We start from the raw sequence: 60,948 nt of genomic DNA, 5'->3' as shown, positions 1-60,948 counted from the left end.
TGTAACATAAATTTAAGTTTAGTTTGACATTATTTTTTGTTTTCATTTTTTTTTTTCAAAAAAATAAAGGCATTTCCACTTATATTTGTTAGTTTTTAAAACAATCATGATTTTAATAAGTTTGACTACGCCCTTAAAAAAAAAAAAAGTTTGACTACATTTAAATTCATTATATGACATACATCATATGATTTTCAAAAACAAAAAGCAAAAAACTATATTGATGCCAAACTTACCACAATAAGAAAGAACGTTATTATATCAAAAAAAAAAAAAAAGTAAATTATAATGTAAACATCATCGAAGGATTCTAAAATATTAACAATTATTCTCCCTAAAAGATAGTATCCAGAATCAACTTTGCAATTACAACTTCGGGGAAAAAAATCTTACAAAAAAGAAAGCATAAGAATTAAAACAAAATAGTATTGTAACTTGTAAGGTTCCTCTTGTCCTGGAACGAAACCTCCTGCAACTCGAATGATATCACTGTATTCTACTTCAGCTGTCGTGGTACTAATTCTACAACAGTTGACATACAACATTAGCACTATACGAATAATTTACATTCCTGACACTGATTTAGACTACAAATTGGGCGAATCTGCGTGCACACATGAGAAATTTCAGCATCACGTAGGATTCGAAAAATACAATATGATCATAGACAAAACTACACTGCCTTGCCAATCAATGGTAATAGCGATTGACAAAACAAAAGATTGGGTATTCTCTGAAAGGTTAGCTACAGGATCAGAAAGGTTATAATCTGTGCAATAAGAGCCTCAAAGAGAGAAGGTATGAGACCCAGGAGAAAGTTTTTGGATGAGCTGCTAACGCTTACTTGCCCAGCGTTAATGAATTCATCCCTGCCAAATGTAACGGAGACATTGACAGACAAGGAACCTGTGAAATGAGCACATCAGTCAGACATCTTTCAGAGCACTAGAAGAGCAGTGGGTAAATGAGATGCATCTGTACTTACAGTCGTAATTAGCCCATCCAACTCTCTGATGAAAAAGATCATAAACAACAATCTTATCCTTCAAAACAAGGTCTGCAGTAAATCAAAAGTCAAATTATATATGTGAAATGTTTGAAGCTTCAGACGGTACAAATTTAGACGTGTCACTAATAGTAGTAGAAGGGGGAAAAAAAAAAAAAAATCTGTCACAGAAAGACGAAATCAATTGCAATTTTGGCTACTAAAAGGTGCTGACACTATGCCTTTCAAAAACTTCCTCTTAGTTTCTTACGCAGTACCATACACCTTGATCTCTCTAGACTTGACTCATGGAGAAAACATCACACAATAACTTGACGTAGAGTTGAATGCACATGAAATTCTTGTTCATAGAATCATAGTCTAAAGACTCTAACCCATTGAACGACGACAGAACTCAATCTCCCCCCTCCCCCGTCAAGCTATGTAACAAGGCAGACCCTATGGACGTGACTACGTGAGGCAAGTTGAAATTCTATGATATCTTCCAAGCCTCTATAGTTATGACAGGAATGCATGGAAGTTTGTACTTAGTAGATTGATGATTATTAATGATTCAGTATTCAACTGCTACATTACCCCTTGTCTGTACTTCAGATGAAAACTGACAACCACTCACCCAACTTTAGCATAAAAGGAAATTGCAATATTTCTCTGCCAAGTGAAGTCAAGTACGATGCTTAATTAAGTAAAAGCAGCATAGAGCATACTAGTACTACAATTTCAAGTCTACATTCCGGTGGATCTGTATGAAAAATAGAAACATGATGTAACTAACCTCCTAATATCGAAATTCCTTGACCCTGCTGAACCTTCTGAAATCCTATACACCAAAGTGCAGCACCATCCTGTTTCGCCAAATGGCACAAATGTTTTTTAGTATCACAATAACAGAGGGTTCACATATAAAATAAATTCAAAATTTCACAGAGCGAAGGCTGAATGACTTACGACAAAGCCCATATGTACAAGGTAGTCTTCTGGTCTCAACACCATGGACGCACCACCCGCAAAGTTGAAGCTCATAGGTGGAAACAAACCACTTACACTAAGAACAGAATTAAATTTATCACCAGATGTTCAGGCCAATACCAGCAAATTTTACAAAGAATGAAACAACAAGAAGGGAACATGAATAAGACAGACCTTACTAAAACCTTGTAACATTGATCTCCTTTGAAAACAAGGGGTTTTGTAGATTGTGAAACTGCACTGGTTACCTGCACACAACAAGACAATGAGAAAGCCTGATACCAAGACAATGAGAGAGCACCAAAAAGGTGATAGTGATTTATTTCACTGTGATATGAATGATATCATTAACAGCTACATCACCAATCTGACAATCTGACAGAACTTTGGGTGGTCAGTTCACTAGTCTATTAGCATTGACATGTAAAAGGCAAAAATGAATATTCAACAGAATATTTTTCTTAGCCTTCTCAAGCTCCACATTGGAAATCGGCTTTGCTTACCTCAAGATAAGATTCAACTTCTTCCAACACTGCCCTCGAGGGGTGAGGCAATGTCCTGAGGCTATCTTTTAGTTAGAAAAGAGATGCCATAGTTTATCATCAACCTTATGAGACAATATATGAGCTAAAATAATAATCAACCACTAAAATAAGAAGACCTTTTCCCAACAAAAAGAAACTTAAAGAAAAAAAGATATTCCAGCCAACTTTTAAGTTCTACCAAAATTAAAAGCTTCAAAGGAAAGGAGACATATATACTACTAATTTTGTAACGAGCAGTAAGACTCACCGCTTCAACTAAAGGGTCATAAGCTTCTTCAATCAGATATGCCAAAGTAGTTCCAGAGTCGATAATTGTTCCTCGGTTGTTTGATGTTGCAAACACTGATTGATCAATTGGCAACAATCTCCCATTCACCGCAATGCTCTGCAGGTCCAAATTATAATGAGGCCTGAAAAGTTTTGTATTACAAGCTGTCAAACTGAGTAAGAAGCAAAGATTGAATTACAAGAAAGGTCAACATTATAATTTTCAGTGTTTAAGACTGAATAGTTAATAGTCATAAGCTTCTGAGTATCTTGCAAAGAAAATGGCAAGAGGAGCTGTCATAAGAAAACTACTGCCAAGGCAGAGAGTCAGAGACACTAACTTTAATAACTTCAACACTTTCACTAATGTTTCTCCTCTATTTCATTCTTCCTTCTCAATTTATTGTTGAGCTAACTTCCTTTTTAAACAGTCTTTAGGCCCTTAAGCGATTTGCAACAGAGTATTCATTAAAAATCTGTCATTATCTTGGAAGAACTAAGTTCATATGCAACCATGGCAGGATGTATCACCCCACCGAAGGAAAATAACACTGTTTTCCTATAGTATAATGCATAAGCAGAGAATAGACCAAACTACACCACTCTATGACTAAAACAGATGGTAAAAAAAATCTATGTAGATATCTTGAGATTATAAAAAAGAACTCTATAAATAATGACAAACCGTTTAACTTGAATACACACCAATATTAAGCCTTACATATTACAGTCAAAAGAAGTAAGAACAATGCAAGAAAGTGAGTAATACAGAAAATTCACAAGTTAGATGTTCTTAAAGGAGAATAGAAAAACATACTGTGATGGCACAAGCGGACTATACACAATATTTGGCTCCAAAATCTCACCAAGGACCAGAATACCACCACCACTTCCCCCTCCTTTCAAACAATGGGAAAATGAACGAGGTGTTATTCCTCTAGAAGATAATTGGGATACAACAGACAATCCCTGCTGACCAAAACCAAAGATCCCATCAATAGCACGCTCTGACTTGGTCAAGTCCCCAGATTGATAATTGCTGCATCTGCAGCCAGCAATAAAGCCAAAAGGAGTTATAATTGAAATTATTGTAAGAGTACGAAAAATCAAGGAGAGCAATCATGAACTGAACATGCTAAAGGGTTTTGCAATAAAGCAATTCTCTACACATACTTTATCCTTCATAAAGTGATAGCAGGATAGACCAACATCACAAACAAATTATAACAGGAAAATAGTGCTCACCCAAAAACGATAGAGGCAGATGAGTTAGCAACCAAAGAGTTCCCAAGAATCATATCAAAATACAGCATATCAGACACATAAAACCCTGATGTTCCACTTCCATCGCCATATTGGAACGAGTAACCACACTGTTTAGTTTCAGCTGAGCACTGAGACGATGCTGATGGAACCATAGTAGTACATATCGGGTCTGAACAAGAAACTGTGTTTGCAGTCGAGGAGCCAGTGATATCATAGAAATTGAGATCAATCTATAAGAAGCCAAAACAAAATCAAAACAGCTGTCAGGCATCAATTAAACAAGCAAACAAGCTCGACCACAGCACAACAATGAGCAGAAAACATTACCCCAAGGCCACTCGTCCTTGGACAATCGATACATGAATTGCAAGTTATCCACAATATGTCGCTTCCAGTGTCAATCTGCACATTGTATTCCCTTGGAGGAGTTCCTAATCTCACTCTAGTAAAATAGAGCCTACCTTAAACCAACACCATCACAAAATCAAAAACTCGAAAACCAGACTTTCATTAATACAATTACAAATGCTAAATGCAGCATCACACTATGCACTAATAAAAAAAACCCTCCAAACAAATAGAAAAAAAAAAAAAAAAAAAAAAACTTCTTTTTTCTGGGAAAATTCAACCCAAAAAAAGTAAAATTCACACTTACTAGAAAACATTCTTTTCTTGGAAAATTTAAGTATTTAACCCAAATATAGCAAAATACATATAGAGTGTAAATCAACCAAAGTTCAACAAACTAAAACTCAGAATTCTTCAACAACCCATCAAAAGAAACAATTAAAATTCAAGAACCAACAAAACCCCATAATTAAATCACCAAAAAAAACAGAATAAAAATCAAATTACAGCAAAATTAATCATTCATACCCAACAAGGTAAGGATCAGAGGTACCCTGAACAGAAAAATCAACAACCCCACCACCACCACCTCCTCCGCCGCCACCACCGCCGGCGCCGGCGCCGGCGCCTTGCAAGATTCGTTCATGGCGTGCAGCATCACGAGCACGAAGAACCTTAAACTCCACTTTCTCATTCACCGGGAAAATCCTCTCAAGTTGTAAAACAGTCGCCGGAAAACTACTGCAAACCACCGTCACCGGCAACACTACGGCGGCGATTATAAGCATAAACGCCGCCGTCGCCGGTGGAAGTTGAAGCATCCCAGAATTCCTCACTGTTTTTCTTGTCTCTTTTTGTTTGTTTCTCTCTCTTTTTACTCAACTGGGAAAAAACTGATTGTTTGAAGTTTGAAGAAGTGTGTTAATGGCGGAAATCAAGGCGGCTTTTTTTTTTTTCTTTTTTTTGGGTTCCAAATTTTTACTTTTGGTATTTTAATTTTGTGTAGAAGAAATGTTTTTCTTTTTCTTCGCAAAGTTGCTGATTGTGGGGGGTGCTGTGTTTGGTGACTATAATACTGTGTTATTGGTCTTCTTTTTATTTCAAAGGGGATTGTGTAACGTTGGAAAAACATTTTTTGGTAGGGTCAACTCTGGTCTACTATTATAAAGATAAATGAGGAAAAGACAGAAATACCCTTGATAAATTGTGCTTGTGAGTCCTACGAAGCATGTAAGTTTTTACTCTCGGGAGTATGGTGTTTGGTGTACAACAAAATCTCGAGTGTATGATTTTAAAGTGTATACAGTCACTGGCGGATCTTAGCGACCTTCTTTTGGGGGCCGAATTAAAGTTCAATTTCTAAGAAAACTTTTTTTGACTTTACACATGTATTATCTTGACACATTATTTTAATTTGCTTGGCCAACCTAATTCATGTATTGTTTTGACATATTATAATTGCGTAACTTATCAAATTAAAGTGAAATATATACAAAGTACTGCCTTTGTTTTTTACTGCAACAAAAGAATTACAATAAACAATAACGTTTGTAGATAAAATGCCATTAAATATTTAGAAATGTAAGTATTTTTATTTGCTTGTATGTTGTATGTATAGAATTTGATGTAATTGTCTAAGAGGTTACATTGAGGACACTAAGTAAATTAGTCTAAGTAGAAAATCTAATATATATATATATATATATATATATATATATATATATATATATATATATATATATATATATATATATATATATATATATATATATATATATATATATATATATATATTTAAAGGGGAGTTTTTTTCCGAGTTTTTAGAGAGCCACGTAGGATCTAATTTTCTCAGCGCGCCATGTAGGATTATAAATCTTAGTAGTAGCCAATTAAATAAGAGATTATTAATTTTTTTTTAGAATTAAATAATTCAAATGCCACATAAGCAAAATTGGCGAAAGAGATTTTTAAGTTTAAATAATTAAATATTAAATATTATCTTTTAATATTAGAAATTTTATCTAAATATATAACAAATTTTAGCTCATAAGTACAAAAAAAAATAAAAAAATAAAAAATAAAAATCAAACCAAAAAAAAAAAAATAAACAAACCGTGCATCGCACGGGCTTCATCTAGTAATTTTTAAATCAAAATCTAAGGGGGGCCAAGCCCAGCCTTGCCCCTTAGAAGATCCGCCAGTGTGTACAGTTCAACTTGTTAACTATATTTTCTTGGTTTTTTTACCCCATATTTTATGAATTTATAGTCAATTTTGAAAAGAATAATTCCACCTTTGTACAATTCAACTTGTTATTTTGTTAACTATATTTCAAATAAGATGAATTCAAGATATATAGAGCTTATTCAAGTTAAATTTACAACTAACAATAAGTTTAAAATTTTCAGAAATTAAAACACTTTCTCTCTCTAGGAATTAGAAATCCCTGTTCCTATCCATCACCGCTTCCACCGCCCCTCTCTTTCTTATCCCCTGCTCGCCGGCGACAGGCGCGGCTTGCCTAGCCGTCACCGGCAAGCCCAGCCTTTCAATTCGTTTCCTTTAATTTCCTGTTTTGGTTTCGTTTCTTAGCTTACTTTCTTTTCAATTTGCTCAATAAAGAAGACAAGAAGACCGAGTTCCCGTCAACTTCATCGATTCTTTGCGGTCGTCAATTGTTTTAGGTTTCAATTAACCAACGAAACAAGAAGCCAAGGCTATCCTTATCGCCCCCGTCGAAAGGAATTTTGTAAGTTGTACTCCCGGCGGACAGGGTAAAGTTAAGGCTAGGGTTTCCCTCCCTTAATCCACGGTTCGATTTGGGTGAGGTGGTTCTTCTTGCGCTGGCCTCTGGCGGCTGTTCTCAGTGGTGGATTAGAGCTCAACGGTGCGGTAGTTTCTTGTTATCTTCTCTCTGTTTAGAGTAGCTTTGTGAGTTTTTATTCTGTTTTTTAGGTGTTCTCTATTTGCTTGGTTTGTTCTTGTTTTAACTTAGGTAGTTTGCTCTGGTTGTTTTAGCTTTCTGCCTTTGTTTCAAGAGTCTTTAGTTTTGATGTTTTGGCTTGTGCTGGGGCATCTTTTGGTAGTACTCTCTTATGGAGGATAAAGAAGTGGAATCTTTCGGGTCTTGTTGGGTAGTTTTGCTCTGATTGTTAGAAATTGCAAGGTCAAGTTCAACCTTGCTTGTGGTGTTGGTGGTCCTGTTGAGTGCCTTTTTGGGGTGTGACTATGGTTCTTTGGAAGTTATAGGTGAGTGGGTCACCGAGTGATTTAAAGAGGTTTTGTTTATTAGTAGTGTGGTCTTCCAGGGGGTTGTTTTAAAGAGGTTTCTGCATTTGGAGTTCGCCAGTGGTAGGTGTTTTTGAGTAGAGAGGTTTGTTGGCTCGTTCTGTTGTTTCGTGGTTTTGGGATGATAAGAGCATTCAGTCAGTAACTATCATCCCATTGTTAGTGTTTGTGGTGGCATCGTCAGCCATCGCTGTTAATCCAAATCTTGAAGGAGGCTCCTCATCTTTAAAGTTTGGGGTAAGCAAAGTCCTCCAATGTCCTACTCTCATTGTTGGTAGAGTTGCAGGCAGAGAACTTGCATTGTCGTGAAAGATTTCTCATGGTAGATTCATAAGAAAAAATGACTCTTTTGGTAGTTTTTCCAGACTCCTAGGAAGTAGTTACACTTTGTCATCCCTAGGAGTGGAATGGTGTCAATGTTCGGGTTTTCTACAACAGGGTGCAGTCTTTCGGTCGGTGTTGGTCTCAACAACTTTACTTGTGCTTTTGCTCTTAGGTTACTGCAAGCTTCAGATCTCTCTTGGTTCATCTCCAGTTTTTCGGTTCAATTGGCAATCTGGTCCACAATGAAGTTTTGGTGGGTTTCTTTTGGTTTTCCCGACTCCAAAGTCATTGGTGTTATGCAATTGGTGGTCTTTATCACGACTCCAGTTATTGGTCCTCAGCAAAGTTACGCAGGGTTGCTAGTGCTAGTTTGCTGGTAGTGTGTTTAGTTTCATGTGTTAGCTTGTTTTTTTAGTAATTTTTAGTACTTAGGTTGTAATTTGCCTTTTATTTATGAAGTTCTCACTGTAAAAAAAATAAAAAATAAAAAATAAAACAATAAGTTTAGTTAGATTTTTTTTTTATTATTTTTTTTTTTGAGGAAATAAGTTTAGTTAGATTAAAAAAATTCAAATAATTCTTCAAAAAAAAAAAATCAAATAGTTAATATGTGGAACTATATGCATAGAACGTTTCTTAATCAATCCAATTTTTTTTGGAAAAATTGTCAGGAACTACACGCTTAATAGGGGTATTTGGAAACAACTACCCACTAAAAAATATTGTCAAAAAAACTACCCCCTTAATTTAAAAAGTTAGAGTAGCACTACCCATTTGCATTTTCCGCGCGAGAATGTCCGGCGTGTGGGCCTACTTTTTCAAATTTTCTCTGAAAAGACACGATGCAATGATAAATTGGACCTTAATTCGTAACCCTAGGATAACCAATTTGAATTAAAAGCAACAAATTCAACTAATTTCAAATTATCCCCAATTTCTAAGAACCCTAATTTTTCTAATCGTGACACCCTAACATCAAAATTCATAATTAATAGATTAAAAGAGAAGAATTAACTATGAATTGCATACCCTACTTGTCTTCACTTCTTCAATTAGGGATTTTTAGAAAAAAAATTGAAAAAGTAGGCCCCACACACCGGACTTTCTCACCGGAAAATGCAAATGGGTAATGCTACTCTAAGTTTTTAAATTTAGGGGGTAGTTTTTTTGATAAATTTTTTTAGTGGGTAGTTGTTTCCAAATACCCCTATTAAGCATGTAGTTCCTGACAATTTTTTTTTTTTTTTTTTTTTTTTTGGACAAGGGTTAAAATCTAAAACTACAACACATTGTTTCAAAAAAAAAAAACTACAACACATTACTATTAAGGCAAATTAAATGCTGTAGGCACAAAAATTTTATATAAGTGCCACATTGGATATTATATGAGTCAAAGTCAAAGTATTGACTCATGTTTATTTGACTTTTAATTAATTAATTAATTTGGGTGAAATAACTTAAATTAGCCCATTTTAATTAGTGTTATATTATTGTCAAGCCCAACTCCAATGTATACATCAAACCCTAACCCTAAGAGTCACTCACTCTATAAATAGAGCACTCTACATCATTTGAAGGGAGAGGAAATAAAACAGAGAGAAAAACCTAGAGTAAACAAGGAGATCAAAATACAGAGAAAGCCTCTCAAATATTCAAAACCTTTTCAAAGAAACCTCTCAAACACTCTAAACCTCTCTCCAGAGAAAACATCTCATCAAATACTCTAAACCATTTTAGAGAAAACATCTCAAACCTAGAAGAACAACAAGCATTAGACATGCCGTTCTACTCTAGAAGATCAGCCGTGGAAGAGATCAAGCCTCGACGGCCCTCAACACGGAAGACAGAAGGAATTCAAATCATCAAGAACGTCTGTTCAACCTCTACCGCAAATATTCATTGATCAAGATCAAGCCTCGTCGGCCCTCAATCAAGAATTCAAGTCAAAGGTCTACGTCAACAGTACAACAAATTATAGGTGTACATCAACATAAGTCAAAGTTCTGCATCAAATCTTCGATCGAAATCAAGCCTCAACGACCCTCGTTCATGAATCAAGTCAAGTTGTGAATTACGTCAAAGTCAAAGTGGAGATCGAATCAGAGGAGCAAATTAGAGATTGTACCCAAAATTATCAAATTAATAAAATTAATTCTTTGTTGCATTTGTTTTGAATCTATATTTCGCAGATTCAAAATTTGTGTTTACAAATGCATTGCAGCTTTATTTCAAAAAAAAAAAAAATGCATTGCAGCCTCTCGTGCACACTTTTTGTATATTTGCCGTATAAAGATACATATATTAAGTTGCACAAAATAAAGTACTCCGTAAGTTATATTTTTTCCTAAAAAAAAAACAAGTTAGGGTCTGTTCACTTCAGCTTAAATTCAGTTTACTTCAGTACAGCTCCAATCAGTTCAGTTCAGCTCTTTGTTTCTTTTTCTCATTTAATATTCATTTCCGCTCTATTCAGTTCAGTTCAGCTCCAATCAGTTCAGTTCAGTTTAGCTCCAATCAATTCAGTTGAATAAATGTGAACATGCCCTTAATTTTTAATGGACATTTGGTGCTTTGGTTATATTTGGAATTTCACTATGTTGGAGAGTATTGAATTGAATATACACGTGAAATATAAAACTTAGTAGTAGGAGTATGAGTTTGAAAGATGACGATGTTGGTACCAAAAGAAATTATAAAAATGATGAAATGGAGAAAATATGGATGATGTTTGTGTGCGTAATTTATACGCCTTCATTTCTTGACTGAGTTGACAAAAGAAAATTCATATATGGTGATGATGAATGAGTGCAAGTCTTACTGTGTGAGTTGGATCCCAGGATCTTCATGTGTTTTAGTCATACTACCATTATTCAGTTTTGTGCTGTAATTTAAAAATACTACTTGTAAGAAGTAATAATATTAATCCTTCCGTTTTAAAATAATTAACACACTAGATCTTATATTTAAGAAATAGATTTTAAAACGAATTTGATGATGGATAATTGGATATATAATTGAGTTATAGGTTATTTATTGAAAGTTACTATTAATTTTGTATATATGAAATATTAGAATTTTATTGATAATTAAACACTATATAACAATTTTATCTTATAAAAATCTATTCAAAAATCGCTTAATTAGCATCATATATGTCACAATAATACATATTTGTCGCCTACGTGGCTGGACACTTGGCGAAAAACTGAAATGCCAAGTATCGATGTCTCGTGGTCTGGCTGCAAGACCGGTTTTATATATCAATCAATAACATATATAATACTAAAACAATCACCGAGAATGACACGTGTCACTTCCTGGTGCTGTTTTTTCTTTCCAAAACTCCCATCTTTCTTTTTAGCTAAAATCTTTTATTTTTGAAATATTTGTATAATAAAACTATATTAATATTATTCATAATCTTATATATTACTGTATATCTTTATGATGATTGTATTCCTTTTTATTTCATAATCTAATTACTTAGAATAATTACACAAGATTTCAAATCCTTTAATTAAGAGAGAATATGCTATAATTTAGAACTAGGTTAAGCACCGTGCAATAGATGCACGGTTGTTCAATGATTATTAAAAACATTACGTATAAAGTTATACACAAAAGGGATTGAAAGTTATATTGAACAATTTAATAAATAGCCCCATATAATTTTTTTTAAGAAAGCAGCAAATGTAATAAAATCCGATACTATCTTTTTTTAGAAGTTATAATTTTTAAAGCAAGGATTATTGTGGAAGATAAAATTTTATACCAAGTATTATTGGAGGGAAAATTTTTAATAGAATGTTGCCAAGTGTTCCTGTTAGTTTCGTCTTTAGTAATATGTAATAGATGCTGAAATATGGTGGAGAGTATAAAATAACAAAGCCACGAATACATCATTAACATCCAAGTTATCATTATATATATAGTTGTATAACAATGGGGTTCAAAGGGGAAAAAAAATTAATTAATATGGTGTTGATTTAAAATCTTATGAACCTTCTTCTTCTTCTTCTTCTTAAAAAAAAAAAAAAAATCTTATGAACCAATAATAATTTAATTAACTTTTACTAAAGTTTTCAGTTAAATATTTGTGTAATAAATTCCAACTTATAATTTTTTTATTTCTTCCAAAAATCTATAAAACAGGTCATGTTTGCATCAGTCATTTTCGACATATGTCAAGCTATTATTAAAAAATTCTTGCCAGTACAATACATGGTGTCAACTTTTAGTGTTTTATTTTTATTTTTTTTATTATTTTTATAATAATTATTCTACATAGCTTATTTTTTTAAAGTATATTGTATTTTTTTTAACTAAATTAATTAACTAATAAAAATCCATACAACATCTACATTGTATAATTTTATTGGAAATAACATGCATTATTAATTTAATATAATGTATACTTCATCTGTTTTTTTTATACTTGCAATACACCTTTTATCACGTTTATCGATAAGGTGATTAGACTAGGTAAATAATACATTCAACTATGAAATTTAAACCGTAGCAACTCATCCCTTTCTTCTTATGGGTGTTAAATTTTGTAAATTATTTTATCCGTTTACCTAGTCTAATATCTTTCTTAGCATGCGTGCCAAAGGGGTGTGTTGCAACTAAATAAAAACGGAGGAAGTACTTTTTTATTTAAAAAAATATTTTCAACACAACTAATTAACAATAATAGTTGTTGTTCAAAACCAATATATATATATATATATATATATATACCAATAAATATTTGGAAAAAAAAAAATATTACTACCGTGCAAATATAGCACGGGCACTAATCTAGTTAGTTACTAGTTTTGTGCCCGTGCGATGCCCGGGTTGTTTATCGAATTTTAAATTAAAACATTTTATCTAAAATATACTTCCTTTATTTTTTTTTAGTTGCAACACTTTTTTTTCACGCTTGTTGATGTATGTTTTCAATCGTTAATATCTTTAATTCCCGACATGCAAAAATTATAAACATTTGATATTATAATTGTATAAGTCGAGACAAATCTAACAATATCCCACATGACTATAAAGTCAAACTGTTGCAACTATTAAAAAACGGAGAAATATGTTATTTGAATTTTCTACTCATGGATTAATAATCACTTGACAATCATACTTGTTTGTTTATGGGTATTGATAATATATATAAAAAAAAAAAAACGACCGTCTAAAGATGTGATCTCTTTTCATTTTCTTTGACTATCTAGTGAAAGGTTGGTTTCATGTTAAAACTTAAGAGAACGGTTATATAAAATCATATGTCTCTTTGATATTTAATTTTTTTCTTTTGTACGTCTCTGGATCCGTCATTGTATAGAAATATTTTATTGAAAATAAAATTCTAAATCAAAAGTTGTATTGAAAACAAAACTCTAAAATAATTTTTTTATCCTACCAAATCCATCCAAATTTTATTGAAAATAAATCTCTAACATAACTTTAAATTTTTTATCCTACTACATCTATCCAACTATTTTTTATCATAATTCTACAAAAAAAAATATATATATATTCAAATAAATCTTACGTGTCACAATTATATTTAGTTGTCGCCTATGTGGCACGACACTTGGCTAAAAGTTGGAATGCTGATGGACGTTAGAATGGTCGCACATTCCACACTCAATCAAACACATTTATTAACAAACACCCTACAAACCAAGCATAATGATAAGTAAGAGTTCGGTCCACAAAGAATGGGATATGGTTGCTAAGGATCTTAACACTTAAGCTAATTCCAAGTCTATGGTGAATTGGGGTTCGTCAAGTAGACAAACAAACTATGATTCTAAATCGATGGATTAAAGACACTAGGGAATGGGATCCACTCAACTAAGACAATTAGGCAAACGGGGAGTAAAATAGACAAGGTATAGCAAGGACTATATGTAAAATCGACCTCATGCAATTAGAAAACAACTCACACTACTAAACTTAGATTCCTCATTAGTTTAGTAATTAGATGATACATAATCAGATTGCAATAAGTAATGACATACTCAATTTACATTTCCATGTCAAACTAGGCATATCATGCTATCAAGCTCCTTAGTCAAGGGTAGCTAATCCTATCATGAAGAACTAACAAGCAATCTTATATAATCAATTTAATTGCACATCAATGCTTCTCCCACATTTGCACAATTAACCCAAAAGGTTGAGCTTCACCCAACCCCTAGCAAGAAGACTACTCACAACTCATGTTTATCAACATGCAAACAAGTATTAGGGTTCTAACTTCTTCAATAATTGGGGAAAATTGATTAAAAATTGAAGTAACTATCATCCAATAACAAATTATCAAGAACTAAAGAGATTCAAGTAACATGCAAGAACAAATAAAATCAAAAACTGAATGGAGAAAAGTAGAAGGAAGTCACTAATTGAAGCTTGAAAATGTTAAATACAAAGTGCCAAATCTTGAGGATGAATCTTGAAACCAACTATTACAATGATTAATTTGATGAAAACTAAACTAAATTAGCTAAGATTAATGTTTCAAACTAAGAGGAGTTTCTAAAAACTAGGTGAAAACAACCTAAATGCTCATCAAATGGGTGCCATTTATGACACCCATCACTTAGTCTTTGCTGCCCTAATTTGTTAGCTTCAAATTTATTGTGTATGCTTTAAGAGTATTATTTAGTAAGTGGGTGAATACCTTGAGAGCTAACCAAGACCATATTTAATAAAGACCCTTGTTTTAATTCAGGCGAAGAAAGATGGCAGGGGGAAATGGTAACAACAATGATGGTAGAGAGTTGAGTGAAGTGATTAGACAATTGATAGTTGTTGCCCAAAAACTAGTAAAAAACTCAACCAACAAGAGGGAATTGTTCAAAAAGGTGGCACAAAGCAAACCACCAACCTATCAGGGAAAGCCTGACCCAACTATACTAGAAAACTGGTTAAGGGAGTTTGAGAAACTGTTTAGGACAGTTGGGTGCGTAAAGAATTCTAAGGTGGGTTGTGCTACCTACTACTTGAAGGGTGAAGCTGACCTTTGGTGGCAACAAAATGAATCTACCATTAGGGCATTACCTGGATTTAATTGGACTAAGTTCCAGGAGAAGGTGGGAGATAAGTTCTACCCTAGCTTCCTGCGGAAAAAAAAATCTAAGGAATTTTCCAATCTTAAAATGGAGAATATGTCAGTCACTGAGTATTACACTAACTTTGTGGAGCTGTCACATTTTGCTGAGGAGTCTGTTACTACAGAAAAAGCGAAGGCTAGGAAGTTTGAGAGTGGCTTGACTATTGATTTGCAGTTAAAGTTGTGTGGGTAAGTATTTGAAACCTTAGATGAAGTGTATGGGAGAGGCGCACACCTTTATGCACTAGAAGTAAAGAAAAAGAAAGAACTAGCTAAGTTGGAAGAGAAGGAGAAGAGAAAAGAGGTGGGAAAAAATTCTGGGAATCAACAGGGTAACCAGAAAAGTTTTAAGAAGTAGAACTACCACCAAAACAACAACTTCCACAACAACAATAATTCCCAAGGTAACAATCGTCAAGGAGGGCGAAATTTCAATAGGGGAGATGGAAACTCTTACCAAGGGAATAACAAGGATGGAAGACGTTATTTTTGTAGAAGGTGTAAGAATAACCACCCTGAGAAAGATTGTGATGGCAATCTGGTTCCTTGTCGTGCTTGCAATAAGCTGGGACATAGGGAATATGACTGTTTCTCTAAGGATCCTCATACAAATAAGCAGAATAATAATTCAGGGTCCCAAAGGAACTTTTGAGGGAATAATAACTATTCTGGGAATAAAGGAGGGCAGCAGAATGGAGCAAAGGGAAACAATAACAATGGAAATAACCAAGTGAAGGCAGGAGCTGCAGGGAAATTAAATGTAATGAGTAGGCATGAGGCTAATTCCACGCAGGATGTCATAACTGGTAACTTTTCTATTAACTCTATTCCTATTAAAGTTTTGTTTGATTATAGTGCAACTTTTTCTTTCATTTCTATGGCTATTGTTTCGGAACTATCCAACTATTTGAAAACAATAGATTTAGTAGACTTGCCTATAGTTATTCCTACGGATGGGGTAGTTGAAGGATTTATGTCTTCGTCAAGTGCAATTACTAGATATATATTGGATCAAATTATGGAGATAATTAAGTTCGTTCTTTTGGGTCGTCGTACTATCATAGCTAGAGGTACTTATGATCTTTGGACTAGTAAAATATCCTAAAGCCCAAATTGAATGGATCCGATAAAGTCACACAAAGGGTCTAGATTGAGCATTAGAGGAAGAGACCCATGATGGGCCTTCTCCCTCTAGGTGGCCGGCCATATGGAAGAGTTTAGCTGGATTGGGCTTGCTTCCTAGTCTAGTTATAATATGATTAGTAATAGATTAGGTGCCTAGGGTTGAACAAAACACTCTATGATCATAAGATCAAACCCTAATTAGCAAACACAAGCCAATCCCTCACAAACTCTCCCTCACTCTCGTCCGTCCTCCTTGGTGTGCGCCTGTGGTGTGTGCACGGTGGTGGTGGTTCGTGGTGGTGGCCGGTTGTCCGCAAAGGTGGTGATCGTGGTTTTCCTCCTTCACTCAACCAATCTAGTATTGGTGGACGACTCATTCGAATCCCGTGGACTAAATAGAGGAGCAATGCTTGGGACTCTATTATCTCCCTAATTGGTAGTCGATTGCAACGTGGAAATCACGCGTCAAAGGTATGTAGTATGTGATGCTTTATTTGTTATGCTTGTAGATCCTGTTTAGGTGCAAACAAATATGATTCGCGAAATTCCGCATTAAAGTACCTAAAACCCTAAAGTAGTGAGACGTACCAAAACCTATAAGGATGTACTTTTAAAGATCGAGGGGAAAGTATTTATGTCTAACCTCATCGAGTTTGGGTTGAGTGACTTTGATATTATTCTTAGAATGGATTGGTTAAGCAAGTTGAATGCAAAAATCAGTTGTCGGTCACAAAATGTAAAGAAAAGTACGAGTGAAAATGAGTTGGTTACTTATTGGATGCATGGTGAGACCAAGTGTCCAAGGTGTAGGAGTTTATAGGTACTAATTGCGGAAATAACATGAATCATATTCATACAGTACCTAATCCCAAGATCTAATGCATAACACATAAAGAACATATAATTGTACCTTTGAAGCGTGATTCCATGTAAGATCGAGCAAGAACAATGGGAGATAAAGAACCCCAAGCGTGATTCCACTACTTGGTCCACGGGCACAGATTAAGACCTCCACTAATGCTAGTTAGTTTCAATTGAACCCTTCAATTGACCTTCTACGGAGAAGAACGAGCAACGAACCAACCATGAACCACCACGAACCATCACACGCACCAACAAGGGTGGCCGGCCGTGATTCCAAAAGGGGAGAAGAGGGTCGTGAGTTAGAGAGAGAATTAGGGTTTTGGGATTGGTTGTCTTGATGTCAAAATCTACTGTAAGTTGATTATGACTACTTACATGCAACCCTAGGCATGGATCTTATTTATAGATCTCATCTCTAAATAAGAGCCCATGTCAAAAGCCCAAAACCTAATTCTAATCTAACTATGCTAGCCCAATCCATTTCATGATTAGTTTATTGCTCATGAGGCCCATTAATGGGCCTCTAACTTGCTTAACCCAATACCCTTGTGTGTGACCTCATAGGATCCATTCAAGCGGGCTTTGGACTATTTGACTAGTCCAAAGATCATCTCTCATAGTCTAGCAACATATGATGACGCCCCAAGAGAACGAACTTATTATCTCCATAATAGTGATCCTTGATATATCTAGTAATTGCACTTATCGAAGACACAATTCCTTCACAAGGATCATATCTATATTAAAGTTGGAAAAGTACATTAAGAAAGGGCATCCAGTGTATTTTTGCAATGTGAGAAACATGGATCATGAAGAGAAAACTAAACCAAAGGATATAGAGGTGGTGAATGAATTCCTGGATGTATTTCCAGAGGAGATCCCTGGAATGCCACCTAAGAGGGCAATTGATTTCACAATAGAATTAGTCCCAAGGACAACACCAATTTCCAAGGCACCATACCGAATGGCACCTGCATAAATGAATAAGTTGAAGTTAATAATAATAGGATTTATTGGAAAAATGATACATTAGACAAAGTGCATCGCCTTGGGGAGCGCCTATTTTGTTTGTTAAAAAGAAGGATGGAAGTACGAGGCTATGTATTGATTATAGGGAGTTGAATAAGGTAACCATAAAGAATAAGTATCCATTGCCAAGGATTGATGATCATTGAAAATTAAGACTAATTAAACAACTCCCATCATTCAAGAATCTATAATTTCGAGTATATATAGATTTAAAATAGGAAAAATAAATTAAGCATTGTAAAGATACCTATTTTTATCTTGCTTCTTCGTTAGTTGTTGTTGCTCGGGGTCAATTTCAGATTGATAATCCTTCTTCAAATCTTCAATTGAAAGTTCTTATTTCAAATTAAACCCAATTTCCAAATTCGTTGATTAATCACAAATAATTTTAAGAGTGCCATAATTCAGAAACCTTATATTCTTCTTTTGATTCTCTGAGTTTGCTTGTTATAGCATGCAAATGCTATATCTTTTATAAGATGAGTATAAAATTAAACCTGATGATTACCAAGTGTAATTGAAGGTGGCTTTACTCCCAAATTTAAATCCACGGACTATTGTAACTGTTCTAAGAAAATAACCAAGAGAAATGTTAAAAAAAAAAACCCTTTCAATCTATTCATTCTAATTATATAAAATCAAATAGACCATACTATAATCGCGGCTGTCTAACAAAAAACATATGCATCACGCCAATTAACACACCAAATTTTCACTTTCTTTACCTTGGGCTCAAATATATATCCTCTACTTGACTAACAGGAGCCACATCCTTGGTCCCCTTCATCCATAGTGGCTGAATATTTGATATTCAATCCTCAATGCACCAAAAGCACTCTACAATTTAAAAATAATAGCAATAATAAGGGCATTGAGTTGATATAGCCACCATATTTAAACAAATTGTTGAAAAATAATTTCTAAATATGCATGCTTGTGTACAATGGGGTTAATAGGTAGACCGTGTTTTTCTCAGACACAAGATGCCAGGATTGGATGTATTGATGAAACAAGAAGGGGGGGTCATGGAAGAACTCATATTAGTGTTCAACTATTCAAGCCAAATTCAATTAACAACCCTAATTCCACCAATTCTCGACCATTGTAGCCAACCCTCACCACCAAAAACTCCCACACACCACACCAAAGAGCAGAATCCCCCACCTAGGGATGGCAATTCAATCCGAGTTCAATTCGAATCCGATCCGAAGGAAAAAATCCGATCCGCATCCGTTTAATTTGAGTCCGAATCCGAATCCGAAAAAATAGGTCCGAATCCGAATAGGAGGTGGATCGGACTTGGACCCTGGGCAGAGTCCGACCGAGTCCGACCCGAGTCCGAGTCCGAACCCGAGTCCGACCCGAATCCGAGTCCGAATCCGAGTCCGATTCGAAAACATGCCAAATTCGGGAATCTACAGGATGTTTGCAACATATATTACATCAATTTATCAATTCAGTTAATCTAGCCCACTTTGACTACTTTATGGCCCAACTTCCTTAATTCAATTACTTAAAAAATAAAAAGAAAAAAAAAATAAAACTAGTAAAAACTAAAAGGACAGTGAACAAAAACCCTAACTCTTCAGTCTTCACCTTCATTCTATTGCACAGCCACCATATTCAAAGGAAAAACACCTTAATCACACAAACCAACGCCGCCCACCACTCCACCAGCGAGGCGACACTGTTGCCGGCGTTTCAGATCTCTGGTGTCCTGTTCGACCACCTCCCCGACGATTCGACGAAGGTATTATCTTTCACTAAGTGTCTGATTTTCGTGATTTTTGTTTTGTTTTTTAATTTTTGTTTGTTTTTTTTTTTTTTCAGTTAGCAATATGTCATTACACATTAGTATCCTAGATTCCTAGTTGCTACTTTAAACTATTAAACTATAAATCTATAATTAGTGTTCTACACTTCTAGCTTCTACAGACCTACGGTTTTAATTTTGTTTCAAATTTGTTTGATTTTTCTTGTTTTTTTTCTTTTTAGTTTGAGTTTCCCTGATTTGGTATGTTAGACTTGTTAGCTATATGATTTCTAGTCTGCTTCATTTTTTGTTTTGTTATGTTTATTATTATTATTCTGTTTTTAATTTCTGAGTTATTTTATTATACTCTGATTTTTATGTTTTCATTTGATAAATTCTGAATTTGCTTATTTTTGCATAAATTTGCTTATTTTGACTAAGATTAATTATTATTGATGTTTAGGCTTGAACCATATTGAATCTTCAACATAAATGGCTCCTCCTACAAAACAAACAAGAGGTAGTATCTATATACTTTTTCATATATTATATTTATGCATAAATTTTGGTTAGTGTCATTTTATAAAATCATGATTAATTTTTAATATTACAATTGTATAGATATGGAAACCGATGAGGCATCTTCTAGTCCGGATGATTGTGAAGAGGTTAATGGCCAACCAACTCATACTAAGACTACTAAGAAGCAAATCAATGATTCAAATACATCACATGTAAATGACAATGATGATGGAAATGAAATTGATGATGAAATTGAAGATGAGGGTGTGATAACGGGTAGTAGTGGAAGAAAGTTGACTTCGGCGGTGTGGAAATTTTATGATAAGAAATTGGTTAATGGAGTATGGAGAGCCTTTTGTAAAGGTTGTAAAGGAAATTTTGTGGGTAAGAGCTCAAGTGGCACTACACACTTGAGAGAACATACCAAAAAATGTATGAAAGTCAAGAAAACAATAGATGTGAGACAACAATTGTTGCTAGCTAGTGCAAGTAGGAGTGGAAGTCCTACTATGACAATTGGAAAATTCAAATTCAACCAACAAGTTTCAAGAAATGAGTTGGTGAACATGATTCTTATGCATGAGTATCCACTTTCCGTTGTTGAGCATGAGGGTTTTAGAAGATATACACATAGTTTGAACCCCGAATTTCATATCATTTCAAGGAATACCGTGAAATCCGACATTCTAAAGGATTACAAGGAAGAGAAGTCTCGATTGATGAAGTTGTTGGGAGCAAATGAAAGTAAAGTCGCCATCACTACGGATATGTGGACTTGTAACAATCAAAGAAAAGGCTATATGGCCGTGACGGCACATTTTATTGATGATGATTGGATCTTGCAAAATCGTCTCATAAGGTAATTATATTACTTTATCAAATAATTGATTATTATTATTATGAAATTTTATTTTATGATCTTTTTATTCATGTGAGAATGTATATACATAATAGTTTAGATTGCTAATTACATATAATTATTAATTATTGTTAGGTTCATGTATGTTCCATGCCCACACAACAAAGATACAATTAGTAAGGCATTAGTTGCATGTTTGAAGAGCTTTAATTTGGATGAAAAAGTTTCAACTATTACCGTTGATAATTGCACAACCAATGATGCGGTTATGGATGTGTTGCGTGAAAAACTTGCTCCTAGTAAGCTTATTTTGGGTAGTACCTATTTGCATATGAGATGTTGTGCACATATTTTAAATCTAGTTGTCAATGATGGATTGAGTATTATTGGTGATGCAATTGAGAGAGTTCGTGGTGTTGTTGCCTTTTGTACTTCTACACCAAAGAGATATGAAAAGTTTGAAGATGCTTGCAATTATGTGAAAATTCCTATAACTAAAAAATTGATTTTGGATTGTAAGACTAGGTGGAATTCATGTTTTGAAATGTTACAAGTTGCCCTCTTATATAAAGATGCTTTTGCTAGGTTGTTTTCAAAAGTTGGAAAAAGAGGAAAAGATAAGTTTATGTTGCCTAGTTTAGATGAGTGGAAAATGGCTAGTGAAATTCGTGAAAAATTGGCCTTATTTAGTAGGACAAGTGATGCTTTTTCGGGGAAAAACTATCCTACCGCAAACTTGTATTTTGAAAAAGTTTGTGAAATCAAACTTGCATTGAGATAATGGTTGTGTTGTGGGAATAAAGTAATAGAGATGATGGCTTCAAAAATGATCTCCAAGTTTGATAAGTATTGGGAGGTTATTAATATGATATTATCCGTGGCATCGGTTTTGGATCCAAGAAGGAAAATGGAATGTGTGTCTCTTTATTTTCATGCCCTTTATGGTGATAGTGGTGATGATGAATGTGAGAAGGTTAAACTATTCTTACTTGATTTAGCTCTTGATTATGAATATGATGTGTATTATAAAGAGTCGTCTTCGGTGGCACCTTCTTGCATTCCTAATGACAAGGGTAAGAGACCCATGACCGACTTGGATGATGTGGAGGGGTTATGGGAAAAACATGTATCAACACAACCAACAAAGAAACGTCGCAAGTGTGAGGTGGAGGCATACTTAGAGGAGGATAGGATAGTTGTTGATGATAACAAGTTTAATCTTCTAGCTTGGTGGAATGCCGAAACAAGTAAATATCCTACCCTCTCTAGAATTGCTAGGGATATTCTTGCGGTGCCCATTTCTACCGTTGCTTCGGAGAGTGCTTTTAGTGCCGGTGGTAGAGTAGTTAGTCCCCATCGTGGTAGAGTAGTTAGTCCCCATCGTAGTAGACTACACCAAGACACCGTGGAAGCTTTAATGTGCCTTCAAAGTTGGAGATATCCTCAATTTAAAGGTAACTAATGTAATATATTAAAACTATTTATTGTCTTATGCATTATTTTATTTATTTTAATGCATTTACACTCATTATTAGGTATTACAAGTGGTGGCAATTGTCAATTTGCATCGGTCTTTGAAGATGAAGATGTGGATGTTAGTGAAGTGCTCCCATAGTAAGTTTTTTTTATTATATTTATTTCACCACTAATTTTTATTTAGTTAAACACATGTTTATATTTTCTCTTAAAATTCATATTATTTTTGGATGGTGCACAAGCTTTTCACTTACTTTTAATTTTCCATGTCTAATTTATTTTTTGCTTTTTGTTTTTTTTTTTTTTTTGTGTAGGAAATCGTTAGACTTCATGTTGGGAAAGCTCTTCTTGTCAAGTTGTGTTTGTATTTTGAATACAAACATTGTTATTGTAATTTGATTCATTAAGGACTTAAGGTGGTATTGTTGAAAGACTAATTAGAAGTTACTTTATATTGTTGTATGATGATATTTTTATAATTTGGGACAATTATTTGCTTGTTTGTAGCAAACTTTTATCATGTAACTTAATTCTTATTTATGTTATGTTTATACTTTATGCATGTTTTTTTTTAAAGTTTTATGCACTAATAATCCAATATGATTTAGGAAATAAAGTTTATTAGGAATAATACAAAAATTTATAGGTATTTTTAACAATTAAAAAAAAAAGTATTCAGATCCAATCGGAGGTCCGAATATATGGATCGAATTCGGACCCGGAAAATTTGATTCGGATCGGATTCGGAGTCGGAGTTTCCGGATCCGGATTCGGATTCGGATCCAACTCCAAGGTCCGTTTAGTTCACGGATCGGATTCGGACTTAGGTGCATCCGACCCGAATCCGATCCGTTGCCATTCCTACCCCCACCTCACCCAACCACAACTCCCTTCTCCCTAACGAACAGCAGCCACCAGCAACCCTGGCGCCCTGCTGCTGCTCCATCTCCTTGCACCAAGAATAATAACCCAACATCACCAATTCCTCAATTACGCACCAAATCGCAGCCAACACCACCAATTACCACCAATCTGCCACCCCCAATCAGCAATTTGCCATCGGTTTCAACATTTTCTCCCTCCACAATTGATTTTGTTGAGTTTCGGGATTGATGATGATGGTGAGCATGATGCGTGAAACTAAAGAACAGAGCAAACACAACGAAGAACTACAGTATGTTCAACGAAAAACAACAATTCCACCCCACTTCATGCTTAGACTAACAACCAAATTAAGAACTAATTGAACAAGATGAAATGATAGCTTAATAAGCTCTAATCTACCTATTAAGACAATCAATCAAGGCTATCAAAATCAAAGCAAATCACAAAATTTTTACTTCAATTCCAAAATACCCAAGAATAAAAAATCACTTCAATAAACAAGCAAGATCAAAATTTTTTTACAAAACCCCAAATTTTAAAAATAGAAATCAACCAAAAAAAATTGTAAATTTAAGGGAAAAAACCTGATTGTTCAAAAGCATCAACATCAGGATCTTCATTTTCTTCAACAATTGAGGATCGGAGAAAATCACCACTGGTCCACCGCCTTTGAGTAAGTCAACGTAGAAGTTCTTTTATGGAGGATCGGAGAAAATCACCACCGCCCTTGGGTAAGTGAGAAAGCAAATGGCAGAATGAAAGGAAAAGGAGAAGTGGAGTGAGAAATATTGGTTCAAATGAGAGAGAAAGCAAATGGAAGAATGAATGGTGGAGCAGGAAAAGGGGAAAAAACAAGACCGAGGGTTGAATGAAGACTGAAGTCAATCAATAAAGGAAATAAGAAAAAGAAAAAAAAAAGAAGTAAGGGTATAACCGTCACTACACTATAGAATTAAAATAGTAACACCTGTTAGGGCTTTTGAAGGGTTGTAGAGATGAATTCCTTAATCCAAAAGTTAGCACTAAATACCCATGATTAGCCCATACAAACTAAAAAAAAAAAACCATACTTTTTTTTTCAAAAAAAAAAGCACCAAAATAAAAAATCAATTTTCTACTTGTTAAGTTTAATTAAACGAAAGGGCAATGGAAAGGCATTTAAAGCCTACATTCAGCATTTAAGAAGCATATAAATATCAGCCTCCACAATTCCAACAACATTCATTGTGTCACCATTAACTACAAACATCAAGTTTTCTCAAAATATGAATTCCTTAATTCAAAAGTTAGCACTAAATACCCATGATTAGCCCATACAAACCCAAAAAAAAAAAAAAAAAAAAAAAAAAAACACACCATACTTTAAAAAAAAATAAATCATACTTTCAACTTTTTAAGGCATTTAAAGCCTACATTCAGCATTTAAGATGTAAATAAATATCAGCCTCCACAATTCTAACAACATTCATTGTGTCATCATTAATTACAAACATCAAGTTTTCTCAAAAGATGAATTCCTTAATCCAAAAGTTAGCACTAAATACCCATGATTTGCCCATACAAGCCCAAAAAAAATCCCTAACCTTAAGTTAGTGCTGCACATCATCAATCTTCATAATCTGCAAATCCTAGCCTCCTTGATTAGTTGATTATCTACAAATCCACATAGGGCAGCTTTCATCTCCTCCAAAAAAAATCATCAGCCACCCCTATCATCAAGTTGAATCTAAAGAGAAACAAATCAGACACAACACATGGTAGAATTTGTTGATGCTTTGTTTTTCGATATTGATCAAATGCTAACAGAACAAGAACTGGCATAATTGTACTATGATCATGATGAAGAAATGCAAGATCTAGGATTGGGGGACTATGATTATGAAAATGAGAACATGAAAGGCATCCAAGAAGAAGAAGATGGGAAGCAAAACACAAAAGCTGAGGTTAATTCCCCATAAATGTAACAACCAGTTCAACATGGAAATCAAGTTCCACAAAGAAAGCAGCTCACCATGCAAAAGAAAAGAGAAATTGTGGATGCTATGTTGGTTAAAATGCATGATGGGAACTTACTAAGAGGTCACAAGAACATTTATCAGTTAAATTCAGTGTTCACAAATCCACTATCACAAGAATATTCACAGACATCAAAAAACAAATGGCATAAGGGAATTTGATTGATGTCAAGAGTAAGAAGTATGGTATAGCAGGTAGAAAGCCATTAGAATCTTCTGATGAATTCTTACAATCAGTCCCTTTGCATTTAAGGCAAACAAAAAGGAGTTATGCAGCAGAATCAAAGATCTCTCATGTAACTCTTCATAATTTGAAGAAAACGGGAAGGCTAAGAACACACGCAAGCAGCAACAAGCCAGCAGTGTCATCAGATCACAAGGTAGCCAGACTAAAATGGGTTCTGTCACATATTAACCCAAGTGTACGAAATGAGTGAAGGAATTCTGTCTTCGATAAGTGCAAATACTAGACATATCAAGGATCACTATTATGGAGATAATAAGTTCATTCTTTTGGGTCGTCATTGTTTGGTGCTAGATATTACAAAAGATCTTTAGGCTAGTTAAATAGTCCAAAGCCCAATAGAATGGATCCTATGAGGTCATACAATAAGGGTATTGGCTTAAACAAATAAGAGGCCCATTAATGGGCCTCATGAGATTATGACATACCATGTAGAGTGTTGGGCTGGAGTAGTTTGTTTAGGATAAAGTGTTTGGGCTTGACATGGACTCTTATTTAGAGATATGATCTATAAATAAGATCCATGCCTAGGGTTGAAAGGAACAATGAACATTCAGTGAATTGTGGAACAAGCAACCAAGTCCCAAAACCCTAAACACTCCCCTCAACTTTTGGCCCTCCCCTCTCCCCTCACGTCCGTACGTCTAGCGTCCCCTTGTGGTGGCTCGTGGTTAGTTCGTGTCTCTCTTCTCCATTGAAGGTTGATTAAAGCGTTCAATCATGACTAACTAACATTAGTGGAGGTTTAATCTGTGCCCATGAACCAAGTAGAGGAATCACGCTTGGGGTTCTTTATCTCCCATTGTTCTTGCTCGATCGCACATGGAATCACGATTTAAAGGTACAATTATATGTCCTTTATGTGTTATACATTAGATCTTGGGATTAGGCACTGTATGAATATGACTCATGTTTTTTCCGCAATTAGTACCTATAAACTCCTACAATGAGGACCCTGTATTTGCTGATATGGACCATATCATACACATAGATGAGAAATGGTTCGATCTGAATCCTGATAAAAGGAGGTTTTATCTCCTACCAAGTAAGGAAGATCCATACATGGCAATACAGTCAAGAAGATTCAAACTCAAGGCAATGTTTATGACAATGATTAGGAAGCCATTGTATGGCAGCAATGGGGAACTCCTCTATGATGGGAAGTATGGCATATTCCCATCCATTGTCAAGGAACAAGCAAAGAAATCCAGCAAAAACAAAGCAGCAGGAACTTGGGAAACAAAGGCACTCCAGAATGTAAACATAAAAGTGATTAGAGATATGTTGCTAACAAAGGTCATACCAGCAATTATGTCTAAGTGGCCTGAAAGTTTGGCAAAAAATGTTTTCATTCAATGGGACAATGCAAGGCCACACCAAGTTCCTAAGGATGAAGAGTTTATGGCAGCAACAAGCGTAAATGGGTTCAATATTCAATTTGTTTTTCAACCAGCACAATCACCTGATTTGAATGTGCTTGATTTAGGGTTCTTTAGGTCTATTCAATCTTTGCAATATCAGTCCTTTCCTAGCAACCTAGATGAGCTATTTGAAAAAGTGATAGAGTCTTATGACACATTCAATCCACAAGTCAACAAGTACATTTGGTTGACTTTGCAAAAATGCATGATAAAGATTCTGAAGACCGAAGGTGGCAACAAGTACAAAATACCACATATGAACAAAAAACTTGAAAATGTAGGAATTCTACCAGATCAAGTAGAAGTGCAGAAGGAAATAGTGATGTAGGTTGTTGGGTACTTGTAGACACCCAAATGTGTCTCCCCAAAACCAAACCCAGTGATGAATACCTTTTGCGTCGAATGATAATTGAGTGAAGTGAAACTGTGAAAAGTTTAGTGTTGCGGTTAGTTAAAATCCTTCTTTTTGTTTTCGAAAACCTACTCTATTTTATGAAAATAGCCAGTCCAGTTTATTTTGGTCCATGATAAGGGTCCAATAATAGTGTAGTTGGATAGGACTCAAAAAGAGCTTTCCAACGATATATTATAAGCCTAATTCCGATGAATAATGAGGAAGTTATGGCCAAAATACTAAACTGGGCCTAGATTGGTTCTTACATACGGTCCAATGATCTAGAGGAGGGCCTATTATTATTCCTAAAGCTAGTAGGATTGATTATAGTCTTCTAGAATCATCTAGAAGGTTCTTTTTTATCCTAGTAGGATTAGGATTGATAATTGTGTTTACGAGTTTCACTTGGAATAAAATAGGATTGATAATTGTGTTTTATATGAAAATACGATTTTAGCCTTCGTATGGATTTTACGACTCAATTTTATTGAGAAGTGGATTCCGCGTGAAGCAGCGCCTAACAACGGTTCTGTCGCCTGGCGCTGGCTTTATCGCCTGGCGACAAGCCTGTCGTTTAGTGACAGATCCTGTTTTACTCCGATTCAAACTCAAACTCTTTTCTATCAGTTTTCCGGACTATTTTCCTATAAATAGAGGTCATATCTCCCCTTTTTCAATCATCAACAAGCTTGATCACAATTATCTCTCTTCTCTCTAAGCTAAAGCTCATTCTTTCTATCTCTCTCTATTCTTTTTCTAAGCCTAGCCCTTTTAAAAATACACAATACCGCATAAATTAGTTCTAGACACACCTAGCCAAGTTCGAAGTTGCCTTCGCCCTAGACGTGAAAGGTTGATACTTTTCCGAGGGTTTGGACCACAAATCCAATTTCTAAACTCTTTTCAATTCTTTAATTTTATTTGTTGATTTAATATTTAATTGAAGTTTACTAACGCGTGTATTTTGTTGTTATTAGAAATAGGTATGAGACATGCATTAAAGTAAGTAATTCGATTACTTAATTATTCTTTTGATATAGGAATCATGTTTAGATTATTTTGTTAATTCCTAGTATCATGTTAGGATGTCTTTATGATTTATAGTATCATGTTTAGGGTATTAACTAATATTTCTAATATCATGTATGTTAGTATCATGTTTAGGATGCTTCTTATTCTTTTTAATATCATGCTAGTATCATGTTAGGGCTAAACCTTTGATCTTCATTATTTAGTGACATGCTAGGGTTTGTTTAGAGGTGATCATTTGCGGGCTTAGGCGGGTAGCGGGCTGGGCTTATGTTTATTTTTTTGTCCAACAGACTTTATGTAGCAAACCCGATCCTTTTTATACGGGCTTGATACTTTGTCTATGCCCGCTTACTAAATGGGCCGGGCTTGTTTGTGGGCTAACGTGCCTTAAATTTTTGTTTTATCTTTTATAATGCTCATTAATATTTTTATTATTTTCTAGTGCTAAAATTATTTGGTAGAGTTGTCTTTAAAAATTCTTGTTCACAAATAATAATAGAAATTAAAAAAAAAAAAAAAAGAAGTTGAAATTATGACATACTTCTTATGTATAAATATATGAAAGAAAAAACTTATTTGATACCGTGTTAATGATAAAATATAAAATTAAAATAAATATTTGTAACTAATAAAAGCTTATAGATCAATATAGTCTTTTTGTATTTATTATCTAAAATACACAAAGTACATCATAATTATCTAACTAAATTAAATTATTAAAATATTATTATTTTTACTAAATGGGCCGGGCGGGCTAGCCCGTGATACATATTTGCTTGTCCATACCCGTCCATTTATATTAACGGGCCAGGCTAAGCCTGTAACACCCCAATAATTCTCCCTTTTCCAAACCACTTAATTTTAATAAAATAGAGGAGAACCATTGGCATGTTACCGCCACGTGTTAAAACGTTAAGGCTTTATCAAAGTATCAGAGCGGAAAACCAAACATAAGTCTTTAAAATAGCATAGTTTAGAAAACGAATAAGTCAAAACTTACAAATTGGAACCATAAAGGTCCTTATCTAAAACCAAACCAATAATCAAAATCCCAAAACATAATTAAAGTAGTAAAACATAAATAAGTTCAACACAAAGAACGAATACTCTCAATCACACCTGTGCAATTCTGCTCCCCAATAATACAAGTGTAATAATTGGATCATCACAGGGTCATTGAAAGGCGAACGCCATGACCAAAAGAAAACACACAAAAGCACGCAATCAGCAAAGCTGAGTACATACAAGCTACAACGCACAAAACCTAGCATGCTCAATTAATTAAAATAAATAAACATACAACACAAATTAATTAATCAAGACTTCACACTTAAACAATTCAATTGACTCAACATACTTTCTGACCAACTCCAAACACTTGACTCTTTATATTTAATTAATTAATTTAATTTGGAGTAAGCAATAGACGAGGTTGTCCAATCCACCAAATCATTTTGGTCCCAAATGACCATTTAAAATAAAAGTTTAGCACAATGCAAGAATGGGCGCGACTCCATTCTCACAAAGTTAGTCTAGGATCCCATCTAACTTTCATTGTAAAATAAAATGTAAATACCAAAAGATAAGAGGACATGTTGATCAAACAAGCCTCGAAAAGCCACGGGCTACCACCGTGTACCCCAACCCATTATTGTCAATACTCTAGAAGTGCACGCTTTCTAGAGTTTTATTGCTCATCCATGTTTCACTTTACGTGATTACAATTTTAATTAATAGCCGACTCATTCAAGAAGATCATACATAACAATCATACATCAATTCACTTTTAATCTTATTTAGGACAATGGTGATCACATCACAAGTTGACCTTTAATTCCATTAAACTTCCAAATTATCCAAAATTGTTGAACATAGTCAACCCACCTAGCCATTTCGGCTTAATCCACCTTTACTCAACATATTAACAAGTCATAATTGAGTGATAAAAAAAATAAATAATAACCTTGCGGAATAATCAATAAATTCATTCCACTTAAACCATTCAATTCCAATCCTTTAATAATCCAAATGTGTTTAACAAACCAATCCAATAAAATTATGCTTTTATCAACATTCCATACAATCAATTAATCCAATATAATCCAACATGCTTGCATCCATAATTCCATACAAACATAATCAATTCACCAAAACATGTCTCGTAAACATAACCACATGAATTAATTAAATGTATAACCAAACAATTTCCATCCAAGTGTTCCCTAAACATGAAACTAAGTTCATTCCTTTTGGTACGATCCAAACATGATACTACTTACAATGAAGTAGACATGTACGTACCTCGTGTAAACAATCCTTTGTGCCACTTTTAATTACTTAAAAGTCTCTTAGGGAATAATCACCTCCTAGAAAACAACTAACAACAATAAATTAATACTTAACCAAATTTCCAGCAATATAAATTAGATTAAAAGTTCTTTAAACTTCCTCTAAAACATGTTTATATGCTTAATTTATCAATAGAAGTCCAATAGGAACAAAAGCCCCAAATTAATTTATCATTAGAACCCCAAAAATCCCAATTTAAAAAAATTAAAACCCTAGGTTTAATAATTACAAAATCTGAAAATTATAACACATGTATAAATCTGAAATTAATACTTTAAATCATCAAAATATAGTGTTTCATACTAATTAAATTAATTTCAAACAATAAAAATTAAACCCAAAACAATTTAATAAACAAGAGAATAAACAAAATAAATGGAGAAAGAAGGTGAGGGTGGTCACGGTGGGCTGCCTGGTGGTCGCCAACGGTCAGAGGAGAGGCGGCTGGGAGGCGTGCCGGTGGTGGTTGGCGGCAGCAGTTGGGTGGCAGTAGGTGGAAGTGAGAAAATTCTCACGTGAAGGAGGAGGAAAGGGAAAGAAAGAAAAAGAAAAGAAAAAGGGAAAAGAAAAGAAAAGAAAAAAATAAAGGAAAAAAGAAATAAATAAAATAAAGGGAAATAGACAGCAACTAACCTTTTGTGTGGGAAAATTTTGAGGGATTTATGGGGTATTTATAGGAGAAAGAGTTGTAGGGTAAGTAGGAATTTTTTTTTTTTTTTTTTTTTTTTTTTTTTTTTTTTGACAAGAGCAAACTAAAAGCAAAGAGCAAAAACTCAAGTAATACTAAAACTAATCAAACTAGTCCTACACCTGTTAGCTAACTCATGTGCCTTCTGGACTTGATCCCTGCTTACCTTCCAGACCACACAACTCTGTAATGTGTGACCTTTCTCCCTTAGGTTTTGGACTATCCAGTAGAACCGTATATCGCTCCTGTCTGGGTTTTGCAGCAGGCTGACCACTTCGCTTGAGTCGGTGTAGACCCAGATATCACTAAAACCTTTGTCGATAGCCCAGCTGATACCTTCTAGGCATGCCCTAAGCTCAATATACAATGCCGCCTCAGCCTTGCAAAATCCACCCCCTGCATCTTCACCCTCCTCCCCATTTGTTATGAGGACCCACCCAAAACCCCCATTTCCTGTTTGTTTATGCCACGAGCCATCACATACGATTATTGCTTCTTTGTTCCACTCCTCATACCTATTATCCGAGCTGCTTCTGTAACCCAAGTGTGCCTTATGAAAACCCGGAGGTGGCCCCTCCTTTATTCTCATAGCTTGAGAATTCCCCCGACTCCTGATACCTAGTTTAACGTAAGCATTTAATTCCTTAGAGGCTACCTCTAAGTGTCTCAACAGTCCTGGCTGATGGTCGTCTTCATTTCTGAATACTCTCCCATTTCTGGCTAGCCATAAGCCCCACAGCACACTAAAAAAAGTGTGAATACGATCACTCGTAATACCATCCTCGTTATAAAACAATAGGATATATTTCTAGATCCAGTGTCGCAAAGGAGTAGATCCATCAATTTCAGAGCTAATATGCAAGAAGCAGTTAAGCCAAGCATACTTGGTCAAACAACACATGCGAAAAAGATGATGAGAGTCCTCATCAAAGCTCCCACAGACACCACATAGAGCATCCACCGGGATTCCTCTATGCTGTAGGTTTGCCTTGACCGCTAGCCCATTCAAGATAAGCTTCCATAAGAATAAGCTCCATTTCGGAGGGACCCTAAGCCTCCATAAGATTTTGAACAGTTGTTCCTCCTTCGGACTATTAATAGTCTCCCTACCGTCCTGGCATAACAAGGCGTACCCTGTTTTAACCGTGTAAATTCCTGACTTGTGTCTTTGCCAATACAAGAAATCTTCCTTGTCTGAAGCAGGTAGTTCCATGTCTAGAATCTTCCTTGCCAATTCCCATTCAAATTTTTGTCGTATCTCCTCCGCATTCCACGTTCTCTCTAGGGTATATTAGGGTAAGTAGGAATATTGGGCCTCATAAAAATAATGGGCCAATTAAGGAATAAAAATGGATGGACTAAGCTTTGTTTGTTGGACATAAATTATAGAAGGAAGGTTTATAAAAAGTTCTTTGTAATAAAATCGTTTATCAACCCGATAATAATTTGAAACTTTAAAAATTAAATCCCGGAAAAATACAAATAAATATTATAAATAAAATAAAATTTCATTTATAATATATTTAAAAATATGGGGGATTACAATCTATCCCTCTTAAAAGAAGTTTCGTCCCGAAACTTAGCACAAAATCCCTTAAAGTGCAAAATATTTGCGTAAAATTCTTTCAAAATTATCAATATTATGTTGCTGGAATTCCAATTGTGTCATAATATTCACTAGATATGTAAACAATAAAATAACTATGAAAAGTATAAAACACCATAAAGTAGCATAAAATAAGGCAAAAGGCGCGGAATTATACGCATTCTACTCCCCTTAAAGAACAAGAGTTTCGCCCTCGTAACTCACCTCATTAAATAACTTAGGATATTTCTTTCTTATATCATCCTCGGCCTCCCAAGGGGCTCATGTTCTTCCTCACTTTTCGAGTATACTAAAATATCATCAATGCCGAATGAACCCTAAGCAATTCAATAAACATATAGTCACATCAAAATCAGAATGCCAGTGAATGAAAGTTATAAAATATAAAAACACAAAGTATTGGGAGAGGCAAACCTCAACTAAACATTGGTCAGTCTACCTTAACCCTTCCGCAACTACTCTCTCATCTTCTTCCTCATTTTCTCTTTCCTCTTTCCTCTTTCTATTTTCAACACACTTAATAATCAAACCTTAACAATGGTGAGATTGGTATCGTCGACAATGAGAAACTCATCGGGATCAAAGATGTCATCCATGGAGGAAAAGAGAGAAAGTTTAAGAGAAGAGGATCGATGGATAGGAGAGAAAAAATAAAGATAATTGATTATAGTTGTCCATGATTTATGCTTGAATTGGCTTGATAATTGCTTGAAGTTCTCAGATTTTTTGAAAAATGCCCAAAAAAATCAATTTGGTTGAGATTAATTGTCCTATGTGATTTTATGTTGAATTGAGAGAGTTTTGATAACAAATGCATGTATTTTGGTTGAGAAATAAATGAGCATGTTATATTATACTCAAGAGCTTAGTACGGGATCTTCAATGGTGGTTTCTCCATTGTTGACCTTTTAATTATTATTATAAAATAAATTATATTGTCTAGATTATATCATCTATAATAAGTTGGATGATATATCCTCTATAAGTTGGATGATATGATCATCCATTGTCTAGATGATATCTCGTATTAGTTCCATTATATCCTCTATAAGTTCAATGATATCCTGTATTATATAGGTTTCATGATATTATCTATAGGCCGGATGATATCCTCTATTGGTTCCATGATATCATCTATAAGCTGGATAATATCATCCATTGCCTAGATGATATCATCATAGGCTGGATGATATATATCATCTAATGGTTATATGATATCATTTGTAGGCTGGATGATATCCTCTATTAGTTTGTTGGATGCATGATATCCTTTATTAGTTATATGATATCATCTATTGTATCTATGATAATCCTCTATTGATTACATGATATCATCCTTGATAATATCATCTATTGTGTATATGTAACTATATTTGATATCATCTCGCCTTTAGATGATATCATTTGTTTGTTCAATGATAACCTATATTGGTTCCATGATATCATACATAGGCTTGATGATATCCTCTATTTGTTATATGATATCATCTACAAACTGAGATTGTTATTTTAAGGCTTGACTCACCAAACTGTTGATGAGGCAAGCCTCACACAATACCTTCTCATCAACAAATCGATTTATCAAGATCAAAGTAAATTGAAACTCAGCAAATTGATCAAACTATAAATTTAGAAACAATTACAAACTCAGCCAAAATCAAACCTAATTAAACCTAATTTTAAATAACACAAAAATTAATCTTTATTGTTGATCTCATTATGATGAATGATGCAAAGAACAGAGAAGTGAGAATGTGTCAAATGAAAGAGAAGAAAAAGGAGAGAGAAAATATCGAATGAAAAAGGAGAGAGAGCAGAGCGAAAATTGAGAGCAAAATTATTACTCCGTATTATGAAAGTGAAGAAAGGGGATCATTAATAAGGAAAGAAATTTTGAGGAAGAAGATTACTGTTGCATTTCATTTAGTATTATTTACGTTTGAGGGGTGATGCAGCTAGTTTAGCTGCATAAGCATGCAGCTAAGAATTTGTCATCATATCATATTAGAAAAAATAAGTTCAGAGCAAATCTGATTAGATAAAATAAATTCATACCAGATTAGATCAACCCAAATAAAGTAAACTAATTGAACAAGACCTGAGAGGCAAACTATTGCACACCCTTAATAGTCGGTGTTAAATAAGCCTTCTCGAATGTCCATCTATAGATCAGATCAGCCAAAATAAAGTGAACTATGAACAATTAAACAAGGCCAAACAAGCAAAGTATTGCACACCCTTATAGGCCCTGTTCTTTTGAGCTTCAGGGCAGGGCAGAGCAAAGCAGATTTCAGCAGAGCAGAGCAGAGTCTAGTTGAGCCGAGCAGAGCATATTTCATATTTCATTATAATTATAATTATTATTATTATTATTATTATTGTTATTATTAGGAAAATTTGCCCAAAATAACACGAACTTTCAGTGGTCTTCCAATAATGAAACGACCTTTAGATTATCCCAAAATAACACGATCTTTGATACATGTCTTCCAAAAATAGAACAAAAAACCGGTAACTTATTTTACAAAATAAAATAAAATAATCCAACACCACCCTCCTTCCGTGAGGCCGTGAAGCTCCTTACCTCTACATCCACCATGAACTCCCTGAAAACCACCCCAACCCAGCCAGCCACACCGGAAACAACCCCTTCTCCCTCAGCACCACCCTCGAAACTGCCTACCCTTCCACCCCCACACATGAAACAAACCCACAAATCCTCACCCATCACCTTCGATTTTGCCGCGAAACCACCACCTCCCCCTGTTGCCGTAAAACCACCGTTTCACCCTTGAAACTCAATCGAAACCCTAACATATGGGGAAAATAGAGAGCTTTGTGAAGGAAAGGTGGGTGTTAGCATCTGAAATATGGTGGAGAAAGGAGACGAAATCGGGGACGAGGTACGACGTGGGGTGGAATCGGGGACAGTGATGGGAAGGGGAGGACGGAAACAGGGAGGAGAAGGAAGGGATGCCGAAAAAGGAGTTAGGGGAGGGATGACGCCGGCGGTGGAGGAGGAATGGTGGACTAGGCAGTGGAGAGGAATGGTGGTTGGATTGGTGGAGCTAGGTAGGTCGGTGGGGGTTTTCTTTTTTATTAGTTTTTTTTTAAATTTTTTATTTTTTATGTTTTAAGGTTTTTAATATTAGTTTTAAGATTTTTTAAAAAAGAAAATTGTAATAAAAAATTGGTGAATGACACTTTGAGACGTGTTACATGTAACCTATAAAACAGGTTACTAACATGTCACGTTCTATTTACGGAAGATATGTGTCAAAGGTCGTGTTATTCTGAGATAATCTAAAGGTCGTTTCATTTTTTGAAGATCGATGAAAGGTCGTGTTATTTTTGGCAAATTTTCCTTATTATTATTACTTCTACTACTACTACTACTATATTATCGCATTATTATTATAATTTAAATATTAATTATTAAAATAATAATGATTATTATTAAATATTGTTTAATTATTATTATTATTATTTTTATTATTAAAAATTAATAATTAGTATTATCTTTAAAGTATTAATAATTTATTATAATAATTAAGTTTTCATTATTATTATTATTAATATTATAATTATTAAATGTTAATTAATTATTATTTTTATTAAATATTTATTATTATTATTATTATTCTAATTCAATATTTATTATTATTAGAATTATTGAATATTATTTATTATTATTATTAAATATTAATTTTTAATAATATTATTATTTTATATTAATTATTTATTATTATTAAATGCTAATTTTAATAATAATATTATTATTAAATATTAATTATTTATTATTATTAAATACTAATTTTTAATAATAATATTATTATTAAATATTAAATATTAATTATTATTATAATAATTCAATATTAAGTATTAATAGATGAAGCCCGTGCGATGCACGATTTGTTCGATTTTTTTTTTTTTTAATTTTTTTTGTATTTATGACCTTAAGTTTGTTATATATTTAGATAAAATTCCTAATATTAAAAGATAATATTTAATATTTAATTAATTTAAACTTAAAAATCTCATTCGCCAATTTTGCTTACGAGGTATTTGAATTATTTAATTCTAAAAGAAATTAATAATCTCTTATTTAATTGGTTATTACTAAGATTTATAATCCTACATGGCACGCAGAGAAAATTAGATCTTACGTGGCTCTTTAAAAACTCCTTTTTTTTTTTTTTTTTTTTTTTTTTTACAAGATTTAAAAACTACTCTTTAAATATATACTACGTATATATTAGATTTTTAAATAGAGTAGAGGAGAGGAAATTTCAGCAGAGCATAGCAGCTAGAGCTGGGCATGGGCCGGGTCAGCACGCGGGCGGCCCGGGCACGGCACGAGGATGGCCCGGCACGGCACGGCCCGACGGCAGGCCCGGCCCGGCACGATGGCACGCCCCTCGTGCCTCGTGCGGGCTGCGGTGAAAAAAAACCCAAAAGTGGCCCGGCACGGCACGAGCCCGGCCAATAGCCCGTGGCACGGCCCGCAGGCACGGCCCGCAGGCACGGCCCGCAGGCACGGCCCGCAGGCACGGCCCGCAGGCACGGCCCGCGGGCTAACGGCTATAAACTGGCGCTGCTCTTGTTTTTTCCCTCCAACGGCCATAAACGGCTATAAACGGCTATAAACGGCTCTATTTTCACCTATAAATACCACCCTCAACTTCCAATTCTTTCCACAACTCAATACTCATCTTCTCATCTCATTCTCTTACTCTCTTACTCTCTTATTCTCATATATTATAATTTATAAATTATAATCTCTTAATATTTCTTAATCTCTTATTCTATTATAAATTTTACATTTTTAATATTATTAGTCTACTACCAAAAAAAAAAAAAAAAATTGTTATATTTACATTCGGGAAATTATAATTTCGGGAAATTATAAATTCGAGAAATTATAAATTTGGGAAAGCATTGAAGCGTCATTGTAAGATCTAACTCAACTTTATTTTAATTTGTTATTGTTATTGTTATTGTTATTATTATTGTTATTATTATTATTATTATTATTATTATTATTATTATTATTATTATTATTATTATTATTATTATTATTATTATTATTATTATTATTATTATTATTATTGTTGTATACTTGGAACTACTTAATTACATAAAAACTACTTTCTATTTTAATTGTGGGTTATTTGGATTGTTGAAATCTGTCTAAGGCGGGATTTGGGCTCTGGACAACGTCGATCCTAACCATAATTTGTTACTTTGTTAGTGTTATAAACTTATAATTGTTAATTTGTTATAATTGTTAATATTGTTGTTAATTATTATTTATTAGTTAATAATCTTAATTAATCATGGCATCAAACCCGAACCAATCCTCCTCTAAAAAAGCCAAATCTAAACGACCATTGGAAGGCTCTTCTATGCCCCCCCCTACAATGCAAATCCCTACTATGCAAATCCCTACAATGGCCAATCCCACCCACCCCGGGTTTTCTACCGGTTTTCCCACCGGATTAGATCAACAAGGGACATTCCAACCATGGCAAAGCACCCAATCTCCACCTTATTATGCCTCCGCACATGATATGCCTTTTGAATTTAACTATCAAACAACTCAAGCAAGCAACACACAACCTGCCGGCTCTAGTGACCCATCCGTCCAAAATACTATTCCCACATCTGATAACCCATTCATTGAATGGTACACCGAAGAAGAAATGACCCTTTTGAAAAACCGAAAGAGTAAATGTTGGCAATATTTCTTGTTAAGTAGAGATGGTGAAAAAGCCAAGTGTAAAACTTGTGGTAATATTTATTCGGCTCCAGCCAAAGGCGGTACGGGGCACCTAAACCGACACAGTGAAAAATGTGGTGCCCCTAGTACTGACCCAACTCAACCAAAAATTTCTCAATTCCATCCTTATGGCTTCACTTACAATTATGAGAGGGATAGGGATGAACTTGGGAGAATGATAGTCCAAGCCGAACAACCTTTTCTTTTTGCTGAAAGTGATCCGTTTAACAATTACATTAAACGAGCACTACAACCCCAACACAAAAAAATCTCCCGAAAAACCGTTAAAACAGCTGCCATGAAAACTTACTTAGAATACAAAATGAAATTAATTGAAGAACTTAAAACTCTTACTTCAAGAGTTTCTATAACTTCTGATGCATGGGATGGTGGTTATGGTTTACATTATTTGTGTGTTACTTGTCATTGGGTTGATAGTGAATGGTTATTGCAAAAACGTATTATTTATTTCAAATTGCTTGAATACCCCCATACGGCCTTTAATATTTCTAATTGTATTATGAGTGCTCTTGATGAATATTGTCTTAGGGACAAAATCATGTCCATGACGTTTGATAATGCAACATCCATGACAGCTAGTGCTAATCTAATTAAACCAAACTTGCATAATGTCATAATGGATGGAGATGCATTACATATTAGATGCATTTGTCATGTTTTAAACTTGTGTGTTAAGGATGGACAAGAAGCAATTGGTCCATACTATTCCAAAATTCGAAATGCTGTTTTGTCTATTATGTCTTCTAGCAGTAGGTATCAGGAATGGAGGCGATATCTTAAGCAAAATAAGATAAAGCCTATTAGAATTAAAACGGATTGTCCAACTAGGTGGAACTCCACCTATGACATGTTGAGTCAGGCACTTTCGTATAGAGTTCCATTTTCATTGTTTTACAATAATAAGTATCCACAATTCATGATAGCAGACTCCGATTGGGATAATTGTGAAAAATATATGCAATTTTTACAATTATTATATAGTATGACTCACTGTTTTTCTTCTGTTTATGTTCCTTGCATTCATTCTTTCCTTCAAAATGCATGTTTATTTGCTCAACTTCTTTATGAACATCGATCACAACAAGATTACAATGATTATGTTCCACAAATGGAGGCTAAATGGCGTAAATATTACACTAAGCTTCCTATGGTTTATATGTTTGCTTCTATTTTAGATCCTAGATCAAAGTATGATGGCACATTTATGCTAATTGATATTTACTATGAATGCATGCAACTCGGTGATGGTGTCGAACAATATAAAAATCATGTGAAAGATAAATTTTTTGAGTTATATAGAGTTTATGAATCTAAATATGGAACCGTCACTCATTTTGCCCCTTCTCAAACATCCAAAAGCGTAAGTAAAACGGGCAAAAGTTTGGCGGCCCAAGCTGCTAACATGTTATCTAAGTTTTCAGGTAGTGGATCATCATCAAGGCGAACACAAAGCGATGTTTCGGAGTTGCAAATGTACTTAAACTACGACTTCATGAAAGGCTTGGACGAAGATTCGAGGTTGGGGATGGACATCCTAGATTGGTGGAAATCCCAAAGCACAAAGCATCCAATTTTGGCGGCAATGGCACGTGATATTTTCAGCATCCAAGCCTCCTCCGTTGCCTCGGAACGAGCTTTTAGTGCTTCGGGAAGGGTTCTAGACGATAGAAGAACAAGTTTGAAGCCCGAAACACTAGAAATGTGTGTTTGCTTGAAGGATTGGATGGATGCCCAAGAACGCATCCAAGATCGTACTTTTACGGCCAACGACAACATCGATGGTTCCGATCGTTCTGGTTCAACTAGCTCCTCCGCATTAGCTAGTGAACATGAAGCCGAAGATGAAGACGAAGAAGATAATGAAGACCTTGATTGAAGATTACCAACAACTCGAGAATTAATATTAATTAGCGAAAATTCTAGTATTTCCTATGTACTCTATTAATTAGTGAAAATGTTAGTATTTCCTATGTTGGCTATGTACTCTATTAACATTAGCCGTATAATAAAATAACAAAATAAGTTATTCATCAATTATTGTTAGTTGTACCCTTGTACTTCATATTATCTTTTACTTAATAAATTTTTATGAATGAATTTTTTCAACTTTTAATTTTATGGAATATGTTATATTGTTATTTAATTTTTGTCTAATACTTATATAGTTATATGAATAATATGATATATAGTAAATTATGAATGAACAATAAATATTAATATAATTTAAACAATATTTAATATAACTTAACTCCATAAAAAATTTAATAATTATTAAATTCAAATATTAAATTGTATAATTATTCAATTCAATTTTTTCTTTCATAAAAAAAATTCAAGTTTTTTTAAAGTTTTTTTTAATTTTTTTTTTTAAAAAAAAAAAAGAAAAAAGGGTAAGCCGTGGCCCGTGGGCCGGCACGGTGGCCGGCACGGCCCGCCTCCACCGTGGGCCGGCACGACGGGCGGCCCGGCACGGCACGACCGGCACGGTGGGCCGTGCCGTGCCGTGGACAGGGAAACCTTGAAGGCCGGCACGGCACGGCACGGCCCGCCTCCACCGTGGGCCGGCACGGCCCGGCACGACACTGTTCATGGCCCGCCTAGGCACGGCCCACGGCAGGCCCGGCACGGCCCATGCCCACCACTAATAGCAGCTCTAAAAAATGGGGCGATAGTCGGTGTTAAGTTCAGCTCTAAAAAAACGGGGCCATACTCGGTGTTAAGTAAGCCATCTCGAATTTCCATCTAGAGATAATCTTCATTAGCGTTAAAAAGCAGCGCGGCAAACGCACTATATATACCCCTCCCTTATTTTTTCCACCTCACTCTTTCTCTCTCTGTCAACTCTGATTTCCATCTCTCTTTTTAAGCTTCTTCGAACTCATCAATGGCGGATTCAACAGAAACCACCATCAAAACAACATCCACAAATGAAGCGTCGGAAAGTTCTTCTGCCACTTCAGCTCCCCCGGAAAGCTCTTCCGACACCACAATCCCGCCGGAAATCAAGCCGGCAGAAGTTAAACGTTCTTGGGGCGACGAAGTAGATGACGAAGAATTAGCCGTCGATCAGCTTTCAATCAAAGATAACCAAGACTTGGATGAGCCTGAGGATTCCAATATTAAAGCGGTATATAACTTCGGATTTGATCTTAATTCATCCTTTCAATTGAGGAATTAGGGTTTTTTTATTTTCATTTTGGATTTTTGGGTAAAGTTGAAATTAGGGTTTGTTTATTGTTGAATTGTTGTGGATTAGGTTACGACGGGAGATACACCGTATACATCAGCGAAAAAATTTGAAGATTTGAATTTGTCTGAGGAATTACTCAAGGGTTTATATGTTGAGATGCGATTCGAAAGGCCGAGTAAAGTTCAATCTATTACTTTGCCTATGATTTTGACACCACCACACAGAAATTTGATTGCTCAAGCTCATAATGGATCTGGAAAAACTACCTGCTTCGTTTTGGGAATGCTGAGTCGTGTTGATCCTAAGCAACAAGCTCCTCAAGCTCTCTGTATTTGCCCCACCAGAGAATTGGTTATTCAGGTTGGTCCGAATCGCTTTAATGTTTGATGCTTTCAGCTTGGTTTCTTTCATGTTTTTAGTTTAGTTAAAGGGTTTGCACATTGTTTGTATTCATTGTTAAAGAAAACATGTGCTGTAATTGAATTGAAAGTGAAAAAAAGAAGGGCCTTTTAATCGGATATGTAGAGTATATTTCATAATCCTATACTATCTCCGTTCAAAAGTTGCACATAATATGTAACGGAGGTGATAGTTTGTTTGTACTGTTTATGTCATTTTGATGATTAATCTATCAACTCATATATTGATTTTTCTGGTCAAATTCAAGTTATCAATCTCAAAGGATTTATAAAGAAACTGTTGAGTGACGTAGTAGTAAGGGGAAGTTTATGTGAATTAAAGCATTTAAAATCATCTTCCGAATATTTTTTTGTTGATTGTGTTTTTTCTTTTGCTGAAAATGGTTTGGTTGGATGACAGAACTTAGAGGTGCTGCAGAAGATGGGGAAGTATACCGGAATTACTGCAGAGAGAGCAATCCCTGAAAATTTGGATAATCCAACACATACTCCAATTAATAAGCGGCCTCCAGTAACAACCCAAGTGATAATTGGGACGCCTGGTACAATTAAAAAGTGGATTTCATTGAGAAAATTGTCTTTATCTTATATGAAGATCCTGGTGTTTGATGAAGCTGATCACATGTTAGCTGCGGTAATTCATATACTCTATATATATATTTTTAAATTTTTTTTAATGTTTTTTGTAAGAACATGTTTCTGTTATCCTGGTAAACTACTTGTAGTGATGATCATCCATGTTAAACCTGTTGATTTGATGTGCTTGACCTTCTTGCAAATGAATTATGTCTTTATGTTGTTATTTTTCAAGGTTCTGAATAGGAAAGTGAAGCTCAGATAAGTCCTCTTAATGGCCCTTAATTCTGTTAAGGCTTGTTCGGTGAAAAGGACAAAGCCTACTTCTGAAGCTAGGGCTACTCAATTATGTTTGTGATTTTTCAGCTGTAGAGTACACACTACCTGACATGATATAAGATGAGAGAATTTAAAAGGTGATAGTGTTTCCGTATGAAACAGCCCAATATTATTTCTTGGATTTAATTGATATTGAGTTTGAAATTAAGCTTTCTAGTTAACTACACCCTTCTTTTATTCATTTTATGACGGATTACAGGGTTGAACAGCTAAGACCTTGTCATACGTGTAGTTCCATTGAAGAATTTTCATTAATAGGACAAGGTAGGTTACTAGATGCTCCTCTAAGGAACTCTGAGTTGCAGAGAGAACATGGAGAGCCTGCAGATTGTTAATGCTTGATTTTGTTATTTACTGGTTCAAGACCAAAGCAGTGTACTGGATTTGGATTTGTATATTTGTCTTGACTATAAGCTTAGTGTTCTTTTATGTGGAGTGAAAATCAGTCGGGTTTATTTCTTCATGCATCTGTTCATTATTGTTCTAGATAGTTTAGACTTAACTGAGCCTGTGGTTAATATTTGTATTTTCACTTTAGAAACATGAATAAATTCACTTATCCAAAAAATGAAATTTAATGGAATAACAAGGAGCAAGAGCATTCAGTGTAGGTTTTATTCCTGCTTATAAAATAGGCAACAGGGCCACAGGGGACTCCATTTCGTTGATATTATGGGATCATCTGATTTATGCAAGTGAATAGTTTTTGCCGAGGCTTCAAGATGTATGTAACCTGCGTGCTTTAACCTTGTGGCGATTGATGATGTTTGCTGCCTTTGCAGGATGGCTTCAAGGATGATTCTCTTAGAATTATGTCTGATATCAAGAAAAGTGCTCCTAAATGTCAGGTTTGTTGATGATAATTTATTGTTCTCTTGCTTCTGATTTTTCTTTATCTTTAATTTTGTGAGTGATGTAGTATTACAAGTTAATGAAAGTATGGTCTATTCAAGATTATAAATTTGTAATTGTTGTGCAAGCAGTGATCTAATTCAAGATAATAAATTTATAATTGTTGTGCAAGCAGTGAAATGTGCAAGGGGAGAAGTGGGAAGGATGAATTCTCTAGGCCATAGTTTGCTCTCCTTTTTCTCTAAATTTATTTTTTGTTGAATTAATTGTTGTTAGTTTGCTACCTATTAAACCTGATTTGAATTTTTTTTTATATGCTGTTTCTGAGTTTACTTGTTATTATTAGAACTGCTTTAAACTAATTTTCACTTAGCAAAGCTAATTGTGTCCACTGTACCTTTTTTTTTTGGAAACCATTTGTGTCCACACTCCACAGTAACTAACTTCATCTTTAATCTTTTTCTTCTTATTGTGAAGTGAGTACTCACCTCTGTCTTTCTTCCTTTTTTTTGGATTAACTGACTATGTCAAAGTTCATCTTAAGCCTTTTGAGTTTTTTTGTTCTGCATGGGCTCTATATTATATGTGTTTTGTTTGATCAAGATGAGTATTTCCATGATAACATTGATTCTATTGATGACCTATGAACAAGTCCGGTCAATGCTGTGTCAAAGCTCATTCACTAAGTAAACAAACGAGGGTAAACTAATTTTTAAGCTTAATTAATAAACAAGCCTAACTTGAAAAACCATGTGCTCGACTTGTTTAGGCTCGTGAACAACTTGATTGTATTCGACTATGCACTTGTTCGGTTTTGTTTATTAACCAACCCATTAGAGTCTTGTTCAAACTCAAAATTTTAAAAACTTAAAATAGAATAATTGCCATTATTTTATTTTTGTTAGTAATAATACGTTATATAAAGGTCACAAGGATACCCAATGTACATACTTTCTCCCTTTTTTTTAGATATATCACTTTCTATAAATTGAAGTTTCAATTCAGGTGCATCACTTTCCTTTTTAGTTAATAAATTCTCTCTTATATCACATAGGCCCTTTTTATTTTCTCTCTCTATATCTCTACTTCAAAAATTGCCTAGGAGTATAATTTCAAAAGTGATGTATCTATAAAACAGGAGGAAGTATTATGCATAGAAAATCCTAGATTCAGGCTTTTTAGGGTAGAAAAAATGAAAATAAATGACAATACTATTGCATATCTCCATTCATGTAACATTTGACTTTTTTGCATTATTCATGTATGCCTTTGACCTTAATTAAGTACGTATAATATATTAAGGACTTTTTGGTTATAGAAATACCTTATGTGCTCAAAATACTGTTAAAAAAACACTTTTATGTACTGTTCTATGTCAAAACACCTTATATCTAGATATTGTTTTGTTAGGGCTTTGTTGTTACTATGAAGTGTTGAGTACTTAAAAAGAGTTTTAATTAGTGCCAACTAAGCACTATGTAATTCCAAAGAGAAGTGGTGCTTACACCGAAACAAATTATGTTATGATATGACATAAGGTGTTTCATCACTAAGCTTTAGGAAAAATTGAAAAGAATAATCCCACCTTTGGCACATCTGCTCAAATAATCCCACCTTTGCGTATTCTAGAATTAATCCCACCTTGTACCCCCCCCCCCCCCCCATCTTCCCAAAATGGTCCTTTTTACCTTCAACCTGTAAAATAGGTTAAATTTTTTTTATTTATTTATTTTTTTTATAATCTTTTTCCTTTAATCTTTCCTCTCTTACCTCACCCCTTCCATCACTGTCAACCACCTTCACACCAGCACCACCTCCAAAAGCTTACCCAACCGTTGCACAACCCCGCCAACTGTAGCATTCACCTCGCCCCATTCACCCAAACCAACTGCTGCAAATGCTGAAATTGGGAATAATAACACTTCCCCTTCCCTCTTCCCCGACCAGAACCAGCCCCCTCCCCTGTCAGAGCCTGCCCCACCCCTCCCCCCCCCCCCTCTGAATCACCACCAGAATCTCCCAGATCCAGCCGCCAGGAGCACCGCACTACATCTCCATCCTCTCACGACCAACAACCCACAAAGCTGCTGCCGCAACATTCGACTATGATTTTCTCTTCTAAATTAAATCAAGAGATACAACATCCATTCTACCTCTGGATGTGCGGTTCCTTTATTTCATGGGATTATTTTGCAACTTTCTTCTACAATTTTTATTAATTTTCTTTCAAATTTAATTTTTGTTAATTATTTATGAAATTATTTTACTCGATGATGATTTAATCAATGCATTATCCACACCAAAACGTAGAGTAGTGTTTGGTAATTTGTGATCTTGAAATTTTGATCCATCAAATATGCTAGATTATCTAGGTGGGCTTTTGTCGTCTGTTCGGTGAGGATAGGGGTGGGGGAGGGGGGTCCCATGCTAAGTAACTTATTACTTACTGGTGTCAAATTTAGAACCTAGTCATTAAATGATGTATGCTGAAACCAACTTAGCCAAGTTACCTTTCTTTAATTTCATTGCATCTCAACTATTTTATTTATTTTATTTATATTTTTCCTTCAGGTGTTGCTGTTTTCTGCCACTTTTAGTGATTTGGTGAAGCAGTTTGTTACAAGAGCAATTCCAGATTACAATCAATTGTTTGTCAAGAAGGAAGAATTATCGCTGGAGTCGGTGAAGCAGTATAAGGTTCGTTGCCCTGGTGAACTGGAAAAAATTCAGGTTGTTCGTGAGAAAATACTGGAGTTGGGTCAAAAGGTTGGCCAGACCATCATTTTTGTACGCACAAGAAACAGTGCTAGCTATCTTCATAAGGCACTTGTGGATTTGGGTTACGAAGTAACTACTATTCAAGGTGCTCTTGTTCACGAAGATAGAGATAAAATAGTGAAAGAGTTCAAAGACGGATTAACTAAAGTTCTTATATCCACTGATGTTCTTGCTAGAGGCTTTGACCAGTCACAGGTGGGTGGTGTTATATATATTTATCTTATATATTGTGTTGTCTTTATGCACCATGTCATGTACGGTTCTTATTTATTCCATGGTGTAGGTCAACTTGGTGGTTAATTATGATCTTCCAGTGAAATATGATGAAAAGACAGAGCCTGACTGTGAGGTATATTTGCATAGAGTAGGACGAGCAGGACGTTTTGGGCGTAAAGGTATGTTTGTAATCTGTTTTTTCTCATGTTCCTTCATTGCTTTAAATGTACTTGTGTCTATATTGTTATTTTTCAGGGTTTTGTGTATGAGCTTGTTTTCTTTAATGTGCAGTCTTATTATGTATGGATTTAATAAGGTTCAATTTGTCACAGCAAAATAAATCCTGTTGATTGTTGGATGTATAATTGTTACTCTGGTCATGTATATACCATCTTCCACTTGTGATGGATATGGTGTGAAACTTCTGGTTGGATATTGATTTAACTATGGGGCTAATTAAAAGCATATGGCTATTATTTTATCCATATTGCAGGCGCAGTATTCAATTTGATTTGTGATGAAAGAGACAATATGATTATGGAGAAGATTGAGAATCATTTTGGAACTAAAGTAGTTGAGGTAATTATAATATCTTTTATATTTTTGTAGTCATGATTTTGGTTGATATTTTGCTCCAATGTTTTCACAATATTTCAAGTTAAACACAAACCATAATTATTAATTTACATGGAAATTTTTGTGTCATTTCAAAAGGAATTTCCCAAAAAGGAATACGTGTCATATAATTTGAAACGGAGGTAGTATCAAATGGGGTCTTATTAGATTGGTAATAATGTGTGTTTTCAAATATGTAATTTCATTGTGTTTTTTGGAAATATTCATGTCGTACATTAAAATCTTGATTTTGCCATTTTTTGTCCCTATTTGTATCCGTATACTATCTCGGTGTCTCTATTGGTGGTTACACTGCTACTTGGCATGGATGGACCTGACAAGTGCTCATTTATTAAGGGTGATTTATATTCATTTTTTTGTTGGGAAATAATAATGTTGATGGTATCCTTTTAATCTTTTATTACCAATCCCATTTACACGCTGTAAAACATAATATATGTGGAAACTCTCTCGTTATGGATGATGTATCATGTATGTATTCTATTCTACTCGTACATTAACACTTTATTCATATAAGAGCAAGAGGTGGCTGGCTTTGCACATGCCTCTCCCTTCCCTATCCTTTTAACTTCTATCTATGGTGAATTAGTTGTATTTCGTTACGTTGAAGTATTGAGGCATTTACTTATATGTCTTGTTACCTTGTGCAGGTGCCTGATTTTAGAAGTGAGGCAGACTTTGAAGCAGCTCTTAAGGAAGCTGGGTTAGTTTGAGGTTTCAAGAGTGCAGTTTATTATGAAGAAGTGGAACTATGAATGATACCACCAGTGAGAGTTGATTTTATACTGGTTTTATATTTTTTACCATAACTCATCCGGTCTGGTTCTTTTTGAGGCTATTTGTAATTTATTGAGTCAAACAATGAGATCTCTCAGTTGGTTATTGGCTACATGATTTTCATGTCTGTATTCTTAGCTTTAAGGAGGGTATACCCAATTGAGAACAGATGAAATGCAATTAAGAATTGGCGATGAAATATCATAGTTAAAGGAACTCTGTCTACTAATGCTGTTATGCTGGAACTTTAGCTTTTGCGGTCTTTGGAATCGAGATTGTTTGTGTACATGTTCGACAGTGGTTTTGATAAGTTAATTAATGTCCAAAATGATTTCTTCCAAAATCCCCAAACTAAATACTTCTGTACTACATACTAGTAAACATTATTATGAATTGTTCAATCAGATGATGGGGGCTGCAGTATAATGCAGCCAATGAGCAAAGTGATGAACCACTTACGGCCAGGCTTCAAAATCATGTGCACCTAGGAAGGCAGGAAAATGGTTACCTTCATTTTGCAGGTTGAGGGGTCATGAGATAGAATACGACTAGGGCTGACACAAGCTGGGCAGTTATGGGGTTCGACCAATCCTATACTTTCCATGGAGGAGGCAAGTATGGGGCTGCTTCCTCGGCATTACAGTGTGAAGCTTGGGCATGCCAAGTGCTAAAGTGGCCTCGAGCCAAGGGCATCCTTTCTGACTCTGGCATTGCTCCACAACCTACAAGCCATCCAAGGGAATGACATTTCGATTGCTTGGACGTTGTCGTTGGACTCTTTCTAGTGTTTAATGAGTTCTCTTTGTCAAAAAAAAAAAAAAAAGAAAAAAAAAAAAGAAAACACTTTTGTTTCGTTGCTATTGTGATAAAATAAGGTATACATTACAAAAATCACATGTACTAGATCACCAAACTCAAATGCAATTTAATCCAAATCATCATATAATTTGGATTGAAACGCAACCAAATTGTAAAGATGTCATTTAATACTTGAAGTGACCCAAATCGAGAACTAAAGAACTGTGATACTTGTAGGTAGGAGCTGGTCTATTTTAGTATCTGTGAAATTGACATCAAAACAAGTGAGATAAGGGACAATCGCCAATAATTCTTACTCCCGTATAAGTTTATAAGGAAATAAGATAACCATGCTTTAATTCATGAAGGTAACACCCCACTCTCCTCTCACACCTCATGACATTACAAATGTCAATAGGGGGAAGCATGAGACGGGTACTCGTACCATTAGTACTAACGGTTCGAATAAATGATAAGTCGATAATCAATATCACTAAAAGTGATAACCACAAACCGAAACGATAAGTTCGGGTACCCAGACTTCGGGTATCCGGATTTTCGAATTGGTTATCGGGTATCCAATACGATATCCAATAATGATAATTTAACTTAATAATGTATTTATTGGGAAAAATTGCTCGGAATAATCGGACCTTTTGCTCATTCGCCCAAAATAATCTCATCTTTCGATTATTTTTTAATTATCCGACCTTTAATACTAATCCTCTTAAAATAATCACAAGTGACCTGCAACCGGTTAAGAAAGTAATTTTTTATATTAATTTTGATTTACACGTGTCACAACATGATTGGTCAAAAAATAACTTTTAATTTTAATTTTATTTTAAGATAATATTATTGCTATTTACTAATTAATTTTAATTAACTACTTTAAAACTAATTTTTTTAATTATTAAAATAAAAATAATTAAAAACTTAAACCACCACCCGTCCCACCATCGTCCCAGAACCCAGCTCTGTTGCGCCCAGGACGCCATCCCACACTGACCGTTAGCCTTGCGACGATCTCCGCCTATACTCCAGCCACTTCCGTAACCTGTAAACAACCAAATCCATCACTGAAATCAAGGCATGTGGGAAAGAGAGGGCGACCAAAATTGAGGCATGGGAAGGGGAGGAGGCTGAAATCGGTGCAAAGGGAAGGGAGGGGCCGAAAAATGGACAGGGAAAGGGGAGAGAACCTAAAACGTGGCTGGAAAGGGGAGGGAGGTCAGGACCGAGACCGGGATGGGGAAGGGTTTTTCAGTGGGTGGTTGGTGGTTCAGGAGGAGAGGGGAAAGGAGTAGGCGGTTCAACGGGGAGAAAGGACAATAGTCGGCGCGACACTTTGGCGTCAAGCGGCAGGCAACAAGGAGGATTGGCGGGAGTGGGCAACCGTGGAAGGTGGTTGGGCTGGTGGGGGTGGTCTTTATTTTTATTTTTATCTTTATTCTTATAAAACAAGTGGTTTTTTTATTAATTAATAATTAAGTATAATTTTTTATTTTAATTTTCATTTATTTTTTAGATCAGTCAGATGCCAACACGTGTCATGTAACTTGCTATAACAAGTTAGGAGCATTCTAAGCGGATTGACATTAAAGGTCGGATTATTAAAAAATAATCAAAAGGTAGGATTATTTTGGGCGGAAGAGCCAAAGGTCGGATTTTCTAGACAATTTTTCCTATGTATTATAATATCATTTAAAACTAATTAACAATACCATATGATCTTGACGAAATTATTAATAGTATTACTAATCATTGATATTTTAAAATTGATTATGAAGTAAAGTAAGAGTTTAAGTTCTAAAAAATAGATTTAAGTAGGAAAAAAAACAAAAAATTGCTTATCGAATTGGATCGAGTAACCCTTAATTTTAAAATGATACCCAATAATCATACCCGATAACAAATTATCGAAACAGATACCCAAACCGTTTAAATTATCGAATCCGGTACCCTAATTTTCGGAACGGTTACGGAATAAATTTTCGGGTTTCCGGTTAATTTTGTTCTACCCTACGTCATATAGTAACGAAATACATTTGCAAAACTTTTATCAACGGGCACATTAAAGATGGGCATCGTGCCGTGCCGTGCCGTCGCGGGCCGTGCTTGGCCGTGCCGAGGTTGGGCTCGTGCCATGCCGTGCCAAGTTTTGGCACACCCTAGCCCACAGCACGGCCCACGTGCTTGGCGGGCCGTGCCGCAGGCCACCACGGTTTTTTAATTTTTTTTATTTTTAAAAATATATATATATTATACAAAATCGATATATATATTATAAAAATAACGTGCCGGCGTGCCAACGATCGTGCCCTTGCCGTGCCAAATTTCAACATTTGTGTTCACGGCACGACCCACGGCACACAAGTAGGCCGCCGTGCCGTGCCAGTGGTCGTGTCGTGCCGGGCCGTGTCAGAATCGTGCCGGGCTCGTGCCGCCCGCGTGCCGGCACGGCCCACGCCCACCTTTAGGGCACATGAATTAAACTCTACAGCCCCCCTCAAAAAAAAAAAAAAAAAAGGAGGGTAACTCTACAGTCATACAGTCACCGACTAAAAAAAAATTCATTCGAAGAGAGAAAAATCGAGCTAAAGAAGCTTTCCAAGCAGCCATGGCAATGGCGACTCGCACCGCCATGACTGCAGCTTCATCAATTTCCCCTATAATTGCTGTTCGCTGCCATAATTTCGATTTTCTAAACCCTAGATTTTCATCATCATCATCATCGTCACCTGCGTCGGCTGATTATGCATCATCTTCGAATCGGAAGACGAAGAAGATTAATCAAACTGATCGATTATCTGCTGTTATTGATGCTGCTAATGATCGCAAGCTTCCTCCTGAACTTCGAGGCCAACGCAATAATGTCAGGTTTTCTCTCTTTCTCTAGTTCATCTTCTTCTTTTTATACTTGTATATAAGTTGTATGTTATGTCATGTTATGTTACTCGGACTTATCGTACTACGTATTAGATACCCGTGTTGGGTACTCGACACTCGGGTCCGTGTGACTCGTATAATGTAGTGTATAGCACTTGGACACACACTAGTATTGGACCCGTCAAACATAACAAAATTGTACTTTGCTGCATGTCTAATTGAGGGTCTCAGAATTATATTATTTATATACACTGCATCTACATAATTGAATTGCATGATGTCAATTGGGTTGAGAGTTGTGATGTTCATTCTAGATTCTTTGTGGTATTGTTGAGATAATATTTGGAGTTTCTCTGACTTATAATTATGAGTAAACAATGCTTGTCTCAATCTATGCTGCAATTCGAGCCTAGGAAAGATTTGATGTGTGTTGGTTTGCCCTTGAGAATTAAATTTTGTTAAAGGCAAAAAAAGCATCAAACGAAGGTAAAAAATGTGGTTAAACTTTTCTGATTTATCTTGGAATGAATGATTAAACAAGCTTCATTGTTTGGAGTTTGATAGTCTACTAACAAAATTCTGTCTTTGCAATAATTTAGAACTATCTACTCTGTAGGAGTCACTTAAAGACTAAGTATTGTCTAGGATATTGCTTGAGCTATTTAGAAAGCTATTGAGTTCGCCATGTCTTGTATATCGCTCTTAAAGAAGGCTAGACGTCGTTTGCTTGTGCTATTAAAGAAATTTTGAAACTATCTTGTTGACATTTTCATGTTGGGTGTTGCTATTCATAGTATGTAGAATGCAAGTTGAATCAAAATGAGCCAACAAGGTGGTTTTTTATTTTATTTTATTTTTATTTTTATAAACGAATTCTACATTGTAGAGAAACGAGTGCTAGTTACCATATAATCTCTTCATTCCTGTAGGAGGTGCAAGTGTTTGCATTGTTGTTTGTAGCATTGATATTTTAAATAATATAATATTTGAAAGGAAAAGGTTAGTTAACAAGTCAAAATATAAATGTAGGATGTATTCGCGAGGTAAGAAAAAAAAATGAGAGCATTTTTGTCTAATTTATTTTTGTAATAGTGCAAACAAATTTATTACTCTTTTGGCAAGTTGTCTATACAATAACAATTTGTAAGTAGAATGGGAGATGTCCAAAAAGATGTGGTATATAAAAGTAGCAAAGGAACTTTAGGTATACTAATATACTATACATGTTCTAGTTCATTTTTTTTCCTTGTATAAATGATTGACTGCCTTCTTGATATTAACCTCTATAAAATGTGGAAATTTCGTAACATGCAAAGTGATCATGTTATCTTAAATCAAGTGGAATTTAGGTGTAGATGAACTTTGTATTTGCTGTAGTTGTCCATTGAGTCTTTATAGGAGTATCATGGAAGATTTTCTATTATGAGTCTCTTTTGATTATCATATTTTTTGTTGTCATCACTTTTTAAAGGACAACAAGAAAAAAGGGAGTAGTTGTCATTTGATTATCAGTTGGCACATCCTCCTTGTCTTAGGGGGTGTTTGGCAATTGGCTTTTTGCTTAGCTTTTGGCTTTAAGTTTGGTCAAACAACCAAAATATATGTTTAATAGTTGGCTTTTAAGCTGGCTTTTCCTCCAAAAGCCAAAAACTAATAGGAGTAGCTTTTTGCTTTTTCTATTGCTTTTGGCTTTTTGGCCCTCTTTATCACTAATAAACAACTAACAAACATTAATAATTTTACCAAATACTTTTGTAAACAGCCGGCTTAAACAACTAACTTAAAATGCCAATTCATACAGCTAAATACTTTCAGCAACCAACCGCCGATTGCCAAACAACCCTTTAATGAAAGTTTTGGTATATAACATAAGAAGAAAAATATGAATAAATAATAAATAAAATAAAAAAAAAAACAAAAAAATAAATAAATGAAAAGTTACGACATACTACACCAAGAAACCCCAATCCCACTTACATCCTCCATTATATTAACCAAGCCACTAAATAACTTCTTCCCCAATATACTACTTTTACCTCTTTTCTTATTCTCTCTCCTCAGTAACTATAGCCTTCACCAAAATTCATCAATGGCAAGAACAAGCCACAACACCCCACTCCCTCACCAAACCAGAAAACCACTTCCAAAATTCAGCCGGAAATACTAAACCCCAATCAATTGAACCTAGCTTTTCACCCACTTATAATAAACATAAAACCAAGAGACGCAAGCTCAAGGATGGTAGTCCATCTAGGGGGGAGAAAAGGAGTGTTTGAAAGCCCTAACAATCAAAGCCGACCAACTTACTTAGGGTTCTGCTCTAAATTTTAAGTTTACCTTGACATACTAGAATTTCAAGGATGGGTTCAATTGTTAAATGTACATGCAAAGAAACCCTTGATTCCGGCTGCCGTAAATGAATTTCAAGGATGGGTTGTGTGAAAGGTATTTGTACTAGTAAGGTGAATGGTACCGTTTTGTCTTTTGATGCAACATATGTAGTAAAATTGTTTGGTTTCAAGGATGGGTTCAATTGTTAAATGTACATGCAAAGAAACCCTTGATTCCGGATGCCGTAAATGAATTTCAAGGTTGGGTTGTGTGAAAGGTATTTGTACTAGTAAGGTGAATGGTACCGTTTTGTCTTTTGATGCAACATATGTAGTAAAATTGTTTGGTGTTCCTAATGTTGGATATTGTGACTATTTTAAGAACAAACACACTGTACAAATTGGTGAAGTTACTCATGAACAAATTGTGAAGTATTGGGGGTAGTACTTGTGATTCTAATGTGACAGTGGTGTATAAAATAATTTCTCATCACCTTTGGTGAAGTTATTATTTAGCATTGTTAGAAAGGGAGTAGTCCCTCGTCCACAAAAGAGATATGAGGCAGGTTTGCTAGATTGTGCTTTAGTTTATTGTCTAGGAAATAATTTGACAATTAATTTCCCCTTGGTCATGATACAACACTTAAGCCATTGCATTCCTAAGTTCACCGTTTGAATAAGTCTTTTTCTTGGAGAGTAATTTAAGGAATCACTTAAAATCTTTTTACAGAAAAGATATTTATTTTTGTTAAAAAGAATATATCAAAAAAATATCTTTTTATAATTTTAACTAAAATAAAAAGGAAAATGATATACATAGCCCTTAGGGCTACATATAAGCATTAAATTTACACTTGAAAATCGTAAAAAGTTAAGAAATCATAAGAATATAAACACAAATTACACTGATTTACACGTGTTTTTGTCATGAATTCCTAATTTTATACCATTTCCAAGAGTGTATTTAATGCTTATATATAACTCTTAGGGCTACATATAGCATTACCCCAAAAAAAAAATAAGATAAAATTGAATCCAATTTTATAGAACTATCGTTTCATTTTTCATTCCAATTAACTCTCATATTCCTTATGTTCCAACCAATCATAAAATATTAAACACTTACATAAAGCCTAAAAATAATAAATCGTACTTTTTAGTCTTCAATTATTCATGTAATACTCATTGCTTTATATGATATTCCAATTGGACCATTGATAACTCTATCTTGCCAAATAGAACATCCAAGCATAAAACCTTTTTTGCTTTCTTCACTTCAAATTATCCATAGTTTATGCCAAATGTAGATTAAGGACTTCTCTTTGTTCCAACCACATAACTTTGTTCTTAATAAGAACAAGCCTAAATAACCCGCACACTTAATACACCTGTATCAAATCGAGTTTGCTTGTCGGCACCAAAACTAATCGAGGTCAACAGCATCACCTCATTTCGTTCTACGTTTTTAATTTCCACAAAATTTGGGAACACTAAGCCTACATAATTCACCCCCCTCTTATGTGTTCCATCTAAGTTAATAGGTGGTATCCTTGAAGAAAACATGGTATGAGAATGTGGACGGAACTCGGATGACATGTAATTCACTGTTTGCATTTCTTTTCCCGTTTTGGCATCAACTAAAATAATAGTAATAGCACCAGTATTTCACACATAGTACCCCTTGTTGAGTTTATATATATAAACAATGGGTATAAGTAGAGTTATGTATTAAGTATAATCACAAGCATACAACACTTTCCAAGTCAATTACACATATGCCAATCAAAAGTACTTACACATATCACCAAAAAATTGCATAGCCATTATACAAACCAAAATAAAAGCACAAAATAGATAATGTTCCAACTTTTTAATCTAAATAAGCAAAAAACTAGATAGTAAGGATAAGAAAGCTACTCATCATTTTCAAGAACATCTTCAAAAGCAACTTCTTTCAAGCGTGAGCCTAGGTGACTTTCTATCTATGAGCTTAGGTTATAATTTGAAGCTAGTGGACTAATTTGTTCAAAGCTCCAATTGTAGCTTGAAGTGACATGAGTTTGATGTTAATTTGATCCTGTTTGGACATCATTTGCACATCATTTGCTGCATCATATCAACCATAGTTTGCATTTTAGGCTGATCACCAAAAGGTCTTGCTCCACCGATAAGAGGTTGGAACACCAAAACCTGAGTTACTGCCAGTAGTGCCAAAGGGAGGTGTGTTCCTTGTAGAAACATGAGGAATGATATCAAAGCTTGTACTCCCCTATTTTGGTTTATTACCCTGCCCACCATAGAATCAAGGTGTTCTAGCTCACTTCGCTTTCCTCACTATCCTCACTTTTTTCATTGTCCTAACTTTTCTCATTGTCTTTACTTACATCAACACATGTGGGTGGTTTTATCAATTTAAGTAGGCTAGCCACACTCATGCTCTTTCTCTTTATTCCACCTATTTGTTTTGGTTTACTAACAACCTTTTCCTAATTTTGTGTTTTTGAGGCACTATCTTTTTTCTCACTCTCCCGACTCCCTCTTCTTTCTACTTCACAACCTGTCCATCCACCATAGTCAAGCCATGTACGGTCAAAGAATTACTTCCTCCGTTTTCTTTTACTTGCGACACACCTTTTAGGCACGCAGTTTTAGGAGATGATTAGCGAAGGTAAACGAGCGATTTTATCAATATAATTTTTACACGAAGATTAGAATAGGGTTAAGTATCATTTGTAAAAATTATAATGAATAAATTAGAATAGGGTTAAGTATCATTTGTAAAAATTATAATGAATAATTTATCCGTTTACATTATATAAACTCAACCTCAAAACACGTGGCTGTGTTGCAAGTAAAAAGAAACGAAGGAAGTATATTGTAAGATGGTTTTAGCTTGCGTTCCAAGAAAATCAAAGATACTTAAAACTACACCAAAGCTTTCAAATATTGTGGTAAGTAAAGTACCATAACCAATCGTGCATTTAGGGATACAATGGCTAAGATGTTGTATCATGATCGATGTGAAATTGATTATCAAATTATTGGCAAGACAATAAATCAAAGCACAATCAAGCAAGCCCGCCTCATTTCTCTTTTGAGGACAAGGAATCACTCCCTTTCTAACTATGCTCAATAACAATATTACCAAAGGTGAGAAATTGTATGTGTAAACCACAGTCAAACTAGCATCACATGCACTACCACCATCATACTTCACGATTTGATCATGTGTTACTTCACTAATTTGCACAAAGTGTTTATGCTTAAAATAATCAGAATATCCAACATTTGGAACTCCAAACAACTTTGATAGATAAGTTGCTTAAAAAGAAAAGGCAGTTTCATTCACTTTACTAGAACAAACACCTTTCACACAACTAAAATTTATCGCAAATTCATTCATAGCATCGAATGAAGGGTTTCATTGCAAATTCGGTAAACTTTTGATCGACACCATTCCAAATTTAGAGCAAATCCCGGAGTGAGTCGGTCGACTTTGAGTGTTAGAGTTTTCAAACGCTCCTTTGCTTCCCCCTTAGATGGACCGCCATCTTTGAGCTCGCGTCTCTTGGTTTTGCGCTTATTATAAGTGATTGAAAAGCTAGATTCAATTGAATTCGGTTTCGTATTTCCGGCTAAATTTTTTAGATTTTGGTACAGAATTGGCTTTTTGTGGAGGTGAATATGGAGATGCATCCATCGGAGTTGGGGATTCCGTGGAGGGTTACGAAGTACGAGGTCTTTTCTGGTTTGGTTGGGGAGTGGAGTGTCCTGGCTTGTTCTCTTGTTCTTGCCATTGATGAATTTTGGTGAAGGTTCTAGTTATTGAGGAGAGAAAATAAGAAAAGGGGTAAAAGTAGTATGTTTGGGAAAGAAAATATTAGTTGGCTTGGTAAATATAATGGAGGAGGTTATTGGGATTTGGGTTTCTTTGCGGTCTAGTTTGCCGTAACTTTTCGATTTTTTTTTTTTTTTTTCTTTTTTTTTTGGGAAATTTGAATAAGATAAAAAGATTGGAACATTTAAAAGAAAATATAAGATAAGAGTTTGAAAAAGTCATTTGCTATTTTTATTGAAGAATTTGTTTAAGAGGATAAATGAAAAAAGTTTGTAAATAATAGAAAAAAAAATATAAATGAATGATAAATTGAATAAAATAAAACGATATATGCCACATAACATAGCAGGAACTTTAACAAGGCAACATGCTTATTTTTCTAATTCATACGATCAATTTGCACACATATCTATTAACAAGTACTTATCCTGTATGATGATCATTTACCGGATAAAACTCTATATATGCTTTCGCACAATATTTAAATGCAAGATTTTTCACGTTACATACTAGTTACTTGAGTTGTACCTGTTAAGGGGAATTGCGTGCATTCAGTGAATTTTTATCATACCAAGTTCCAATTTCATCTTATTATGCTTCTCCCTGCTTAAAGACATTCGTACAATATTTGAGTAAGAAGTATATTTGTGTCGGTGAGAGTATTTATTTGTTCTAACTATTGTAACTTTGTAAGATCATCTAAACACGTAGAGTTTAAATTACTGAGTTGTAATTTGGGAAAGGGTTGTGTGATCCTTGTAAAGGCTTAGTGATAAGTCTTGATTGTAGGCTTCAGAATAGAAGCTAGAGTGAGCATTTGGGGTTGGCTTAGGTTCTTAGTGGAATTTAAGTTTTGTCGAGTTCCTTATAGGTTGTAACGGAGTAGTTTCCCTTTGGTGAAGTCGAGTTCGAATATCCCAAATGGTCGTGGTTTTTCTCCTTGTTGGCACAAGGAGTTTCCGCGTAAAAATCTCTTTGCATCTTTTTATTTCGTTCTATGCTTTAGTTGTTGCAAAATCTGGGAACACTAGTTCTTACATAAATCACTCCCCCTCTTGTGTGTTCCATCTAAGTTAACAATATCGCTCTAGAAGAAGGCTAGATGCCATTGACTTGCAATTAAAGGTATCTGGAAATTGTCTTCCTGACATTTTCATGATGGGGTTTGCCAGTCATAACAAGAATCAAAATGAGCCATCAAGGTTTTGGTATAAATGTATTCAACATTTAAGAGAAACTACGAGTGCTAGTTACTGTATTATCTCTTCATTCCTGTAGGAGGTATAAGTGTTTGCATTGTTGTTTGTATTGCGTTGATAGTTTAAGTGATAATTCTTTTGTTCCTCTAGTATTGCAACAATTACCATTTTAGTAAGTTTCACAAATATTGCAATATTTTCTTATTTGTACATGTTTTCTCTCTCCTCATCACATTGGTCCCTATCTTTATTTCTCTATCTCTCTCCTCTTCTTAAAATCTGTGTCCTCCCCCTCATGTTGCAATATCTAGGGAACGGAGGAAGTATAATATTTGAAAAGAAAAGGTTAGTTAAGAAGTCAGATTATATTAATGGAGTATGTATTGGTGAGGTGAGAAAAAAAAATATGAGAGCATTTTTGACTTTCCAGCCTTCTTGTGCAGCTTTGCTTCATAATTAACAGGTCTAATTTATTTTTGTAATACTGCAAACAATTTATCACTCTTTTGGTGAGTTGTCTATACAATGACAATTTGTAAGTAGGATTGGAGACGTCCAAATAGATTTGGTATATAAAAGTAGCAGAGGAACTTTAGGTGTACTATACATGTTCTAGTTAAATTTTTACCCTGCATAAATGATTGACTACCTTCTTGATATACTACGTATTAACCTCTATAAAATGTGGAAATTTCATATCATGCAATATTTTTTTTTTTTTTTTTGAAACCTGCAAAGTAATCATGTTAATCTTAAATCAAGTGGAATTTAGGGGTAAATGAACTTTGTACGTGTTGTAGTCGTCCATTGAGTCTTTGTAGGAGTATCGTAGAAGTTTTTCGATGAGTCTCTTTTGACAGTTGTTTCGCTTCTTTGATATTACATTTAACTAGCTATTTGGACTTGCCAATCTTATTGTAATTTCTTC

At 34.8% G+C, this 60,948-nt stretch overlaps 4 protein-coding genes across 4 annotated transcripts in view; 2 read left to right on the top strand and 2 right to left on the bottom strand.

Annotated features, from left to right (window-relative positions):
* Window positions 1–279: 279 nt before the first annotated feature.
* LOC145616447 (aspartic proteinase 36-like) lies at window positions 280–5,458 on the bottom strand. Its single transcript, XM_081671162.1, has 10 exons — window positions 4,930–5,458; window positions 4,381–4,510; window positions 4,033–4,283; window positions 3,605–3,832; window positions 2,768–2,930; window positions 2,150–2,223; window positions 1,955–2,051; window positions 1,782–1,851; window positions 986–1,057; window positions 280–906 (listed from the first exon to the last, which is right to left on the bottom strand). The coding sequence occupies exons 1-10, from the start codon at window positions 5,220–5,222 to the stop codon at window positions 746–748; spliced, it is 1,539 nt and encodes a 512-aa protein (XP_081527288.1). The 5' UTR covers window positions 5,223–5,458; the 3' UTR covers window positions 280–745.
* Window positions 5,459–31,862: 26,404 nt separating this feature from the next.
* On the bottom strand, window positions 31,863–32,990 carry LOC145617020 (uncharacterized). Its single transcript, XM_081671724.1, has 2 exons — window positions 32,662–32,990; window positions 31,863–32,520 (listed from the first exon to the last, which is right to left on the bottom strand). The coding sequence occupies exons 1-2, from the start codon at window positions 32,988–32,990 to the stop codon at window positions 31,863–31,865; spliced, it is 987 nt and encodes a 328-aa protein (XP_081527850.1).
* Window positions 32,991–41,915: 8,925 nt separating this feature from the next.
* LOC145618087 (DEAD-box ATP-dependent RNA helicase 38-like) lies at window positions 41,916–49,182 on the top strand. The gene is made up of 8 exons (XM_081672869.1): window positions 41,916–42,310; window positions 42,440–42,733; window positions 43,193–43,426; window positions 44,490–44,555; window positions 47,131–47,532; window positions 47,621–47,732; window positions 48,047–48,132; window positions 48,840–49,182. Exons 1-8 carry the CDS (start codon window positions 42,068–42,070, stop codon window positions 48,900–48,902), a joined length of 1,500 nt encoding a protein of 499 aa, XP_081528995.1. The 5' UTR covers window positions 41,916–42,067; the 3' UTR covers window positions 48,903–49,182.
* A 3,131-nt stretch (window positions 49,183–52,313) lies between these two features.
* Window positions 52,314–60,948, top strand: part of LOC145618045 (uncharacterized) — a 10,046-nt gene continuing 1,411 nt past the window's right edge. The window contains exon 1 of the mRNA XM_081672823.1: window positions 52,314–52,644. Within this exon, the coding sequence (XP_081528949.1) occupies window positions 52,385–52,644 (260 nt within the window). The 5' untranslated portion in view covers window positions 52,314–52,384. The remainder of the gene's footprint in view (window positions 52,645–60,948) is intronic.

Source organism: Chenopodium album, chromosome 26 (assembly GCF_948465745.1).
Source record: "Chenopodium album chromosome 26, dcCheAlbu1.1, whole genome shotgun sequence".
Taxonomy (NCBI): Eukaryota; Viridiplantae; Streptophyta; class Magnoliopsida; order Caryophyllales; family Amaranthaceae; genus Chenopodium; species Chenopodium album.
This window is presented reverse-complemented; position numbering and strand designations above follow the sequence as displayed.

Bases quoted from the DNA above. Each gene is read 5' to 3' on its own strand.
- LOC145618087 (XM_081672869.1), top strand. From the start codon at position 42,068: ATGGCGGATTCAACAGAAACCACCATCAAAACAACATCCACAAATGAA. The intron at 42,734-43,192 runs GTTGGTCCGAAT...GTTGGATGACAG, and splicing joins CCAGAGAATTGGTTATTCAG to AACTTAGAGGTGCTGCAGAA. The intron at 48,133-48,839 runs GTAATTATAATA...TACCTTGTGCAG, and splicing joins TTGGAACTAAAGTAGTTGAG to GTGCCTGATTTTAGAAGTGA.
- LOC145616447 (XM_081671162.1), bottom strand. From the start codon at position 5,222: ATGCTTCAACTTCCACCGGCGACGGCGGCGTTTATGCTTATAATCGCC. The intron at 2,931-3,604 runs GTATGTTTTTCT...AAAACTTTTCAG, and splicing joins AGTCCGCTTGTGCCATCACA to GCCTCATTATAATTTGGACC. The intron at 2,052-2,149 runs GTCTGTCTTATT...TTCTGTTCTTAG, and splicing joins TGTTACAAGGTTTTAGTAAG to TGTAAGTGGTTTGTTTCCAC.
- LOC145617020 (XM_081671724.1), bottom strand. From the start codon at position 32,990: ATGGAACTACCTGCTTCAGACAAGGAAGATTTCTTGTATTGGCAAAGA. The intron at 32,521-32,661 runs GTATGCTTGGCT...CACTTTTTTTAG, and splicing joins CGCATGTGTTGTTTGACCAA to TGTGCTGTGGGGCTTATGGC.